Source organism: Pipistrellus kuhlii, unplaced genomic scaffold (genome assembly GCF_014108245.1).
Source record: "Pipistrellus kuhlii isolate mPipKuh1 unplaced genomic scaffold, mPipKuh1.p scaffold_m20_p_161, whole genome shotgun sequence".
NCBI lineage: Eukaryota > Metazoa > Chordata > Mammalia > Chiroptera > Vespertilionidae > Pipistrellus > Pipistrellus kuhlii.
In genome coordinates, this window is record NW_023425473.1 from 48,574 (window position 1) to 117,361 (window position 68,788).

The following is a 68,788-nucleotide window of genomic DNA, read 5'->3' on the forward strand; positions in this document are numbered from 1 at the left end:
ATGCCCTTGACCGGGATCCAACCTCAGGCCTCCAGGCTGAGTATATTATGATATTTTCTGTTAAAAAGGTAAGAATATAGAATCGTGTACAGGTTAACCTGATAGGACTTTATGAGAAGCTCTGTTTCCGGAAAAAAAAAATGGGTACAAAAACAACTTCCTGAAATATTCCTTTCTTTTATTGATGCTCGATTATTGTTTCACAGACATATAGAACCTTACATTGTCCCCATTTTAATGAACCAGAACAACAGTACGTGAACGAGCGACTTTCAGATAATTAACAATAGTTTAAGCCCGCGGGCTCCTTTTCAATGCCATCTATGGGCTGACACCTGTGGTCGGCAAACCGCGGCTCGAGAGCCACAGGCGGCTCTTTGGCCCCTTGAGTTTTTGGCCAAGGCCAGCTCAGGAGTACCTTCATTTGGTGAATAACCATGTACCTACCTATATAGGTTAAGTTTATTTTAAAAAATATATATATTCTACTGATTTTTTACAGAGGGATAGAGAGAAACATCGATGAGAGAGAAACATCGACCAGCTGCCTCTTGCACACCCCCTACCGGGGATGTGCCCGCAACCAAGGTACATGCCCTTGGCCGGAATCGAACCCGGGACCTTTCAGTCCGCAGGCTGATGCTCTATCCACTGAGCCAAACCAGTTTCGGCTATATAGTTTAAGTTTTTAAAAAAATGGCTCTCAGAAGAGATTTCAATCGTCATACTGTCGATATTTGGCTCTGTGGACGAATGAGTTTGCCGACCACTGGCCTGAAACAAATCGAACGTTACAAAAGACTAAACGTCGAAAAGAGAAAAGAAAAAGAAAAAAAAAAAAAAAAGACTAACCATTACGATGCATCCTACACTCCCATAATGCAATCGTTTCTCAAAAACCACACGCACGGTTTGTGTCACTCACTAGATCTCGGCACGTCTAGATGTGGTTATGTTCTGCCCAGGTCCCGAGGGTGGGGGTGGGGGGACAGGGAGGCCCCCCACGGAGCCCAGTTCTTCGGGGACTCCTGGGCATGGCGCTTGGGGTGTAACTCCCTGAGGGGACCATGCAGAACTGCCCATCATTCCTGAGACGGCACTAGCCAGTGAGCTTTCCGGTCCGGAAACGGGGCTGTCACTCCAACGCCGTTCCTCCCTCCAGTTGAAGCTCTGGGTTCTCTCTGAGGATTCGGGAGTCTGTGAAGCCTTAGGGTGGGGGACCCACAAGGTCCTGAGGTCTGACCCTGCCAAGGCATTCGCGGTGAGTTAAAGAGGTGTTTGACCCGACAGAGCAGGCTGATTTTATATATATATATTGTATATATATTTTATTGATTGTTTACAAAGAGGAAGGGAGAGGGATAGAGAGTTAGAAACATCGATGAGCTGCCTCCTACATGCCCCTCACTGGGGATGTGCTTGCAACCAAGGTCCATGCCCTTGACCGGAATCGAACCCTGGACCCTTGAGTCTGCAGGCCGACGCTCTATCCATTGAGCCACACCAGTCAGGGGCACTCAGTGTATTTTATTTTACTTTTTAAAATATATTCTTATTGATTTTTCACAGAGAGGAAGGGAGAGGGATAGAGAGTCAGACACATCGATGAGAGAGAAACATCCACCAGCTGCCTCTTGCACACCCCCTACCGGGGATGTGCCCGCAACCAAGGTCCATGCCCTCGACTGGAATCAAACCCGGGACCCTTCAGTCCATAGCCGAGCTCGCTCTATCCATTGAACCACACCGGTCATGGTTTGTTGTATTTTACTTTTTTAAAATAGATTTTTATTGATTTCACAGGGGAAAAGAGAGGTAAAGAGAGAGAGAAATATCAATGATGAGAGAGAATCATGGATCTGCTGCCTCCTGCACGCCCCCCCCCCCCAACTGGGGATAAAGCCCCACAAGCCAAGCATATATGCCCTCGGCTGGAATCGAACCCGGGACCCTTCAGTCCGCAGGCCAACACTCTATCCATTGAGCCACACCAGTCAGGGCTTGTTTTATTTTAAAAAATACATCGTTCTTGATTTCAGAGAGGGAGAGCGAGAGAAACATCCATGGTGAGAGAGCATCACGGATCGGCTGCCTCCTGCACGCCCCCTCCTGGGGATCAGCCCGCCACCTGGGGAATGTGGGGGGAGGAGGGGGGAATCGAATCCGTGATGTCCTGGTTCATGGGTCGATGCTCAACCACTGAGCCACATCTGCCGGGCAAGTTTCCAGTTTTCTTGATTGAAAACCGTCAGGCGAGCATGTGCGTGAGCTCTCGTGCATTCCCACCCCCCACCCCCACCCCCTCGGACTCTATAAACAGGTGGTTCTGTAAGCCTCTTTCTCAGCGTGCCGCAGGCTTAAGAGGCCTGCAAGCTCGGGGGCCTGCGATCTAGGAGGCCTGCCTGGAGGAGGCGGCGGGCGCGACCTTGCAAGCCGCTTTCTCAGCGTGCTTGCAAGCTCGGAGGCCCGCAATCTAGGAGGCCTGCCTGGAGGAGGAGGCAGGCGCGACCTTGTAAGTCTTTTTCTCAGCGTGCTTGCAAGCTAGGAGGCCTGCAATCTAGGAGGCCTGCCTGGAGGAGGAGGCGGGCGCGACCTTGTAAGCCTCTTTCTCAGCGTGCTTGCAAGCTCGGAGGCCCGCAATCTAGGAGGCCCGCAATCTAGGAGGCCTGCCTGGAGGAGGAGGCGGGCGCGACCTTGTAAGCCTCTTTCTCAGCGTGCTTGCAAGCTCGGAGGCCCGCAATCTAGGAGGCCTGCCTGGAGGAGGCGGCGGGCGCGACCTTGTAAGCCTCTTTCTCAGCGTGCTTGCAAGCTCGGAGGCCCGCAATCTAGGAGGCCCGCAATCTAGGAGGCCTGCCTGGAGGAGGTGGCAGGCGCGACCTTGTAAGCCTCTTAGCGTGCTTGCAAGCTCGGAGGCCTGCAATCTCGGAGGCCCGCAATCTAGGAGGCCTGCCTGGAGGAGGAGGCGGGCGCGACCTTGCGGAAGAAGCGGTGGCCCCGGGAGTTGGCTGTCTGGAAGACGTAGCCCGGCGGGGACAGGTAGCTGGCCGGGCAGACCTCCTGCTTCTTGGGGACGAAGTCGGCCGAGTACGAGGTCTGGTCCCGGAAGGGCTGGGGGCTGGGCCGGCGGGCGGGCCGGGGCCGCGCGGGCGCGGGCCGGGGTCCGAGCGCGTGGGGCACGAAGTCCAGGCGGTGGCTGGTGAGGCCGAGGAACGGGGCGGCGGCGGCGGGGCCCGGGGCCGGGGCGGCCGGCCGGAAGCTCTGCCGGGGCCCCGGGGCGGCCCGGGGCACGAAGTCCTCCTGGAAGGTGGTGGGGTTCCCGAACTTCACCGTCGGGGGCTGGTACGCGCGCTCCGGCTTGTAGAGGCGGCTCTTCTGAAGCTCCCACGCTCTGTAATCGTCTGGAGAGAGAGAGAGAGAGACAGAGAGACAGAGAGACAGAGAGAGACAGAGACAGAGAGAGACAGAGACAGAGAGAGACAGAGACAGAGAGAGACAGAGAGAGAGAGACAGAGAGAGACAGAGACAGAGAGACAGAGACAGAGAGAGACAGAGAGAGAGAGAGACAGAGAGAGACAGAGAGAGACAGACAGAGACAGACAGAGAGAGACAGAGATACAGACAGAGAGAGACAGACACAGAGAGACGAGGGAGAGGGAGAGGGAGAGGGGAGAGGAGAGGGAGAGGGAGAGGGAGAGGGAGAGGAGAGGGAGAGGGAGAGGGAGAGGGAGAGGGAGGAGGGAGAGGGAGGGGAGAGGACGAGGGAGAGGGAGAGGGAGAGGGGGAGAGAGGGAGAGGGAGAGGGAGAGGGAGAGAGGGAGAGGGAGAGGGAGAGGGGGAGAGGGAGAGGGAGAGGGGAGAGGGAGAGGGAGAGGGAGAGGGCGAGGGAGAGGGAGAGGGAGAGGGAGAGGAGGAGGAGGAGAGGAGAGGAGGGAGAGGGAGAGGGAGAGAGTGAGAGGAGAGGGAGAGATGATTTGGTGGCAGAGAGGAAGGGGGAGGGGGAGAGAGAGAAACAGACTATCTAATAAAAGAGTAATATGCAAAAATTGCCAAACCCGCTGAGACCAGTTTGGCTCAATGGATAGAGCGTCGGCTTGGGGACTGAAGGGTCCCGGGTTCGATTCCGGTCAAGGGCATGGACCTTGTTTGCGGGCACATCCCCAGTAGGGGGTGTGCAAGAGGCAGCTGATCAATGACTCTCTCTCATTGATGTTTCTAACTCTCTATCTCTCTCCCTTCCTCTCTGTACAAAATCAATAAAATATATATTTTTAAAAGAAATTGCCAAAACCGCCGGGACCGGTTTGGCTCAATGGATAGAGCGTCGGCTTGGGGACTGAAGGAACCCGGGTTCGATTCCGGTCAAGGGCATGTACCTTGGTTGCAGGTGCATCCCCAGTGGGGGGTGTGCAGGAGGCAGCTGATGGATGACTCTCTCTCATCGATGTTTCTAACTCTCTATCTCTCTCCCTTCCTCTCTGTACAAAATCAATAAAATATATTTTAAAAAATAAAAGTTTATTTAAAAAAAAAAAGAGTAGTATGCAAATTGACCGTCACTCCAAAACAAGATGGCTGCCACAAGATGGCGGCCAGCAGGTGAGGGCAAATTGTGGGTGATTAGGGCAGGAGGGGAGGGAAGTTGGAAGGGACCAGGCCTGCAGGGGAGGGCAGTTGGGGGGCAAACAGGCTGGCAGGGGAGCAGCTAGGCGTCCAGCAGGCTGGCAGGGGAGTGGTTAGGGGGTGGTCAGGCTGGCAGGCAGAAGCGGTTAGGGGCCATCAGGAAGGCAGGCAGGCAGGCGAGCAGTTGGGAGCCAGCAGTCCCGGATTGTGAGAGGGGTGTCCGACTGCCCGTTTAGGCCCGATCCCACTAAAACTGGCAGCCAGACATCCCCTGGGGGGGTCCCAGATTGGAGAGGGCGCAAGCTGGGCTGAGGGATATTCCCCCCCCCCCCACCCCGCATGAATTTCATTCATGTAGTAGTCCTCCAGCGTGTGTGTGTGTGTGTGTGTGTGTGTGTGTGTATGTTTATTGCTTTCACAGAGGAAGAGAGGGAAATGAGAGAAACATCCAGAATGAGAGAGAATCATGGATCAGCCGCCTCCTGCACACCCTACACAAAACGGGGATCAAGCCTACACCCCGGGCCTGTGCCCTGATGGGGAATTGGACGTGACATAGATCGATGCTCAAGCACCGAGCCATGCCGGGCAGGCCGGCTCCGTCCTTTTTTTTTTTTTTTTTTTTTTTTAAATATACTTTATTGATTTTTTCACAGAGAGGAAGGGAGAGAGACAGAGAGCCAGAAACATCGATGGGAAAGAAACATCGATCAGCTGCCTCCTGCACGCCCCACACCGGGGATGTGCCCGAAACCAAGGTCCGTGCCCTCGACCGGAATCGGACCCGGGACCCTTCCGTCCGCAGGCCGACGCTCCATCCACTGAGCCACACCGGCTTCGGCTGGCCGTGTCCTTTTCGAGACGGGGTTACCTTTGTAGGTGGGGATGGTGTCCAGCTTCCCTTTCTGAACCTGCCGTCTCTCCGGGGGCCGGACCGCGGCCGCGGGCTGCGCGGGGTACGGGTTGAAGTCCCGCCTGTAGGTGGTGTGGAGGTCAATGTCCCCCGATCGGGGTTTGTATTCTTCCGGGAGGTGGCGAGGCTGCTGGACTATCTCGTGGGGGCGGTAATCCGACCTGAAAGACATTATACACTGGACACATAGCCTCCCCCATCCTTTATTTAATTAATTAATTTATTTTTTTAATATATTTTACTGATATTTTACAGAGAGGAAGGGAGAGGGACAGAGAGCTAGAAACGTCGATGAGAGAGAAACATCCACCAGCTGCCTCCTGCACACCCCCTACCGGGGATGTGCCCTCAACCAAGGTACATGCCCTTGACCGGAATCGAACCCGGGACCTTTCTGTCCGCAGACAGACGCTCTACCACTGAGCCAAACCAGTTTTGGCTGATCCTTTTTTTTTATTTTTATTTTTTATATATTTATTTTTATTGATTTTGTACAGAGAGGAAGGGAGAGAGATAGAGCTAGAAACGTCGATGAGAGAGAATCATCCATCAGCTGCCTCCTGCACACCCCCTACCGGGGATGCGCCCGCAACCAATGTACACGCCCTTGGCCGGAATCGAACCCGGGACCTTTCAGTCCGCAGGCCGACGCTCTACCCACTGAGCCACACCGGTTTCGGCCGATCCTTCTATTTCTAACTAGAGGCCCGGTGCACGAATTCGTGCGCTGGCAGGGGGAGGTGTCCCTCGGCCTGTTGGGCGATCGGGGCTGTTCTGGGCAGGCTGGCCGGCCAGGGGGGGTTGGCTGTCACAGCGCACCGACCACCAGGGGGCAGCTCCTGCCACACAAGCACGTGCCCTGGACCGGAATCAAACCCGGGACCCTCCAGTCTGCAGGCCGACGCTCTATCCAGGAGCCCATACCAGCCAGGGCCAAAGGAATCTTTTAGAAAGAGGCAGTAAGGGGAAAAGGCGCTTTGATTCATCGGACGTGTCCTCGGGACATGCGACGTGTCCCGAGTGATGTCAGCCTCTCGGGGGCAGACTCCTGCTGACTCTGGACCTCACACAGTCGAGCTCTATGGGAAACAAAATGAGGTCTGGTAACACCCACCGCAGGGCCGGCGTGGCTCAGTGGCTGAGCGTCGACCTAGGAACTGGGAGGTCACCGTTCGATTCCTGGTCAGGGCACACACCCGGGTTGCAGGCTCCATCCCCAGTGGGGGGCGTGCAGGAGGCAGCCGATCCGTGATTCTCTCTCCTCATGGATGTTTCTCTTTCCCCCTTTCTGTCTGGAATCAATAAAGACCCTCTAGCCGAAACCGGTGTGGCCCAGTGGATAGAGCGTCGGCCTGCGGACTGAAAGGTCCCGGGTTCGATTCGGGTCAAGGGCATGTGCCTTGGTTGCGGGCACATCCCCGGTCGGAGGTGTGCCAAGAGGCAGCTGGTGGATGTTTCTCTCTCATCGACATTTCTAGCTCTCTATCCCTCTCCCTTCCTCTCTGTAAAAAAAAAAAAATCAATAAAATATATATTTTAAATAAATAAATAAATAAAGACCCTCTATAACAAAACCCTAACATGCAAATCAACCGAACAGCAGAACGACCGGTCGCTATGACACACACTGACCACCAGGGGGCGGACGCTCAAGGCAGGACGCCCACAGGGGGAGTGTCGCTCAGCCAGAGTGGGGATCGCTGCTCCTTCGCATTGCCGCGAAGGTGGGAGTGTGCTGGTTAGCCAGAAGCCGGGCTCACGAAGGGTGAGCACAGTGGCTGAGTCCGAGGCCTCTGCTGCAGGCGGATGGTAGGAGTGAGGGGTCCTGGATGGTGAGAGCCCTGGACTGTGAATTGATACCTGACTGCCGGCTTAGACCCTATTGGATGCCCCGTCCCCAGGCCTAAGCTGGCATCAGACATCCCCCCCCCTGAGGGGTCCCAGACTCTGAGAGGGCACAGGCTGGGCTGAGAGACCCTTGTAAGTGCACACCAGGCTTCTAGTGTATATCCTATCTCATAAAAGAGTGATATGCAAATTGACCATCACCCCAACACTCAAAGATGGACGCCCCCATGTGGACGCAAGATGGCCACCACAAGATGGCCAGCAGGGGAGGGCAGTTGGGAGGGACCAGGTCTGCAAGGGAGGGCAGTTATGGGCAATCAAGCCTGCAGGGGAGAGCAGTTAGAGGTGACCAGGCCTGCAGGGGAGGGCAGTTAGGGGCAAACAGGCTGACAGGGGAGCAGTTTGGCATCAATCAGGCTGGCAGGCAGAAGCGGTTAGGGGCAATCAGGAAGGCAGGCAGGGGAGCAGCTGGGAGCCAGCAGTCCTGGATTATTTATATTTAAATAAAAATATATTTAAATATAAATAGATTTATATTTAAATAAAAATATATTTTTTTTAAAAAAACACAAAAAGTATAAGAGTATTTTAAGCAGGGAGGCGAAAGGATTAGAGTTGAATTTTTTTTTTAAAAAAGATCATCTTGCTCTGGCCAGTGTGGCTCAGTGGATAGAGCGCCGTCCTACGGAGTGAAGGGTACCAGGTTCGATTCCGGTCAAGGGCACGTCCCCAGCCCGGGACCCTGGTCAGGGCACGTGCAGGAGGCAACCCACCGATGTGTCTCTCTCACATCGATGCTTCTCTCTCTCTCTTTCCCTCTCTCTTTTCCACTCTCCCTACAAATCCATAGAAACATATCCTCACGTGAGGATTAAAAATAAAAATAATAATAATAATAATTAAAAAAAATAAAAAAGATCACCTTGGCAGGCCAAAGTAGAGAAAAGAGGTCAGAGGAGCTGCAGATAGAACAGTCAGAACACTATGCTTTCCCGGTCGTGGTGACAGTAGAAAAAAAACAGATAAGATACAAGGGATTGCTGAAACCAGTGTGGCTCAGCGGATAGAGCGTCGGTCTGCGGACTGAAGGGTCCCGGGTTCAATTCCGGTCAGGGGCGTGCACCTTGGTTGTGGGCACATCCCTGGTAGGGGGTGTGCAAGAGGCAACTGGTGGGTGTTTTTCTCTCTCATCGACGTTTCTAGCTCTCTATCTCTCTCCCTTCCTCTCTGTAAAAAAATCAATAATATATATATATATATATATATATATATATATATATATAAAGATATGAGGGATTTTTAGCAGGTCAAGTCATCTCAATAGAGAGTCTATTTCCCTGCTCATTGTCTGTCATTCAAACGGAATCCTCATCTTTCTGTTGCTGTTTTTGTTTTGTTTTTTGTTTGTTTATTTTCTCACAGGATGACTCAGCTAGCTTTCTGTGACAGGATGGCTTCCTGAGTACGTCCACCGAGGAGTTCAGCAATGTTACTCGGACCCAGGACAGCCGGGAGGAAGAGGAGGAAGGCAGAGGGCAGCTCCGTATTTACTTAAAGGTCGTGATCCCTTCCATCTGACCGCGGTCCTCCGGGGCGTCTGGCTTGGGCTTGAGACTCTGGGCTGGGGGGACGTTGCCATACGTGGGGTAGCTTTCCAGATATTCCGTCGTCGTCGGGCAAAAGGCGCCAGAGTTTTCGTAAATCCTCGTGGTTCCATGCGGGCACCGGTGTCGCCTGGGCAGACGAGAAACCAAACGGGAGAGGTTATCTTCTCCTTCAAACACGTGTTGTGTAGTAATCTACACTGATAAAAGAGAAATATGCAAATTGCCCGTCACTTCACAACACCCGCCGACCAATCAGAAGCGAGTATGCAAATTAGCCCGGCAAATATGTAGGTGGCCCCGCCCCTCCAGCCGCTCCAGGCCTCTGGGCAACGTGCATGTAGGTGTGGAGCAACTGAGCGACGTGGGTGTGACATGAGGGGAAGGGCTGCGAGGGGGTGGAGGGAGCTACAGGAGCAAAGACTGAAGGCCCCTGAAAGAAGACTCCACCTACAGCAAAGATGGAAGGTGATGGCCAGAGCTGAGGCCTGGGTCCCGGGTGCTGGAGGAAAACCAGTGCCGGCAGCCGGGGGAGGGAAGGCCTATTGCACAAATCTTCCTGTAACGGGCCTCTAGTCTGTACATGAAAAGAGGCGATATGCTAATTTGTCCATGATGGTGTCCCAGCCCCAACCAACTGGGGACTGCGGGGGCGGGGCCAGCAAACAGCGGCACCAGGCCAACCAAGGCAAGTGCCAGCAAGTCCCCGATGGCCCTGCAGATTGGCCCTGGTCGCTGGCCAGGCCGAGGGACCCTCCTGTGCACAAATTTCACATGCCAGGCCTCTAGTTCATATAAAAACAGCTAGAGGCCCGGTGCATGAAATTTGTGCACCGGGGAAGGGGGTTTCCCCTCAGCCCAGCCTGTGTCCTTTCACAGTCCAGGATGCCCTCCGGGGGGGTGAGGGGGTAGGATGTCCGACTGCCATGGAGGCTGCAGCCTCTCTCTTCCTCTCTATTTTATATTTTATAAAAATATAAAAATTAATAATTTTTAAAAATATATATTTTTATTTAAATATATTTTAAATAAATAAATAAATAAAGACCCTCTATAACAAAACCCTAACATGCAAATCAACCGAACAGCAGAACGACCGGTCGCTATGACACGCACTGACCACCAGGGGGCGGACGCTCAAGGCGGACGCTCAATATAAATAAAAATATATTTTTATTTAAATATAAATCTATTTATATTTAAATATATTTTTATTTAAATATAAATAATTCCTCTCTATCCCTCTCTCTTCCTCTCTGAATTTCTTTTAAAGAGAGGCTCCCACCATCACCCACCACCCCTCACCAGCCGTGAGCTCGGCATCTGGCTGAGCAGGGCCTCCCCCCCCCCCCCCCGTGGGAGCGCCCTGACCACCAGGGGGCAGCTCCTGCACTGAGCGTCTGCCCCCTCGGTGGTCAGGGCACATCATAGAGACCTGTCATTCTGCCATTTGGTCAATTTGCATATTAGCCTTTTATTGTATAGGATGTTTATCATGAAACTGGGGGAGGGGACTGCTGTCCACTCACATGGCCGGCGACCTCCCTCTGGAGGAGAATACAAAAGAGGGAGGGAGCCGAAACCAGTGTGGCTCAGCTGATGGAGCGTCGGTCTGCGGACTGAAAGGTCCCGGGTTCGATTCCGGTCAAGGGCACGTACCTTAGTTGCGGGCACATCCCAAGTGGGGGGCGTGCAGGAGACAGCTGATCGATGTTTCTCATCGATGTTTCTAACTCTCTATCCCTCTCTCTCCCTCTCTGTGAAAAATCAATAAAATATATATATATTTTTAAATTAAAAAAAAATAGGCAGCTGATGAATGATTCTCTCTCATGGATGTTTCTGACTCTCTGTCCCTCTCTCTTCCTCTCTGTGAAAAATCAATAAAATATATATATATTTTTTTTAAATATATTTTATTGATTTTTTACAGAGAGGAGGAGAGAGGGATAGAGAGCTAGAAACGTCGATGAGAGAGAAACATTGACCAGCTGCCTCCTGCACACCTCCCACCGGGGATGTGCCCGCAACCAAGGCACATGCCCTTGACCGGAATCGAACCCGGGACCCTTCAGTCCGCAGACCGACGCTCTACCACTGAGCCACACCGGCTTCGGCCAATAAAATATATTTTTAAAATTTTTCTTTTAAAAAGAGGCAGCTGATGGATGATTCTCTCTCACGGATGTTTCTGACTCTCTGTCCCTCTCTCTTCCTCTCTGTAAAAAATCAATAAAAATATATTTTTTTAAAAAAAAGAAAAGAGGGAGGGGCCTGTTGGTAACATTGACGTAGTCAGCACTCTCAATCCCTGGGTCAACAGCCAGGCCCAGAGGACGGTTGCCAGGCGCGGAGAGTTGCTAGGCAGGACTCACAGCCCAGTCCTGGGACTCACGGTGGCCACCTCGGCCTTTCCTGTCACTCAGACCCAGAGCTGCTTTGGAGGGGGAAGGGGGATAGGGAGACTGAAAGAAGCCCAAAACGGGTTGAAAACTCAAGAATGCACACCTTGGGAAGGGGTCCGGGGGTCCGGGGGCTGGGAGGGACGTGCGTGGCTCAGTGGTTGAGCCTCTACCTAGCAACCAGGAGGTCACTCTTAGGTTCAGGTCAGGGTCCGGGTCAGGGTTACAGACTCGATTCCCCAGCGTGGGGCATGCAGGAGGCAGCCGATCATCCATGACTCTCTCTCATCATGGATGTTTTGATCTCTCTCCTCTCCCTTCCTCTCTGAAATCAATCCATCATAATAAAAGGGTAATATGCTGCCGAGACCAGTTTGTAGACTGAAAGGTCCCAGGTTCGATTCCTGTCAAGGGCATGTACCTTGGTTGAGGGCACATCCCCAGTGGGGGGCGTGCAAGAGGCCAGCTGATCGATGATTTCTCTCATCGATGTTTTTCACTGCTCTGTCCTCTCTCTTCCGCTCTGTAAAAAATCGATGATTTTCTCTCATCGATGTTTCTCACTCTCTGTCCCTCTCTCTTCCTCTCTGTAAAAAATCAATAAAATATATATTTTTAAAAAATAATAAAATAAAAATAAATAAAAAATAAACCGCGTGTGAACCCCGCCCGGGCCGCCGCTCACCCGCACGTGCAGATCTGACACAGGCACCAGCTCCGCATCCTCTCTGCCCGCCTGGTCCACTGCGCCTGCCTCCAGGCAGCCGCAGCCCTAGTTCCGACGCGCCCGCCGTCGCCCAGGCAACGCGGGCGCCCGGGAGACGGACGCGGTGACGTCAGCGCGCGCGCGGGGCCGACGTCGCGCGTCCCCGAGCCCCGCCCCTCGCCGCCCCACGCGCAGGCGCAGTGCCCCCGCGGAGCTCCGGGCGCCTCGAACGCGTGTGTGCGACCCGGCGAGGGTTCCGAGCAGGTGGGCGCGCCCCCCGCGCCGGGCTTCGGGGTCCCCGGCGGCGGGTGGGCGGGGGAGAAGGGCGGGGGGGACCCGGGCGACGGGAGGGGACGGGCCGCTTCCCCGCGGGGGCCCGGTTCCCACGCGCTGAGGCGAAGGGGGCGGAGACTTGGGGTGCTCCCTCCGCTGAGGGGAAGGGGGCGCGGGACCCCAGTGCCGGGCCAGCGGGGTTCGGGGGCGCGGGACCCCAAACTTTCCCTCGGGCGCCGTGGTCCCCCGGGAAGCGCGTGCGCGGTGAGTGCGGGGCGGGGAGGCGGCGGCGGCGTTGGGGGGCGCCCCGGGGTCCCCTCCGTGCACCCCGCACCCAGCACCCCGCCACCCAGCGCCCCGGGGTGCCTCGCAGCCGCCCCCACGCCGGGTCGGGCAGGTGCCGCCCCCACGCCGGGTCGGACAGGTGTGCGCGTCAGGGCGGCGCCCGGACTTGGGCCGCGGTGGGTGCGGTGTCCCTTCTCCCGGGAACTTCCATCGACTTCCGGGGTGCGGCACCCAAGCTATCCCGTCCGCACCTCCCAGCGATTTTATTTTATTATTTCATTTTAAATTTTATTTTACTTTTTATTTTATTTTATCTATTTTATTTTACTTTATTTTTATTTTATATTTTATTTATTTTATTTTTTATTTTATGTTAACCTATTTATTTTATTTTAACTTATTTTATTTTACTTCTTTATTTTATTTTGCTTATTCTATTTTTTATTTTATTTATTTTATTTTTTATTTTATTTTAAGTTATTTTACTTTGTTTATTCTATTTTTTATTTTATTTTAACTTCTTTTATTTGTTTATTCTTTTATTTTTTATTTTAATGTATTATTTAATTTATTATTTATTTTATTACATTATATTATTTTCTTTTATTTTATTTTATCTTAATGATTTGAACCCCCAGCCCTGGAGCTAAAGGCGCCCCCTGGCCTCAGTCCCTGTGCCCTCTCCCTTCAGGCAGCCATGGTGCCCAATAGCTTGGAGAAGATGGTGCAGCTGCAGCGGAACCCCGCGAACATCAGGAACATCTGCGTGCTGGCGCACGTGGACCACGGTGAGGAGCAGCCAGGGTGCGGGTCCGGGTCCGGGTCCGGGTCCGCGTCCAGGGTCCGGAAGGCAGGGTCCGCCCCCCCCAACCCCCGGGGGTGTCCTCGGGGTGAGGGGCGGGACTTCCGGCCTTTGATGTCTGAGACTGACTTGGTGAAACTTTGCAAATCAAGGCAGCTGGCCGGTGATTTGCATTCTGGCGTGTTGCCTTGTTTTCTACAATAAATGAGAATTTGAGTGTTAAAACTTGAGTGTTGCCCAAACCGGTGTGGCTCAGTGGATAGAGCGTCAGCCTGCGGACTAAAAGGTCCCAGGTTAGATTCCGGTCAAGGACATGTACCTTGGTTGCGGGCACATCCCAAGTAGGGGGTGTGCAAGAGGCAGCTGATCGATCATTCTCTCTCATTGATTTTCTAACTCTCTCTTCCTTTCTGTAAAAAAGAATCAATAAAATATATTAAAACAAACAAACAAAACTTGAATGTTAAAACTGTGCAGGATGCTTGAAATTGCCCAGTGCAGCTTTCAGAGAGAAAAAAAAAAGTGATTTATTGTGCAAGGGTTTATTGTCCTGATATGTGAAGGGTTTGCATTGAGAGTCGTCGTCGTTGTCACGGTAACGGATGTCAGATGATTTTATTGTTTTTTGTTTGTTTGTTTTCTTTCCCCCTCATCTGAGGATATTTTTTCCGTGGATTTATTTTATTATTCTTTTTAAAAAATATATTTTATTGATTTTTTTTTTTACAGAGAGGAAGGGAGAGGGATAGAGAGTTGGAAACATCGATGAGAAAGAAATATTGATTAGCTGCCTCCTCCTGCCCAACCCCTATCGGGGATGCGCCTGCGACCATAAATTAAAAATCAGTGGGTTTAAATGAATGCTGTTACTTTAACAGGCAAAACGACCCTGGCCGACTGCCTCATATCCAGCAACGGAATCATCTCCAGCCGCCTGGCAGGCAAGGTAGGTCATGGTAGTCGACGCGCACGTGTTGCCTCTCAGCGACCCTGAGTCTCAGCCCTGCGGTGAATCCTCGGCTGTGCGCTCAGCGGTCCCGGAAGCACCACACGTCAGGCAGACCCTGGCACCGTGTGGCCATTTTCCAGACAGAGAGACTCTCCCCAGGCAGCTGTGTTGAGTGTTTTGAGGGGGAAAAGCAAAACAAACAAATAAATAAATAAATAACCAACCAACGGCCTGGGCGAGTCTGTGTTGAAGAAGTGGCGTTGGAAGACGTTTAAGTTTAAAACGTGTGGCTTTGCTGAGGCCGGTGCGGCTCAGTGGGTAGAGCGTCGGCCTGCGGACTGAAAGGTCCCGGGTTCGATTTCCGGTCAAGGGCATGGACCTTGGTTGCGGGCACATCCCCGGTAGGGGGTGTGCAAGAGGCAGCTGGTCGATGTTTCTCTCTCATCGACGTTTCTAGCTCTCTATCCCTCTCCCTTCCTCTCTGTAAAAAAAAATCAATAAAATATATTTTAAAAAAAAAAATAAATAAAAAAATAAAATGTGGCTTTCCAAAGAAATGTCAATCGTTGTCCTGTTGATGGTTAGCTCTGTGGACTAGTGAGTTTGCTGCCCCTTGGGTTAGGGTATTGGTGCTGATTTTGGTTCATCCTCACCCAAGGATATTTTTCCCATTGATTTTTATTATTTTTATTTTATTTTATTTTTTATTTCATTTTATCTTTTTACAGAGAGGGAGGGAGAGGGATAGAGAGCTAGAAACATCGATGAGAGAGAAACATCGACCAGCTGCCTCCTGCACACCCCCTATCGGGGATGTGCCCGCAACCAAGGTCCATGCCCTTGACCGGAATCGAACCCAGGACCTTTCAGTCCGCAGGCCGACGCTCTATCCACTGAGCCACACCGGTTTCGGCTTCCCATTGATTTTTAGAGAGAGTGGAAGGGAGGGGGAGAGACACAGAGAGAGAAACATCCATGTGAGAGAGACTTCGTTGATTGGTTGCCTCTCCCCCAACGGGGCCAGGGATTGAGCCTGCAACTGAGGGACAAGCCTTTGACGGGAATCGATAAAGTAAAAAAATGTAAAAATCAATAAAATAAAAAATAAAAAAAGTAAGCACCTAACACCAAAGTCTTAATCGTCCCTCTTGACCGTGACGTGTCAGTCCGTGGGGAGTAAGGCGCCTGTGCTCTCTTCCCATATACAGCTGCGGTACATGGACAGCAGGGAGGACGAGCAGGTCCGGGGCATCACCATGAAGTCCAGTGCTATCTCCCTGCACTACGCACAGGGTAAGGCCGTCTCTCCCTTTTTTCCCCTTTAATGTATTTTTATTGATGTCAGGGAGGAAAGAAGAGGGAGAGAGGGAGGGAGAAACATCATGATGTAAGAGAATCATGGATCAGCTGCCTCCTGCACGCCCCCTACTGGAGATCAAGCCCGCAACCCAGGCCTGTGCCCCTTGACCGGAATAGAACCCGGGCCGAAACCGGTTCGGCTCAGCGGTAGAGCGTCGGTCTGCAGACTGAAGGGTCCCAGGTTCGATTCCGGTCAAGGGACATGTACATTGGTTGCGGGCACATCCCTGATGGGGGGTGTGCAAGAGGCAGCTGGTTGATGTTTCTCTCATCGATGTTTCTAGCTGTCTATCCCTCTCCCTTCCTCTCTGTAAAAAATCAATAAAATATATTTAAACAAAAACAAAAACAAAAAAACCTGGGACCCTTCAGCCTCCAAGCCGATGCTCTATCCACTGAACCCAGTAGGGGGCATCTAGGAGGCTGTCAGATTAATGATTCTCTGTCATTGATGTTCCTCTCTCCCTCTCCTTTTCTCTCTGAAATCAACTCTATATTATAAAAGTGTAATATGCTAAGTGTCCGACCCTCCATTTGATTGTTCGATGACCGTTCCACCAGTCGCTATGACACTCACTGACCACCGGGGGGGGGGGGGGCGCAGATGCTCCAACCAGTAGGTTATATTGCTGCTGGGTCCGGCCCATCAGGACTAGGTAAGGCAGACTGAACACACCCTGGAGCCCTCCTATGGTACCTCCCTGGCCGGCCAACCTCCCACGGTACCACCCTAGCAGCCAGCCCCCAATCACCCCGGTCAGCATTGGGCAAGATGGCACCCATCAGCCCCAATCGGTGGCCAGGCACCCCACCCGTGCACGGATTTGCGCACTGGCCCTCTAGTAAAAATGTATTTAAAAAAAAATGAGCTCACAGCCCTTCGCTCCCACGGCCGACACTGAGTCTAACCACTGAGCAGCCCAGCCAGGGCGAGTCCGAATATATTACGCAGACGCTGTTTGGAGCCAGCAGCCGCGGGGGAGCCTTGAGGCAGCGCGCTGTGTACCCGCAGGGCTGACGGCGTCCGTCCTCCCTCCCTCCCTCTCCGCTCCAGGCGCCGAGGAGTACCTCATCAACCTCATCGACTCCCCCGGCCACGTGGACTTCTCCTCCGAGGTGTCCACGGCCGTGCGCATCTGCGACGGGTGCCTCATCGTGGTGGACGCCGTGGAGGGCGTCTGCCCGCAGGTACGGGGCTGTGCTGTGGTGCGGACACGTGTAGGCGGGGAGGGAGGCAGGGAGAGGAGCTGACTGCGCGTGGCCGTGTGCACGTAGGCACTTCACTGACAGCCCCCCGACCGGCGTGGCCCCGTGGACAGAGCATCCACCTGCGGACTGGAGGGTCCCGGGTTCAATACCGGTCAACGGCACAGGCCCAGGTTGTGGGTTCGATCCCCAGTGTGGGGCGTGCAGGAGGCAGTCGATCCATGATTCTCTCTCATCATGGATGTTTCTCTCTCCTCCTCCTTCGAAATCAATAAAAATATATTCTTTGAAAAAAAAAAAAAAAGAAAGAGCCGAAACCAGTGTGGCTGAGTGGTAGAGCGTCGGTCTACGGACTGAAGGGTCCCGGGTTCGATTCCGGTCAGGGGCAGGTACCTTGGTTGCGGGCACATCCCTGGTAGGGGGAGTGCAAGAGGCAGCTGGTTGGTGTTTCTCTCTCATCAACATTTCTAGCTCTCTATCTCTTTTCCTTCCTCCTCTCTGTAAAAAATCAATAAAATATATTTAAAAAACAAATTTCACTGACAATCACTGGTTTTACATTTTACATTTGATAACATCGCAGTCTGTGATGGTGTTACCTCACCTAAGTTTTCAGGATGACTTTAACTTCAGATTTATTTAAAAAAATATATATGTTATTGATTTTTTACAGAGCGGAAGGGAGAGGGATAGAGAGTAAGAAACATCGATGAGAGAGAATCATCCATCAGCTGCCTCCTGCACACCCCCTACTGGGGATATGCCCGCAACCAAGATACATGCCCTTGACCGGAATCGAACCCGGGACCTTTCAGTCTGCAGGCCGACGCTCTATCCACTGAGCCACAGGGGTCAAGGCTAGTTATTATTTCTTTTTTGTATTATTATTTATACAAATTGGTATTGATTTCAGAGAGAAGGGAGAGGAAGAAAGAGAGAGAAATACCAATGATGACAGAGAATCACCGACCGGCTGCCTCCTGCACGCCTCCTACTGGGCATCCAGCCCACAACCCGGGCATGTGCCCTTGACTGGAATCGAACCTGGGACCCTTCAGTCCGCAGGCCATTGCTCTACCCACTGAGCCAAACCAGCCAGGGCGGGAATGAGCTGATTATCAATCAGGATTTCTCTAACGTGCTTTAACGAGTCCCAGTCACGAGGTTTCCGTTTTCCTTTCCGTTTCCACCAGACGCAGGCCGTTCTGCGCCAGGCCTGGCTCGAAAACATCCGGCCCGTGCTGGTGATCAATAAGATCGATCGCCTGATCGTGGAGCTGAAGTTCACCCCGCAGGAGGCCTACTCCCACCTCAAGAACATCTTGGAACAGGTATCGCATCCTTTATATTACTGTGCTAACTCAAAAATCAGGGCTCAAGCCAGGACCGGCGTGGCTCAGCGGATGGAGCGTCGGCCTGGGGACTGAAGGGCCCCGGGTTCGATTCCGGTCAAGGGCATGGACCTTGGTTGCGGGCACATCCCCGGTGCAGGGTGTGCAAGAGGCAGCTGGTCGATGGCTCTCTCTCATCGATGTTTCTAACTCTCTATCCCTCTCTCTTCCTCTCTGTGAAAAATCAATAACATATATTTAATAAATAAATAAATAAAACAGAAATCGGGGCTGGAGGGAGAGTTGTAAGGACGTTGCCGTGTGGAGTCTGAGGCGCGGCTCTGGGACATTCGCTTCCTTAGACGTTCCTTACTCTCCCCCTTACGAGTCCCACGCGCTGGAATCATCAGACTGCAGCGGAGACAGCGGCACACGCCTCCTCTCGGGGTCCCCGCCCGCCGGAAGTGTCCTCACTGAGGCACGAGGCTCGGACAGTAGGTTTCCGTGCTGTCGTGTTTGAAATCTTTTTTCTTTTTCTTTTTTTTTTAAATATATTTTATTGATTTTTTACAGAGAGGAAGGGAGATAGATAGAGAGCTAGAAACGTTGAGGAGAGAGAAACATCGACCAGCTGCCTCCTGCACAACCCCCACCGGGGATGTGCCCGCAACCAAGGTACGTGCCCTTGACCGGAATCGAACCTGGGACCCCTCAGTCCGCAGGCCAATGCTCTACCACTGAGCCACGCCGGTTTCGGCTTGTTTGAAATCCTGTAGTTCTGGTTCCACAGGGAGGCGATGTTAGCAGGCTGTGTGGTTTTGTGATGAGCCGTGTTGAGAAGAAATGGCTCCTCTCAAGCGTTCATTCATTTTATTCATCAGGCTTTACAGTGTAGGGGTGTCGAACTCAATCAGAGAAGGGGCCAAAATCTAAAATCCAGCCTAAATCGCGGGCCGAATGGTTTACTGAACAGTCATAAACTGTCATTGTGATGGAAACGCAGTGGAGTGCAGTGATGACAGCGCGGTGCGGGCCACATTGCAAGGCCTGGCGGGACGGATTTGGCCCGCGGGCCTTGTGTTTGACACATGTGCTTTACACGGTCAGACGCGAGGCCTGCTGCGGAAAATCCATGTGAGCGCAGGCCTGCCTTCCCCCGGCAGCCGGCACCAGCTGCCCTCTGGCACCCGGCCCCGGGCTTCCCTCGCAGCCCAAGCTTCATCCCGAAAGGCATCCGGTCTAAATGGCATATTATACTTTTATTGTTATAGACCGGAGGCCTGGTGCCCGGATTCGTGCACTGGCGGGGTCCCTCGGCCTGGCCTGTGCCTTCTCGCAATCTGGGGCCCCTGGGGGGATGTCGGACTGCCTCGGTTTCGGCCTGATTCCTGCAGGCCAGGCCGAGGGACCCCACCGGTGCACGATTCTGTGCGTTGAGGTCTGCCTCCTAGTGGTCAGTGCACGTCATAACTACCAGTTGAACGGTTGCGCAGGCCTTTTTTTTCTTTTCTTTTCTTTTTTTAATATATTTTATTAATTTTTTTGTAGAGAGGAAGGGAGAGGGATAGAGAGCTAGAAACGTCGATGAGAGAGAAACATCAACCAGCTGCCTCTTGCACACCCCCTACCGGGGACGTACCCGTAACCAAGGTCCATGCCCTTGACCGGAATCGAACCTGGGACCTTTTAGTCCGCAGACCGACGCTCTACCACTGAGCCAAACCGGTTTCGGCAAGGCTTTTATATATATATATATATAGATAGATAGATAGATAGATATAGATGTTGAATAAATGGATTCTTGGATGCTAGAGATGGTGCATGCAATGACAGACTGGTCAGAGTCAGTCCCTGTTTTCAGAGGTCTCCCGGTGTGGAGGGCAGACGGACAGGTACACAAGGGCTATTGGGAGATCGATGAGATGAGCCAAGTGTGACCTGCGACCCCAGGTGAGGCCGTGCTCTTTTAAAAAATGTATTTTATTGATTTATCACAGAGAACAAGGGAGAGGGAGAGTTAAAAACATTGCTGAGCGAGAAACATCCATCAGCTGCCTCCTGCACACCCCCTACTGGGGATGTGCCCAAACCAAGGATATTTCTTTCTCTTCGATGTTTCTAACTCTCTTATCCCATTGGTTGACAAACTCATTAATCAACAGAGCACAAACCGCAGCTTGCTAGCATGTGGCTCATGAGGACGCCAGTTTACCGACCATGGCTCTATCCTCTCCCTTTCTGTAAAAAAAATCAGTAAAATATAAATTAAAAAAAAAAAATAGCCGAGACCGGTTTGGCTCAGTGGTAGAGCGTCGGTCTGCGGACTGAAAGGTCCCAGGTTCGATTCCCGTCAAGGGCATGTACCTGTGTTGCGGGCACATCTCCGGTAGGGGGTGTGCAAGAGGCAGCTGGTTGATGTTTCTCTCTCATCGATGTTTCTAGCTCTCTCTCTCTCTCTCCCTTCCTCTCTGTAAAAAAAATCAGTAAAATATAGCTGAAACCGGTTTTACTCAATGGATAGAGCGTCGGCCTGGGGACTGAAAGGTCCCAGGTTCAATTCCGGTCAAGGGCATGTACCTTGGTTGCGGGCAAATCCCCAGTGGGGGTTATGCAAGAGGCAGCTGATTGATGACTCTCTCTCATTGATGTTTCTAACTATCTCTCTCCCTTCTCTGTACAAAATCAATAAAATATATATATTTTTTAAAAATCAGTAAAATATAAATTAAAAGGGAAAAAAAAGAATGACGTTCAGGAGCCTTTCAGCCTAGCTCTGCTGGGCCGGAAAGAACCGGTCGGTAAAGCGGAATGCTTTATCGTTGTCAATGCCAACGCGTCCTGATCCCAGGCAGCGGCCGACGGATGGTTCTAGGCTTAGCCCCTGCTTCGTCACGGGGCCTCCCGCTCTGGGCGCCAAGCACCCGATTGACACGCTGCCGTCTCACCATCTCTCCTAGATCAATGCGCTCACGGGAACTCTTTTTACTTCCAAAGTCCTAGAGGAGAGAGCGGAGAGAGAGAGCGAGGCCCCCGGGGCGCCCGGGGCCGGCCCGGCCGAGCAGGTGTACGACTGGAGCGCGGGCCTGGAGGACACGGACGACTCCCACCTCTACTTCTCCCCGGACCAGGGCAACGTGGTCTTCGCCAGCGCCATCGACGGCTGGGGCTTTGGGTGAGCGTCCCCCTGCCCGGCCTCGCTGGGCTCCGGCACCGCCGACACACACCGAGTGGCCAGAACAGGATGAGCTGTGAGCACATAACCGTCCGGCCACTCCGTGTCTGTCCTATAGAATAAAAGGCTCATGTGCAAACGGTCCCCTCGACCAGGAGTCCGACCAGCAGGCAGGCCGGCCCACCGCCCACGTCCCCTCCCCCTGGCCAGGCTGGCCGGCCCCCACCCATGCACGAATTCATGCACCGGGCCTCTAACATATATACATACACATACACTGAGTGGACAGATGATGATGATCTCTGAACGCATAATAATCTGGCCACTCAGTGTCTGTCCTATAGAATAAAAGGGTAATGTGCAAATGGTCCCCTCGACCAGGAGTTCGACCAACAGGCAGGTCGGCCAACCGCCCATGTCCCCTTTCCTGGCCAGGCTGATCAGACTCCACCCATGCACAAATTCATATATATGTATACACACACACACACACACACACACACACACACACACACCCGTGCTCGCCAGCCATGAGCCCTGCTTCCGGCTGAGCAACGTTCCCCCTGTGGGAGCGCGCTGACCACCAGGGGGCAGATCCTCTGTTGGGCGTCTGCCTCCTGGTGGTCAGTGCGCATCATAGCGACCGCTCATTCCAACGTTCTCTTAATTTGCATATTAGCCTTTCATGATATAGAATATACACTGAGTGGCCAGATTATTATGCGTTCAGAGATCATCAGAATCTGGCCACTCAATGTATATGTATTTTGTTTAATTTTTTATTTTTCATTAATGGCAGTGAGGAAGGGAGAGGGAGAGAGAGAAAAACATCTATAAGGAGAGAGAATCATGGATCGGCTGCCTCCTGCACGCCCTACACTGGGGATCGAGCCTGCAACCTGTGCATGTGCTCTGCCCGGGAATCGAACCCGGGACCTCCTAGTTCCTAGGTCGATGCTCAGCCACTGAGCCACACCAGGCTACACAGCTGATTTTTCAAATGGGACTTTATGTTTGTTTGTTTTTTGTTTTGTTTTTAAATATATTTTTATTGATTTTGTGCAGAGAGGAAGGGAGTGAGATAGAGAGTTAGAAACATCGATGAGAGAGTCATCGATCAGCTGCCTCTTGCACACCCCCCACCGGGGATATGCCCGCAGCCAAGGTACATGCCCTTGACCGGAATCGAACCCGGGACCCTTCAGTCCCCAAGCCGACGCTCTATCCACTGAGCCACACCGGTCTCAGCGACTTTATGTTTTGAGAGAATTGTAGATGCACCACAGTTGTAAGAAAGAATATTGATTCTCTTTTTACTGCTCCCCGAAGTAGCAGCCACACTGGGGCAACCAACTGATGTTTCTGTCTCTTTTTCTCTCTCCTTCCTCCCTCCCTCGCTCTCTCCTTCCCTCCCTCCCTCTTTCCTTCCCTCCCTTTGTCTCTCTCTCAATAAAATCCGTAAGAACGGGTGAGGATGACAAAAAGGAGCCATAGCCTGGATTCCGCTTCACGTGGACGGGGAGAGGTGGGGAGAGGAACACGGGCTCCGGAGCCAGGCGGCTCGGCTTGCATCCCAGCGTCACGCGTGACCCGTGTCATGTGTCTGCCCCTTGGTCCCTCCTGTGAAGAGGGGAGACAGTCAGCGCCCGCCTCGTGGGAGAGGGGAAAGATGGCCGTGAGGCATGCAGTCGTCGAAGCACTTTGAGTAGAAGGGTTCCCGGCAGGGAAAACCCAAGTGTTAGCGGTGGTCACTCTTATCCGTGTTACTAACAACACACTTGCTTTTTTTTTTTTTTTTCAGAATTGAGCACTTTGCCCAAATCTACAGTCAGAAAATCGGCATAAAGAAGGAAGTTCTTCTGAAAACGTTGTGGGGAGATTATTACATCAACATGAAAGCCAAGAGGATCATGAAGGTGGATCAGGTAATTGGGGGGGAGAGGGGGGTTTATGTCCCTTTTGTTGTTGTTTTGTTGTTATTGTTGTTGTTGTTATAGTTTTTAGTTCTCACCCAAGGACATTGTTAGAGAGAGTGAAAGAGAGAAGGAGAGACCGAGAGAGAGAGAGAGAGGTGTGAGAGGAACATAGCAATGGTTTGCCTCCTGCATGAGCCCTGACCAGGGTCTGGTCCGGGGAGGAGCCTGTAACCGAGGTAGGTGCCCTTGATCAGAATCGAACCCGAGACCCTTTGGTCTGCAGGCTGATGCTCTATCCACTGAGCCACACCAGCCAGGGCTCCTATATTCTTTCTGACTAGATCTCTCCATCCCTCAGCTGAGATTACACAGTCTACGTAATGCAACTCCTTTTTCGCTTGATATCATGAAGCACAGTACCCCACTGTGTGGTCCTAACTGGTTTGGCCCAGTGGACAGAGTGTCGGCCCAAGGACTGAGGGGTCCCGAGTTCAATTCCGGTCAAGGGCACGTACCTTGGTTGCCTCCTTGATCCCTGGCCCTGGTCGAGGTGCCTGTGGGAGGTTACGGATTGATGTGACTCTCACATCGATGTTTCTCCCCATCTTTCCCCTTCCCTTCCACTTTCTCATAAGAGTAAATTTTAAAAAATTAAAGGAAAAATATCCTCAGGTGACGATTAACAACAACAACAAAAGTAAACAATGAATTTTTAAGATCCCTCTGAAATACTCAGAAACCTTAGCGTGTTCATTGTTGATTACAGGCGAAAGGAAAGAAGCCGTTATTCGTACAGCTAATCCTGGAGAACATATGGAGTTTGTACGACGCTGTCTTGAAAAAGTAAGACTTGCGGAACTGCTGGCTTTGGGCAGGTGTAATGTGCCTCCATTTGCGATTGGATGAGTCCTCCTTGGGGAAGCTGAGAGAGACGGGGCAAGTGAAGAGAGCTCTCACGGATGAGCTGGTGACAGGGCTGGGCGGCGATTTCGTGGAGCACGTGTGACCCACGTGACTCGTAGCAGGAGGGACAGGGGAGAAATGCGTCATAAAGGCCGAGGGGAAGGGATGAAAGGAGGGAGAGAAGCACATTGACCTTTATCATTTTACTAGAGGCCCGGTGCATGAAATTTGTGCACGGGGGTGGGGGTGGGAGGGAGAGGAGTGAGGTGTCCCTCAACACAGCCTGCACCCTCTCCAATCTGGAATGCCTCTGGCTCCTAACCTCTCGCCTGCCTGCCTGCCTGCCTGCCTGATGCCCCTAACCACTTCTGCCTGCCAGCCTGATTGCCCCCTAACCTAGGGGTGTCGAACTCAATCAGAGAAGGGGCCAAAATCTAAAATCCAGCCTAAATCGCGGGCCGAATGGTTTACTGAACAGTCATAAACTGTCATTGTGATGGAAACGCAGCGGAGTGCAGTGATGACAGCGCGGTGCGGGCCACATTGCAAGGCCTGGCGGGACGGATTTGGCCCGCGGGCCTTGTGTTTGACACATGTGCCCTAACCGCTCCCCTGCCAGCCTGATTGCCCCCTAACTGCTTCCCTGCCAGCCTGATTGACACATAACTGCTCCCCTGCCAACCTGTTGGCCCCCAACTGCCCTGCAGGCCTGATAGCCCTCCAGTGCCCTCCCTTGCCGGCCCGATCGCCCACAGCTGCCCTCCCCTTCTGCGATCTGCCTCCTCCGTGCCACGCAGAGCGGTGGGACCCCAAGCCTCACCACGTGGAGCGGCCGCTGGGCCTGCCTTCGCTGTGCACACGGCATCTTGTGCCAGCCGCCTAGGCTTTCATTATATTGGCAGCTGCGGTTTGCCAGCCACTGGTCTGTCACATCGGATGGCTAGCTTGGGAGGCCAGACAGTTACGTTTATCTTTTCCTATTACTTGAACTGAAAACAAAGACGTTTCACAGCACAACAGACCGTCTTAAAGTGACAGAGTTTATAATGGCAGAGTTTACCGGACTGAGGACTCTCTATAACACATGCGTCAAACACAAGGCCCGCGGCCCAAATCCGTCCCGCCAGGCCTTGCAATGTGGCCCGCACCGCGCTGTCATCACTGCACTCCGCTGCGTTTCCATCACAATGACAGTTTATGACTGTTCAGTAAACCATTCGGCCCGCGATTTAGGCTGGATTTTAGATTTTGGCCCCTTCTCTGATTGAGTTCGACACCCCTACTCTATAACAACAGCAGAGAGCGCCATACAGCCGCTTTTTCATACGAGACGGAGGTCACTGTGCTTCAGGCTTGAGGAGGCTGTGGTCCGGGGCGGCAGGGGGAGAGAGAGGTTCCTCCGGAAGGGGACGGGCGGGGAGCCCGTGCGGTGGTTTTCCACGGCTGCGGGGGAGAGCCGTGCGGGAGGAATAACGTGGTCGGGTAACACGGAGCTCCCTCTCCCCCGTGTGACCGCCCACCCCCGCTCTGCATCTGCTGCAGGGACAGAGAGAAGATTGACAAGATCGTCGCCTCCTTAGGACTGAAGATCGGGGCCCGGGAGGCGCGGCACTCGGACCCCAAGGTCCAGATCGGCGCCATCTGCAGCCAGTGGCTGCCCGTCTCCCAGGCCGTGCTTGGTATCCTTCAGTCTCGTGGTTTTTACGGGAATCATCATTCTGACAAAATGGAGGGGCGGGGGGAGGAGGGGAGGGTTATTTGCCACCAAGAAATCCTCTGGAAATAACGCACTCCAATCCAAACGAAGCTTTCTGTGCTCTTTTCTTGGTGTTCCATGAAACTATTTAAAAGTTGTTATACTGCCTGGCCAGTGTGGCTCAGTGGATAGAGCGTTGTCCTGCGGACTGAAGAGTCCCGGGTTCGATTCCGGTCAAGGGCATGTGCCTTGGTTGGTTGCGGGCACATCCCCAGTGGGGGGTGTGCAGGAGGCAGCTGATTGATGTTTCTCTCTCATCAATGTCTCTCTCTATCCCTTTTCCTTCTTCTCTGTAAAAAATCAATAAAATGTGTTTTAAAAAATTATCATTCTAATACCAGTTAGTCTATATCCTAATACCAATCTAAATGTATGTTCTTCTAAGAAAAAACTCCTTTTTTATTTTTGTTTAGTAATTAACATAGACATTTTTCCCTTTACTAAAATTTACGTATAAGTAGATAATTTAGAAGTTTTAGGTCACTGTTTTACTTTGTACCATATTTCCTTTAGTGTTTGATATTTCTTATTATGTCCTAAATTCCAAAAAGACTTTGTTATAAAGTGGCATACATTAACTGAAGCAATTGTATTTTATTTATTTTTAAAATATTATATTTTATTGGCTTTTTTACAGAGAGGAAGGGAGAGAAAATTAGATCCATGAGAGAGAAACATCGGTCAGCTGCCTCCTGCACACCCCCCCACTGGGAATGCCCGAAATCAAGGTACATGCCCCTGACCGGAATCTAACCTGGGACCCTTCAGTCCGCAGACCGACGCTCTATCCACTGAGCCATACCAGCTATGGTACTGAAGTAATTTTATAGATGAATTTAATGTCTTTTTCTTTTTGGTGACCCTCACCCGAGAATATTTTTCCATCGATTCTTAAGAGAGAGAGACACACAGAGAGAGAGAGAGACAGAGAGAAACATCGATGTGAGAGAAACTAATGGATCGATTGCCTCCTGCACGCCTCCCGACCAGGGCCTGGGCCAGGGAGGAGCCTGCCACCGAGGTGCATGCCCTCGACCGGAATTGAACCGGGGACCCTTCCGTCTGCAGGCCATCCACTTTCCAGCTGGCCACGGCTCATACCTTGTTGCCTCGGGATTTGGTGCATGTTGTGGTTTTGGTGCCAGTTTTTTTGTTTTGTTTTTAATATCAAATGTCTGTACTTGTTTCTCCAATATACTTGTGCTCTTCGCCGCTGTTTGAGTCCTTAACAGCAGCCCTCAGCCATGGTGTGCCAGAAACTGCCCAGCCCGCTGGACATGACATCCGAGAGGGTGGAGAAGCTCATGTGCTCGGGGTCCCAGACGTTCGACTCGCTCCCCCCGGAAACCCAGGCGCTGAAAGCAGGTGAGGGGCAGAGAGCATGGGTGCACCCTCATTCTTCAATAGAAATTCATATATGTTTTATTTCAGAGAGGGAGAGGGAGAGAGAAACATCCATCAGCCGCCTCCTGCAAACCTCCCACTGGGGATGTGCCCGCAACCAAGGCGCATGCCCTTGACCGGAATCGAACCCGTGACCCTTCAGTCTGCAGGCCGACGCTCTATCCACTGAGCCACACTGGCCAGGGCTGATCTATTGGTTTTTATGTGTTTTGTCCACAAGCTCCGTGCTGGCTGCTGGCCTCTGGTCGCGCCCCCCAATCCTGCTGCTCCTCTCCTGGGTCCCGGGAGATATCCGTCAGGGCTTAGGGCGGGCAGTTAGCCCATCGCTGGCTTCAGTTCCACAGAGCAGTCCCCCCGCCCTCCTCCTGCCCTGTTAATGCTGCTTTCCTCTCCGTATTTTGCCAACTCTGCTCGTTCTCTTTCCACTTTTCCGGCAGCTTTATGGTTTTCTAAATGGAGTTTTTATGGTGGTCGTAAAAGGTTACAGGCTGCGTACATATTTAGATGATGCCACAGCTAAAACATCTTAATTGTTCTCCAGAAAAATCTGGATCTTTCATCAGGGGGGAAAAAAGTAGTGACATGCTCGCTCTCTGCTCATTTGCTTAGCTTTTATGAAATGTGGGAGCGAAGAGGCCGACCCGGTTATTATCTTCGTGTCCAAAATGTTTGCTGTCGACGCCAAGGCTTTGCCTCAGAATAGGCCCAGGTAAGGACAGGGTCAGGGGTCGGGCTGGGGCCGTGGTCAGCAAACTCATCAGTCCACAGAGCCGAACATCCACAGCACAATAACTGGAATTCCTTCTGAGAGCCACATTGTTTAAACTTCAACTTCTCCTAATGCCACTTCTTCCAAAGAGACTTGCCCAGGCTGTGATTTTTTTTTTTTTTAATATATTTTATTGATTTTTGTTCGGAGAGGAAAGGAGAGAGATAGAGAGTTAGAAACATCAATGAGAGAGAGTCATCAATCAGCTGCCTCTTGCACACCCCCTGCTGGCGATATGCCCGCAACCAAGGTACAAGCCCTTGACCGGAATCGAACCCGGGGCCCTTCAGTCCCCAAACCAACGCTCTCTATCAATTGAGCCAAACTGGTCCCGGCAAGGCTGTGATTTTTTTTGTGTTGTTTGTTTGTTTTGTTTGTTGGTACACAGCCACAAGCATTCGCTACTGTCTGTAACTACTTTTGTACTCTTTTTAAAAAAAAATACATTTCATTGATTTTTTTTACAGAGAGGAAGGGAGAGTTAGAAACATCGATGAGAGAGAAACATCCATCAGTTGCCTCCTGCACACCTCCTACTGGGGATGTGCCCGCAACCAAGGTCCATGCCCTTGACCAGAATCGAACCCGTGACCCTTCAGTCCGCAGGCCGACGCTCTCTCCACTGAGCCACACCGGTCAGGGCTGATCTGAAGGCGCCCGGGGCCGATGGCCGACCTGTCCCGTCACATGAATGCTGCCGTTTCCCCGCTCGGTCCGCGGGAGAGGTGCTCGGTGTCGCCAGCGGTTAACGTGTGTGACGTCTGTCCCGCAGGCCTCTCACGCAGGAGGAGATCGCGCAGAGGCGCGAGCAGGCCAGACGGAGGCATGCGGAGCGGCTCACCGCAGCGCAGGGCCCGGGGCCCGCGGGGCCCGCCGCCGCCGAGAGCACCCCCGAAACCAGTCCCGAGGGAGAGGAGCCCAAAGGTACAGCTTTCCCGGGGGCTTTGGTGCAATTTTTTTTTTTAAATATATTTTATAGATTTTGTACAGAGAGGAAGGGAGAGAGATACAGAGTTAGAAACATCGATGAGAGAGAGTCATCGATCAGCTGCCTTGTGCACACCCCCTACTGGGGATGTGCCCACAACCAAGGTACATGCCCTTGACCAGAATCGAACCCAGGACCTCTCAGTCCCCAAACCGACGCTCTATCCATTGAGCCAAACCGGTTTCGGCATGCAATGTTTTTTAAATGTCAAGTGTCTGTACTCGTTTCTCCAGTATGTTTTTACTATAGGCCCAGTGCACGAAATTCGTGCATGAGTAGGGTCCCAAGGCATGGCCAGCGATCAGGGCCCATCAGTGGGGTGACGGGTGGGGTGAATCGGTGGCGGGGGCCGCTGGCACCTTGCTTTGGCTGGCTGGGACCTGCGGGCTGGGGGGCAGCTCCTGCATTGAGCATCTGCCTACTCGTCATAGCAACCTGTCATTGTTCGATCTGCATATTGGACTTTTATTATATAGGATTGATTTCAGAGAGGCAGGGAAGGGGGAAAGAGAGAGAGAGAAACATCCATGATGAGAGAGAGAGTCATGGATCGGCTGCCTGCTTCACTTCCCACACTGAGGAGCCCACAACCCGGGCGTGTGCCCTGACCGGGTATCAAACTGTGGTTGTCCTTAACCACTGAGCTATACCGGCCGGGCACCAATGTCCTTTGATTCTTGCAGTTTCTGTCCTGAAACTGGGCCAGACGCCCATCCTATCCCCTGTCCCTCCGTGTCCCCTGCACTCCAGAGGGCGTGCCCGGCGCTCACGACCCCTTTGCTCCCGGCAGGGGCTGTGCCGCAGGGGGACAGTGCCACCCGGAGACCCGCCCCGCAGGACGCCGGCGGCCAGGAGACCGGCCAGGAGACGTTCGTGGCGTTCGCCCGCGTGTTCAGCGGCGTGGCCCGCAGGGGGAGGCGGATCTTCGTCTTGGGGCCCAAGTACAGCCCCGTGGAGTTCCTGCAGCGGGTGAGCCCGGGGAGCCATCGATTCGAGGCTCTGATGTCTTTTTATTTTATTATTATTATTATTTTTTAAAAAATACATTTTATTGATTTTACACAGAAAGGAATGGAGAGGGACAGAGAGTTAGAAACGTCGATGAGAGAGAAACATCGACCAGCTGCCTCTTGCACACACACCCCCCATCGGGGATGTGCCCGCAACCAAGGCACATGCCCTGGACCGGTAATCGAACCCGGGACCTTTCAGTCCTCAGGCCGACGCTCTATCCACTGAGCCACACCGGTCCTGGCAAGGCTCTGATGTCTTTTAAGTGGGCGAGATGGGCGGCGCCCTCACGGGTGGGCTCCTCGTGTCCGGAAAGGCACGCGGAGGTGAATTCTGGTCTCCTCTCGCGTGGCCTGTCCCGCTGCCTGGCATGTCGGGAACTAAGTGAGAACTGGCCCGTGAGCCCAGTGTTCTGGCCTTCGTGGTCGTAAGTTTATTCATTTTTAAATACGTTTATTGATTTCAAAGAGGAAGGGAGAAGGAGAAGGAGAGAGAGAGAGAGAGAAACATCAATGATGAAAGACAACCATTGATTGGATGCCTCCCGCACGCCCCCTACTGGGGATCAAGCCCGTATCCCGGGCATGTGCCCTTGACAGGCATCGAACCCAGGACCCCTCAGTCCTCAGGCCGACGCTCTATCCACTGAGCCACACCAGCCAGGGCCAGGGTTTGGCTCTTTTAAATAACATGAGGCCCATTTCCAAACGTGCACGATGCTTCACGCGTACGCGAAACGTGACCGCAGCCCACCATCTCGTTGGTGAACTTTATCGTAGCTTGATGGACACGAACCGACGTCTCCATCTGACGCTCCCTGACGTACCGTCCGCCGTCCTCTCTCTCCCCCCAGGTGCCCGCGGGCTTCTCGGCCCCGCCGGACGAGCTGCCCGCGGTCCCCCACATGGCCCGCTGCACGCTGGAGCAGCTGTACCTGCTGATGGGGCGGGAGCTGCAGGCCCTGGAGGAGGTGCCGCCGGGAAACGTGCTGGGTAGGTCCCGCCCGGCGTCCGCGTCCCCTCCCAGGCCGCCTGACACCCCCGCGCGGCGGGGGCTCCGGAGGAAGGATCGGCCTTCTCTCCGATGTGCTCAGACGTCACGTGGTGCGTGTGAGTCGTCGGCACGAAGGCCAGTGACGTGGTGTGACTGACGGTCGTTCTTTCCGCTGTTGTCAATCTGACGGTCGTTCTTTCCGCTGTTGCCAATCTCGCTCTTCCTATTGGTTTTTAGAGAGAGGAAGGGAGGGGGAGAGGCAGAGAGAAAAACATCGATGGGAGAGAGACACATCGATGGGCTGCCTCCCGCAAGCACCCCGACCAGGGCCCAGGGAGGAGCCTGCAACCGAGGTGGCTGCTTGGCCGCCTCACAGCGTGCTGGCTGGTTCTGCGCGGGAGCATCCCCTTAGGAGATGAAGGGGGAGCTTTCACAGCTTTCACAGCCGCACCTCCTCAGTCCCCCACTCCGGCAATTTCTTTTTTTTATTTTTTATTTTATTAGTTTTCTTTCTTGGATTTTTTAATATATTTTTAAAAATATATTTTTATTGATTTTTTTCACAGAGAGGAAGGGAGAGAGATAGAGAGCTAGAAACGTCGATGAGAGAGAAACATCTACCCAGCTGCCTCTTGCACACCCCCTACCGGGGATGTGCCCGCCACCAAGGTACATGCCCCTGACCGGAATCGAACCTGGGACCCTTCAGTCCGCAGACCGACGCTCTACCCACTGAGCCAAACCGGTTTCGGCCACTCCGGCAATTTCTTCATTAGACGGAAGTGAGTCTCTCCGACTGGCCCAGATCCAAAGGCGGGGACCAGCTCCACCTCTTTTTTTTTCTTTTTTAAAAAGTTATTTATTTATTTTGTGTGTGTGTGTGTGTGTGTGTGTGTGTGTGTTTGGTTTTTGGTAAGGTTGAAGGTGGTTTTGTTCTTTTTGGTCACTGTCAGTTGGTCAAAGATAAAAACTAAGGTTGAGAGATGAATGCAAAGGGAAGGGGGGGAAAAAAATTTCCCAAGTCCCTGTGAAATTGGTTACCATTTTTGGCTTTTTTTTGGGAGGGTTCAGTGTGGGCCGTTTGTCTGTCTCCAAGGTCGGGGGCCAGTGGGCTGGGTTGGGGGGAGCCAGGTTGGAGTGGAGGGCTTCTACAGGAAGCAGACGGGGCCAGCGTTCATGCCGAATTCCTGGTCTGGGGCGCCACGTCGTCGATGATGGGCAGGCGGGGGGTCTGGTGGTTTTATATTGGATCACGGTCTTGCCCCAGGCTCCAGGGTGACGGTGTAGGTTAGGGGTGTCGAACTCAATCAGAGAACGGGCCAAAATCTAAAATCCAGCCTAAATCGCGGGCCAAATGGTTTACTGAGCAGTCATAAACTGTCATTGTGATGGAAACGCAGCGGAGTGCAGTGATGACAGCGCGGTGCGGGCCACATTGCAAGGCCTGGCGGGAAGGATTTGGCCCGCGGGCCTTGTGTTTGACACATGTGGTGTAGGTGAAGCAGCTGTTGATGGGACGGGTGTCAGAGAATCAATCTGTGGACACCCGTCCCAAGGGCCACACAGCTAATCCCGGGCAACCTCTCGTTTCCTCTCCTACACTAACCGGCCCCTCGTGGGGCCCCGGTTACAAGTGAAAGCGAAGAGCGATGTGTGCAGCCATCGGGTTCCAGCGTGAGTGTGATTTTATCCTCCCTGGCCTTCCTCACTCCGGGAGGTAGTTGTCGTTCCTTTCTAACCGGAAAAGAGCAGACGACGGAGGCCCGTGTGCTTCCTATCGGAGCGAGGCAAAGGCAGGGCTCGCAGGCGCAGATGGCAGTGCGTGCCAGAGGCTGGGATGGACGCGTCATGTGGCATTCTGGAGCACCCCGTGTGCGTGGCAGCGTCTCCAGGAAAGGTCTCTCGTTGGCGCTTGAGAAATGCAGATTTCACTTTTTTAAAAAATATATATATTTTATTGAATTTTTACAGAGAGGAAGGGAGAGGGATAGAGAGCTAGAAACATCGATGAGAGAGAATCATCCACCAGCTGCCTCCTGCACACCCCCTTCTGGGGATGTGCCCACAACCAAGGTCCATGCCCTTGACTGGAATCGAACCCGGGACCCTTCAGTCCGCAGGCCGATGCTCTATCCACTGAGCCACACCGGTTTTGGCCAGATTTCACTTTTTGAACGAGGCCATTACTGGGAGAATCGATCCTGACTCGTAAGTGTGGGATATATTTTTAAAAAAATATATATATATGTTATTGATTTTTTTTTTTTTTTTACAGAGAGGAAGGGAGAGGGATGGAGAGTCAGAAACACCAATGAGAGAGAAACATCCACCAGCTGCCTCCTGCATGCCCCCTACCGGGGATGTGCCCGCAACCAAGGTCCATGCCGGAATCAAACCCGGGCCCCTCCGTCCACAGGCTGACGCTCTATCCACTGAGCCACACCGGTCAGGGCATGGGATAGATTTTCCGCGGCACATAGTTCACTGAACGTTTAACATCCTTTAACTCCATCCCGGCGGCGTCTGGAGACACCTGGTCGAGATGGGCCCGGACGGACCTCACGGGCTCCGCACACAACGGCCGGCCCCTTGTCCGGCCGCCTCCCGGGGACGCCGTGGCAGCCCGCGCAGGCCGCGGGCTGGCCTCCGGCTCACACGGCGGCGAGGGGAAATTGAATTAGGGTTCCGCGCCGTCAGCCTTTCCTTCCTCGCCCTCAGATCTCTTCCGCATGGCGGAGTCTTTGAAACCTCAGGGGCACGCTCTAAGAGGAAATCTGATCCTCCTCCTGCAGCGTTTCCTGGACCGGCGCCGGTTCTGCCCGGGGAGGCGGCTGGGCCGGCGGGAAGCCGGTGCGGTTTGAGCGAGCGTGTGCCTGCCTCCTTGTCAGGTGGGGACCTGAGGAGTCGGGGCCTCTGAAGGGTTTTTTCCTGGCAGATTTGTAAAAATGAAATATAGCCGCCGAAACCGGTGTGGTTCAGTGGATAGAGCGTCGGCCTGCAGACCAAAGGGTCCCGGTTCGATTCCGCTCAAGGGCATGTACCTTGGTTGCGGGCACATCCCCAGTTAGGGGGCGTGCAGGAGGCAGCTCATCCATGGTTCTCTCTCAATGATGTTCCTAACTCTATCCCTCTCCCTTCTTCTCTGTAAAAAATAAAAAAAAAAATCAATAAGATAAAAAATAAAATATACCAGAGGCCCAGTGCACGGATTCGTGCGCCTGTGGGGTCCCTCAGCCTGGCCTCTGCCCTCTCACAATCCAGGACCCCGCTGGTGGACAGGCAGGGACCGGGGAGGTACACTGCAGGAGGACTCCAGGGCCGGTCCGGCCTCATTTCCCCAGTCCGATGGGGGCTGATCGGGGCCGGAAGGGGCCATGGGAGGTTGGCCGGCTGGGGAGGGACCGTGGGGGGGCTCCAGGGCGTGTCCAGCCCGTGTAGCCCAGTCCGGATTGGCCAGACCCCAGCAGCAAGCTAACCTACCTGTCGAAGTGTCTGTCCCTCCACGCCCCCCCCCCCCAGTGGTCAGTGCACATCATAGCTACTGGTGGAATGGTCAAACGGTCACTTAGGTTTTTATATACTATGTTGATTTTTATTGGTCTCAGAGAGGAAGGCAGGGAGAGAGAGGGAGAGACATCCATGATGGCAGAGAATCATGGATCTGCCCCCCATTGGGGATGGAGCCCGCAACCCGGGCGTGTGCCCTGCCTGGGAATCGAACCCTGACCTCCGGTTCCTAGGTCGACGCTCAGCCCCTGAGCCGCACGGGGGAGACCGGCCGCGCTCTCGGCGGCATGCGTGAATCCGGTGTGCCTGGGGACCGCTGACCTGGTTCCGTTTCCTCAGCCTTCCTCTGCTGACCGTCCTAGCCTCACCCTAACGGTCACCTTCCTTCGGCCACTGCACCCGACCTTTGAAGGGATATCGCCCCCTGACGGATAAACCTTCCTTTCTCAGGATCCTAGGAGACGCTGTTCTGTGCCGTTTGCTCTGAGACAGACCTCTGTCTGCCTCATGCTGTGGCCCCCGGCGTCGCTGGCCTTTGTGCTTAGCCTGTGCCGGGCCCTGCGCGCCCCACGTGGTGAGGTGCCCAGTGGGGCTGCTGGAAGCTTCCAGGTTCTCACAGGCCCGTCCGTCATTCACCTGTGGGCCCCGGGCTTGCCAGGCGAGACCTCGGGCACGCTGGCACCGTCCTGGGAACGCCCAGACCGGAGTCAGTGCCCGCCTGCGGTGCCCCGGGTCACGTGATCTCTGCGGCCCCCGCCCGTGACTCGGCTTCCCGTCGCCTCCATCGCTCTCCCGTTCACCGTATCTGTCTGTGGATTGCTCCAGGTGACTCTCAGAAAGCCTTCTGCAGCCCCGGCCGGGGTGGCTCAGTGGGCAGAGCGTCGGCCTGCGGACTGAAGGGTCCCGGGTTCGATTCCGGTCGAGGGCAAGGACCTCGGTGGCAAGCTCCTCACCGACCCTGGGCCCTGGTCAGGCACATGGGGAGGCAACCCATCGCTGTGTGTCTCTCCCATCGATGTTTCTCTCCGCCTCTCCCTCTCCCCCTCTCCCTACAGATGAATGGAGAAATACCCTCGGGTGAGGATTTAAAAAAAAGGAAGGAAGGAAGGAAGGAAGCCTTAGAGGGGTACGGAGCTCTCTGTCCCCATTCTGATTGGCTCCCAGCAGCACCACACGCACGGCTGTGCCTCCGCAGGGCCCGCGGCCTTCTCTCTCCTGAGCCGATCAGAGGCCTCGCCCTGTTCCCCCAAAGCGCACGTGGGGATCCCCCCCTGGCGGAAGCCAAGTGGCTGGGTCTGTTCCCCGGAGACACAAACCTGTGCGAGGCAGCAAAGGCCTGGCCAGCCTGCTCCCAGCACCAGCCGGGGCCGCAGCTGCCCCTGGCGGCCACCAGAGGGCAGCCGCGCCCACCGCCCGGCCCGCCTGCAGACAGAACAAAGACCCCGTGTCTGAGCGAGCCCGGGGCCCGCGCCGCGGCCCACGTGTGACATCTGTCCCTTCACCTGTGACTCCTGTCGGTACAGACGCTGAGCCGGGGGCGGGGGGAGGCTGGATGGTCTGTGCGTGCTTTGGGACTGGACTCGATTGAACCCACCCAGGGAGTTCTGCCTCCCCCCCCTCCCGCCTCCCCCCGGCCCTGCCCCGATTCCTGCACACACACACACACACACACACACAGCAGGCGGGCGTTTTATCATCGGCCCTTGGAGGTGTCTGAGCCGCGGAGACAGGAGGTGAGAGGCCTGCAGAGGGGTTTCAAAGCAGCATCTGCGTTTACGTTGGCCCGTTCGCTCCCTCCCGCCCCTCCCGCCTCCGTCGCATACTACTTCCATTGTTTCCCCTTGGCTGCCGCTCCCCTCTGCTTTCTTTCCTCCCTCCCCGTCTGGGGACTCCGAGGGCCGTTCCTACTCGGAAGGGGCATCGCTATGAAAATTATGAAAATATGCCCTCGGCGACCAGAAGCAGGCAGGCATGGCCGCTCCACCCCTGGTGGTGCTGGTGGTCGCATTTCAAAGGCCGTCCCGGTCCCGCGGCTCCTCTCCTAGCCTCTGCCCCGGCCTCAGGATGGGGCTCCTCGGGAAACCGGAGGCCAGACAGCCCTCTCCCCTGGGCCTCCGTCCGCTCTCCACCGAAGCAGCAGCCCTTAGCCCGTTTATGGGGCCGCAGTTGTTTTTCCTCAAAGCCTCCCGCCTCCCGCTTTTGCCAGAGCGACAGCGGCAAAATGTCATTTTTGGAAGCAATTGACACGTCTGCGTACCCTTCCTTTGCCGCCGAGAACAAAGGCTGTTGTTACCTTGTAAATTCACGCGAGACGCAGACGTAATCTGCCTGTGCTTGTGAGTAGACCTACTGTGTGCCGGGTGTTCGGTCACTTCCGGGGATGTTTCTCATCGAAGCCGCAGACACGAGTGATAGACTTTTCATTTGCAGTTGAGAAAACTGAGACTGAGAAGGGCTTCGTGTGTGTGTGTGTGTGTGTGTGTGTGTGTGTGTTAATATATTTGTATTGATTTCAGAGAGGAAGGGAGAGGGAGAGAGAGAGAAACATCCATGATGAGAGAGAATCGTGGATCGGCGGCCGCTGGGATCAAGCCTGAATCCTAGGCATGTGTCCGTGACCAGATTCGAACCCCTGACCCTTCAGTCCGCTTGCCAACACTCTGTCCACTGAGCCACACCCGTCAGGGCGCTGATAAGCTTTTATTTCGATTTCACTCACTTGCATTTCAAAAAGTAATCTGCGCTTATAGTAGAAATCCCCACAACACACCAGCGTCGGAAATTAATAAGAGTCTCACCCCGCAACTCCTTCTGTGACAGAACCATGGATAACAGTTGTTGTGTCCTTCGTAGAACACGCGTGTGCACACAATACCCACCTGTTTTATCAAATTAGCTTTGAATACATTACCCGTTCGGTACAGCTCAGCAGCTGCGCTGAGTTCCTGGCCCTGGCCCGGTGTGGCTCAGTGGATGGAGCGTCAGCCCGAGGACTGAAGGGTCCCGGGTTTGATTCCAGCCAAAGGCACAGGCCCGGGCTCAGCGTCCTCCATCCCCATTAGTGGGCGTGCAGGAGACTGCCGATCCATGATTCTCCGTCATCATGGATGTGTCTCTCTCCCTTCCTCTCTGACATCAACAAAAATGTAGTATGTTTTTAAAAAGAGACACAGCCGAAACCGGCTTTGGCTCATTGGATAGAGAGCATCGGCCTGCGGACTGAAAGGTCCCGGGTTCGATTCCGGTCAAGGGCATGGACCTTGGTTGCGGGCACATCCCCAGCAGGGGACATGACATGCAAGAGGCAGCTGGTCAAAGACTCTCTCATCGACGTTTCTAACTCTCCCTCTCTCCCTTCCTCTCTGTAAAAAATCAATAAAAATATATTTTAAAAAAACAAATAAGTAAATAGAGACACAGAACACCGGGGGGGTGTCTGACCTTCGCCTGGGGCCAGCCCCCGCTTTCCTGGGACATAGTTACCCATGTGTCCCTCCTGTCCTGCCCTTATCGGCCCGCAGGCGGACTCCCCCTGCCCGTGTGACCCTGCCGTCAGCAACTCTGTAGCCGCAGACACAACGCCCTCCTTTGTCCACGCACCTCCCGAAAAGCTACTTTCCAGCTCGATCACACGCTTCTCAAACGTCCTTGGGGGAAACCGGGAGGGCCCGGGGCGGCCTGAGCGAGCAGAGCAGCGGGGGCGGCTGCCTGGGGCTTCTCCACCGGAGGGGGGAGGGAGGAGGGGGGAGGGAGGAGGGCCGGGTGTGGGGTGAAGGCTCCCCCGTCTGCAGCCTCCCTCCCTCCCGCCCTCCCGCCCAAGGTCTAAGGTCGGGATCGCCCCGATGCATGAGTTTGGGCTTCCCCGTCCAAATCCATTATTTAATGCCAAAGGCTTTTCCCCGCGGCATCTGATCCGTCCAGCCTGCTCTTAAGCGTCTCCGTTTCAAAGGCCGGCAACGGCCCAGGCGGGAAGCAATACCGACGAGGACGAGGGGAGCGACTTTGAACAAACGTTCAAATCATTTCCAGGTGTTTTCGAGGAAACCCGAAACGCCCCCCCCCTCCCGCCCGTAAAAGGAAACGTTATTACCACTTTAAGTCCTCTCCGTGGACGCCAGCAGCTCCAGAGATTCCCATTGTTCGTGGTTGTGGGGGTGTGTGTGTGTGTGTGTGTGTTTGTTTTTATTAGTACCGTGTTTCCCCGAAAATAAGACATCCTCTGAAAATAAGACCTAGCGCAACTTTGGGAGAGAAAATTAATATAAGACACTGTCTTATTTTCGGGGAAACGGTAGTAAATGTGTATCATCTACTGAGACGTGGGTAACTGCACATAGGGAAAGGCCAGGATGTGGCCAAGCGGAGGAGATGGTGTGAGGAAAAATGAGTTTTCCGCCCTGGCCGGCGTGGCTCAGTGGATGGAGCGTCTTGCCTGCGGACTGAAGGGTCCCGGGTTCGATTCCGATCAGGGGCACATGCCCGGGTTGCGGGCTCCATCCCCAGTAGGGGGTGTGCAGGAGGCAGCCGGTCCATGGTTCTCTCTCATCACGGATGGTTCGCCCCCTCTCTCTCTCTCTCTCTCTCTCTCTCTCTCCTTCTTCTTTCTTTCTTGAAATCAATACAAATACATATATATATATATATTTAATATATTTTATTGATTTTGTACAGAGAGGAAGGGAGAGAGAGAGATAGAGAGTTAGAAACATCGATGAGAGAGAGTCATGGATCAGCTGCCTCTTGCACACCCCCTACTGGAGATATGCCCGCAACCAAGGTCTATACCCTTGACCGGAATTGAACCCGGGACCCTTCGGTCCCCAAGTCGACGCTCTATCCATTGAGCCAAACCGGTTTCGGCTCAATACAAATAGATTAAAAGTTCAAAAAGGCAGCGTTCAGATTGCACTCTGCAGCCAGGGTCCCGGGCGACAGAGGCGGCCCCAGCTCTGCCCTCGCGTTGGAACCAGGTGCTGTGTGCACAGGAAGGAAGTGCATGCTGGTCCCGGGTCAGGAGCAGGGCGGATGGGGTGGGGGGCGGGGAGCACTGGCTGCGGGGTTTTCCCCAGCCCCTGGCCTCCCGGGAGATGCTGTTCCCGGCAGGCTTGGTGGACACCAGGCAGACTCTAATCGCCAGTGGCCAGGGGTAGACCTCTCCATGCACCGGCTGGAGAGACCTAGTCATGAACTTGAACCCTGAGCCCGGCCGGCGTGGTTCTGGGGCTGAGCATCCACCTAGGAACCAGGAGGTCACGGTTTGACACCCAGTCAGGGCACACGCCCAGGTTGCGGGCTCCATCCGCAATGTGGGATGTGCAGGAGGCAGCCGATCCGTGATTTTCTCTTGGATATTTCTATCTCTCCCTCTCCCTTCCTCTCTGAAGTCAATAAAAATATTATTTTAGCCGAAACCGGTTTGGCTCAGTGGTAGAGCATCAGCCTGAGGACTGAGGGGTCCCAGGTTCGATTCCGGTCAAGGGCATGGACCTTGGTTGTGGGCACATCCCCGGTGGGGGGTGTGCAAGAGGCAGCTGGTCGATGTTTCTCTCTCATCGACGTTTCTAGCTCTCTATCTCCCTTCCTCTCTGTAGAAAATCAATAAAATATATATATTTTTTTTAAGAAGCAGAAGCAGAAGCAGCATGTGTCCTGGGGGTCCCGGGGGAACTGGACAGAGGACGGACAGATGGGGGACCACGGGCATTAGCATAATGCAAAGTGTTTTCTTTCTTTTTTTTTTAAAGTATGGTTTGTTTTGATTTTGTTTTTTATTTCAGAGAGGAAGGGAGAGGGAGAGAGAGAGAGAGAGAGAGAGAGAAACATCCATGATGAGAGAGAATCACCGATTGGCTGCCTCCTACCTGCCACGTCTCACCCTGGGGATGGACCCCTGAACCTGGGCCTGTGCCCTTGACCGGGAATCGAACCCGGGACAAACTTCAGCCCGCAGGCCGACGCGCTACCCACTGAGCCACACCAGCCAGGGCGGATTTCTGGATCTCTCACAGCGACTACACTGTACCCGGGGGCCCAGGGCCTCGGAGCATGCACGCCGGGCAGCATGTTCTTTGTGTTTCCTGTCACTCTCCGTCCTCTCTCGTGCGAACCTGGAGCGTGTCGCCCCTCACCGAGCCCCGATCTCTCCTCCCTGCAGGCATCGGGGGCCTCCAGGACGTCGTGCTGAAATCCGCCACCCTGTGCAGCGTGCCCGCCTGCCCGCCCTTCATCCCGCTCAGCTTTGAGGCCACCCCCATCGTCAGGGTGGCCGTGGAGCCCAAGCACCCGAGTAAGACGGACAGCCTTGTTCTTAAAGGGGGGATGCTCCTGCTGCCGTGTGTGTGTGTGTGTGTGTGTCTATAAATATTTTTTTATTGATTTCAGAGAGGAACTGGAGGGGGGAGAGAGAGAGAGAGAGAGAAACATCTATGATGAGAGAGAACCACGGACCGGCCGCCTCCTGCACGCCCCCCCACTGGCGATGGAGCCCCTAGCCCGGGCTTGTGCCCTGACCGGGAATCGAACCGTGATCCCCCCCCCCTGGTTGGTTCCTAGGTCAGCGCTCAGCCACTGAGCCACGCCGGCCGGGCCATGACATCATGTCAGACTCGAGTCCTCCCGTGTTATCTCGGCGGAGTCCGTGAACGTGCATGCAGGCCTGTACCGGAGTCATCCTCCCGACCGGGAGGCCACACCGACCGCCGACTCTTAAAGGGATCGATACCTCCCTTCTCTCTAGGAATGAGGCCTCTATAGGCACCAGTGCTCCCGGGGAGGCCGTGTCCTGAGGTGGCCGGTGGGGCCGCCTCTGCATCCCGCTGGGGACATCAGACCCTGCGTCTCAGCCACACGACTCCCCGTGTAAATATCTCCAGAATGGCGTCTTCATACGCCATGTCTTTTTTTTTTTTTTTAACTTATATACCGTATTTTTCAGACCATAAGACGCACCGGACCATAAGACGCACCAGTTTTTAGAGAAGGGAAATGAAGAAAAAAAGATTCTGAAACAAATAGTGTCCTAAAACATTTTATGTGCATTAAAACCCAACATCACAGTCATAAACACATGTAATCAACCCTGTAAAGTAAACAGCAGCATTTAGAACCATTTTAGAGCCGGGCAAGCACACAGAGACCACACAGAGCCGGGCAAGTAAAAAAACTTTTTTTTTTAAAGTCTATGTGTAGGCTATATTTGGACCATAAGACGCAGGGACTTTTTCCCCCCACTTCTGGGGGGGGGAAAAGTGCGTCTTATGGTCTGAAAAATAGGGTATATATGTTTTTTATTTATTTCAAAGAGGAAGGGAGAGAGAGAGAGAGAGAGAAAGACATCAGTGATGAGAGAACATGATGGATCGGCTGCCCCCTGCACGCCCCCTCCAGGGGATCGAGCCTGCAACCCAGGCTTGTGCCCTGACCGGGAATCGAACCCTGGCTCACGGGTCGACGCTGACGCCGGCCGGGCAGGGGCCTCCTGCTTAGATCGCACTGGGCCTGCCCGGTGTGCCTGACCCGCGTCCCGTCTGTCGGTCCAGGTGAGATGCCGCAGCTTGTGCGAGGGATGAAGCTGCTGAACCAGGCCGACCCCTGCGTGCAGGTCCTGATTCAGGAGACGGGCGAGCACGTACTGGTCACCGCGGGGGAGATCCACCTCCAGCGCTGCCTGGACGACCTGCGGGAAAGGTCAGCCGCCGCTGGGGAGAGGCCGGCCCCAGGGTCACTGGGCGCTCCAGGACCGCCTAAGCGAGGGGTGTCAAACTCAATCAGGGAAGGGGCCACAATCTAAAATCCAGCCTAAATCGCGGGCCGAATGGTTTACTGAACAGTCATAAACTGTCATTGTGATGGAAACGCAGCGGAGCGCAGTGATGACAGCGCGGTGCGGGCCACATTGCAAGGCCTGGCGGGACGGATTTGGCCCGCGGGCCTTGTGTTTGACACATGTGGCCTAAGCCATCCTCGGCTGGTTTGGGGAGAAAAAGTGAAACCCCCCGAAACAGGAACTGTGGCTTGCTATTTAACAACCGACATTCCCTTCTGCACTTGAATCATGTTGCATTTTTAGTTTCTATTTTATTGTTATTACTAGAGGCCCAGTGCACGAAATTTGTGCACAGGGGGTGGGGGTGGGGTTGGGGGGAGTCCCCTCAGCCCGACCTGCACCCTCTCACCATCCAGGACCCCTTGGGGGGCGTCTGACTGGTAGTCAGACATCCCTCTTGCAATCCAGGATCACTGGCTCCTAACTGTTCGCCTGCCTGCCTGATTGCACCTAACGACTTCTAGCCACTCTTCCTGCCTACTTGATCACCCCTAGCCACTTGCCTGCCTTCCTGATCAAGCCTAACCACTCTGCCTGCCTGATCGCCCCTAACCATCTCTGCCTGGGCCCCCACCACCATGACTTCGTCAGGAAGGATGTCCCGAATGACATCTGGAAAGTCGTTTGGCTGTCCGGTCTAATTAGCATATTGTGCTTTTATTATTACAGATTTCTTTAAATCCTCTCCTGAGGATATTTTTTTTTTCTTTGATTTTTTTTGAGAGAATGGAAGAGAGAGGGAAGGACAGAGAGAAACATCGCTGTGAGAGAGACACATCGATTGGTTGCCTCCCGCATGTCCCGACCAGGACTGGGAGCCCGCAACCAAGGTACATGCCCTTGACCAGAATCAAACCCGGGACGCTTCAGTCCGCAGGCCGACCCTCAATCCACTGAGCCAAACCTCTATCCATTGGATCAGTGAAAACATATTTTAAAAATAAAAATAGCCGAAGCCGGTTTGGCTCAGTGGTAGAGCGTCGGTCTGCGGACTGAAAGGTCCCAGGTTCGATTCTGGTGAAGGGCATGTATTATACCTTGGTTGTGGGCACATTCCCTGGTAGGGGGTGTGCAAGAGGCAGCTGGTTGATGTTTCTCTCTCATCCACGTTTCTAGCTCTCTATCCCTCTCTCCTCCTCTCTGTAAAAAATCAATAAAATATATATTTAAAAAATAAAATAAAAATAAGTTAAATGGGATAAAGAACAACAGCTTCGAAGAGAAAAAAGTGGCTCCTGGTACAGATTGGGGAATTAGCCTGCTGCTGTTCAGGTGTCTGGCCAACAGGAGGCAGTAACATGTAGATTGAGATGCCCTGAGCCGACGGCCATCCTATTCAGGTTTGGGGGAAGTGCCGTTCCAGCCATTCCAACAGGTAACTGCATATGTGACTCAGCCCCTGTTGAGCTCCCAAGTTTATCAACCTTTTGATAAAACTCTTGTAATTATGACATGCTGTCTTTGGCTCCTGGCATTTGTGTGTGTGTGTGTGTGTGTGTGTGTGTGATTTTTTTTTTAAATATATTTTATTGATTTTTTACACTGAGGAAGGGAGAGGGATAAAGAGCTAGAAACATTGATGAGAGAGAAACATCGACCAGCTGCCTCCTACACAACCCCACCAGGGATGTGCCCGCAGCCAATGTACATGTCCTTGACTGGAATCCATCCTGGGACCTTTCAGTCTGCAGACCGACGCTCTATCCACTGAGCCACACCGGTCTTGGCTGATTTATTTTTTTTTTTTTTTTAACAGATTTTTCCATTACGTGCTATTTTCTAGGTGGGGTTGTTTCCATGCTTTTTTTTTTTTTTTTTTTTTTTAATCACAGCCTTCTGTCCTTTTTCCTCGTGGATCCCGCCTGTAGGTTTGCCAAGATCGAAATCAGCGTCTCCGAGCCCATCATCCCGTTCCGAGAGACCATCACCAAGCCGCCGCGCGTGGACATGGTGAACGAGGACATCGGCCGGCAGCAGAAGGTGGCCGTCATCCACCAGGCCCGGGACGACCACAGCCGGGTCCCCGAGGGGGTGCAGGTGGACGCCGACGGGCTGGTCACCGTGACGACGCCCAACAAGCTGGCCACGCTCAGCGTGCGGGCCGTGCCCCTCCCGGACGAGGTCACGCGGCTCCTGGAGGGGCACGGCGACGTCATCCGCGCCCTGGAGCAGCTGGCGTCCGCCCGGCCCGCCCAGCGGACCCGGGACAGGATCCGGGAGTTCAAGGGCAAGCTGGAGCAGCACCTGACCGGCCGGAAGTGGAGGGACGCCGTGGACCAGATCTGGTCCTTCGGCCCCAGGAAGTGCGGGCCCAACATCCTGGTGAACAGGACCGCCGCCTTCCGGGGCTCGGTGTGGGCGGGCCCCGCGGGCGCCGCCGGCCCTGAGGCCAGCCGGCACCGGGACCTGGGCAACAGCATCGTGAGCGGCTTCCAGCTGGCCACGCTCGCCGGCCCGCTGTGCGAGGAGCCGCTCATGGGCGTCTGCTTCGTCCTGGAGCGCTGGGACCAGAGCCGGTGCGAGGAGGCGGGAGCCAGCGAGCGGCAGAGCCGGGACCCGCCGGGAGAGGGGCCCCCGGGAGGCGGAGACGGAGGCGGCCCCCCCGAGCCGGCCCCGGAGGGCGAGCCGGCCCCGGCGGACTGCTACGGGCCGCTGTCCGGGCAGCTGATCGCCACCATGAAGGAGGCCTGCCGCTACGCCCTGCAGGTGAAGCCGCAGCGCCTGATGGCGGCCATGTACACCTGCGACATCATGGCCACCAGCGACGTGCTCGGTAAGCAAAAGGGGGATTGTGGGAGGTCCCGCTCAGAACACGGCATCGCGCTTAATGTTATTTTCTTAATTTGCAATTTATTTTCTATTTTTTTATATATATCTTATTGATTTTTTTTACAGAGAGGGGGAGAGAGGGATAGAGAGTTGGAAACATCGATGAGAGAGAGTCATCGACCAGCTGCCTCTTGCACACCACCCCCACTGGGGATGTGCCCGCAACCAAGGTCCATGCCCTTGACCGGAATCGAACCCGGGACCCTTCAGTCCGCAGGCGGACGCTCTGTCCACTGAGCCAAGCTGGTTTCAGCTAAAATACTTATTTTTGTTGATTTCAGAGAGAGAGTGAGAGGGAAAGGGAAACATCCATGATGAGTGAATCGTGGATCGGCTGCCTCCTGCACGCCCCCCACTGGGGATCCAGCCTGAAACCCGGGCGTGTGCCCTCGAGCAGAATCGAACCCGGGACCCTGCAGTCTGCAGGCCGCCGCCGCCGCTCTATCCACTGAGCCGCACTGCCCAGGGCTTCGACTGAGCTCTTCCCAGCCGTCCGGTTCTGTCCGAGCACGTGCGCCCCCGCCCACACCGCGTCCACTCCGGCTTCGCCCCCGTGCCTTCCGCACCCCGAGGGCGCTGACGGTGAGGACGCGGGGCCGCGAGCAGGACACGGCCACGCCCCTGGGCCTCGCCCCGTGGGGGCCGCTTGCTGACATCCTGTGAACGTGGCCCAGTCGGTCCAGACGGCCGCCAGCAGCCCACGCGCCCCGGCCGGGCCCCTGCACGCCTTATCTCACGCCGGTGGAGGCCCATCTGCTTCCTGTCGGCCACATGTGCTCCGTTTAGCGGTCGGTGTAGCGAGCGGTCTGCCTGGCCCTGGGCGGCAGGAAGAGGGTTCGTGGGGCCTGTTTTGTGAGGCTCCGAAGCGCCCACTCATTGCTGTTGTGATCCCAGCCGTGGCAGAGACCACAGGCCGAGAGAGAGAGAGAGAGAGAGAGAAGGAGGGGGGGGGGGGGGGGGGGGGGGGGGGGGGGGGGGGGGGGGGGGGGGGGGGGGGGGGGGGGGGGGGGGGGGGGGGGGGGGGGGGGGGGGGGGGGGGGGGGGGGGGGGGGGGGGGGGGGGGGGGGGGGGGGGGGGGGGGGGGGGGGGGGGGGGGGGGGGGGGGGGGGGGGGGGGGGGGGGGGGGGGGGGGGGGGGGGGGGGGGGGGGGGGGGGGGGGGGGGGGGGGGGGGGGGGGGGGGGGGGGGGGGGGGGGGGGGGGGGGGGGGGGGGGGGGGGGGGGGGGGGGGGGGGGGGGGGGGGGGGGGGGGGGGGGGGGGGGGGGGGGGGGGGGGGGGGGGGGGGGGGGGGGGGGGGGGGGGGGGGGGGGGGGGGGGGGGGGGGGGGGGGGGGGGGGGGGGGGGGGGGGGGGGGGGGGGGGGGGGGGGGGGGGGGGGGGGGGGGGGGGGGGGGGGGGGGGGGGGGGGGGGGGGGGGGGGGGGGGGGGGGGGGGGGGGGGGGGGGGGGGGGGGGGGGGGGGGGGGGGGGGGGGGGGGGGGGGGGGGGGGGGGGGGGGGGGGGGGGGGGGGGGGGGGGGGGGGGGGGGGGGGGGGGGGGGGGGGGGGGGGGGGGGGGGGGGGGGGGGGGGGGGGGGGGGGGGGGGGGGGGGGGGGGGGGGGGGGGGGGGGGGGGGGGGGGGGGGGGGGGGGGGGGGGGGGGGGGGGGGGGGGGGGGGGGGGGGGGGGGGGGGGGGGGGGGGGGGGGGGGGGGGGGGGGGGGGGGGGGGGGGGGGGGGGGGGGGGGGGGGGGGGGGGGGGGGGGGGGGGGGGGGGGGGGGGGGGGGGGGGGGGGGGGGGGGGGGGGGGGGGGGGGGGGGGGGGGGGGGGGGGGGGGGGGGGGGGGGGGGGGGGGGGGGGGGGGGGGGGGGGGGGGGGGGGGGGGGGGGGGGGGGGGGGGGGGGGGGGGGGGGGGGGGGGGGGGGGGGGGGGGGGGGGGGGGGGGGGGGGGGGGGGGGGGGGGGGGGGGGGGGGGGGGGGGGGGGGGGGGGGGGGGGGGGGGGGGGGGGGGGGGGGGGGGGGGGGGGGGGGGGGGGGGGGGGGGGGGGGGGGGGGGGGGGGGGGGGGGGGGGGGGGGGGGGGGGGGGGGGGGGGGGGGGGGGGGGGGGGGGGGGGGGGGGGGGGGGGGGGGGGGGGGGGGGGGGGGGGGGGGGGGGGGGGGGGGGGGGGGGGGGGGGGGGGGGGGGGGGGGGGGGGGGGGGGGGGGGGGGGGAAGGGGGGGGGGGAGGGTGGAGAGAGGAGGGGCAGCTTCCTCCATGGACATCTGCCCTTCATCTCCCGTCGACTTCTGTCATTTTTGCCCAGAACAGCCCGTCCTGTGTGTGTGTATTCTCACGGGAGAGGCAGGGCCGTGTTCTGTAAGCCTCCCTCTGGCTGCTCCGGGGTATTCATGTTCACGGCTCATCTCCGCGGAATGTCGCGTCGTCAGCTTGAGATGCCGTCGTGGACTTCCTGTCGCCCCCAAATTGGGATCCGCATTGTTTCCTGTTTGTTTACTCTTAGAGAAAGCAGGGCCGTGAGCAGCTGTTTCCTTTCCCGAGCCACAGACTTTAAATTCCCACACTTCCGGCCCTGAGAAGGGCAGAACCCACAGACCGCCCTTCCTGCCTGTGTTGGACGGAGGTGCCCTGTAGCCCTCGCTAATAAAGAGGGAATGTGCTGATTTACCCTCACGCCATCGCAACGGCGGCGCCCGCAGCCAATAAGGAGGGAATATGCTAATTGGCCGTCACGCCCTCAAAGGTGGCGGCGCCCAGTTCCCTCGGCACCGCAGCCGCCCAGGGCCGCCCGAGGCTCGGGTAACCAGGGCCGGCCGAGGCTGGCGCTGCCGGCAGTGGCAGCAGCAGGGGTGTGATGGGGGCGTCGCCCTCCCCTGATCGCCAGGTCGCCTCCCGCCCCTGAGGGCTCCCGGACTGTGAGAGGGGGCAGGCCGGGCAGAGGGACCCGCCCCCCTCCAGTGCATGAATTTTCATGCACCCGGCCTCTAGTCCTACGTAATAAAGAGCTAACGTGCTAATTAGGCCAAACAGCAGAACGACCCACTGGATGAGCTTCTGGGCGAAGCCAGGGCTGCGAGGGCCGGGCCCCTCGCACGAATTTCGCGCACCTCTGGTCACGTGTAACGACGAGATTGCGTTGAGGTGGCCGTCGTGGGAGACTGGGGGGCGGTTGGCTTTGAGCGGGCTCAGACAGATAAGGAGGACTCGATGACGGAGGCGGCCGGAGTGTGTCCGGGAGACGGGGAGCTCAGAACGGGGAGCCTGGGTGTGGCTTCAGCATCGTGAGCGCTGGGTCCTCTGAGGAGCTGAAGGAGAGGCTCGCAGGGAGGGCCTAAGGGCCTCGACATTTTTATTTTACTTTCATTGGTCTCAGAGAGGGAGGGAGAGGGAGAGAGAAACACCCACGATGAGAGAGAATCACGGATCGGCCGCCTCCTGCACACCCCCTACTGGGGATGGAGCCCGCAACCCGGGCCTGTGCCCCGACCGGGAATCGAACCCGGGACCCTTCAGTCCGCAGGCCCACGCTCCGTCCACTGAGCCACACCAGCCGGGGCGGAGACCGCGGGATGGGGGCCGGGCTCGGTTCCCCTGGGCGGTCCCGGGGCCGGGGGTACGCCGTGCTGTCCAAGCGGGAGGGCCGGGTGCTGCTGGGCGGTCCCGGGGCCGGGGGTACGCCGTGCTGTCCAAGCGGGAGGGCCGGGTGCTGCTGGGCGGTCCCGGGGCCGGGGGTACGCCGTGCTGTCCAAGCGGGAGGGCCGGGTGCTGCTGGGCGGTCCCGGGGCCGGGCTAAGTGGTGCTGTGTTGCAGGCCGGGTGTACGCCGTGCTGTCCAAGCGGGAGGGCCGGGTGCTGCAGGAGGAGATGAAGGAGGGCACCGACGTGTTCGCCATCCGGGCCGCCCTGCCCGTGGCCGAGAGCTTCGGCTTCGCCGACGAGATCCGCAAGCGGACCAGCGGCCTGGCCAGCCCACAGCTGGTCTTCATCCACTGGGAGGTAACGGCCGTCCCCCCTCCCCTCTCCCCTTCCCCTCCCCTCTCCCCCCTTCCCCTCCCCTCTCCCCCCTTCCCCTCCCCCTCCCCCCTCCCCCTCCCCCTCCCCTCTCACCCCTCCCCTCTCACCCCTCCCCTCTCCTCTCCCCCCTCCCCTCTCCCCCCTCCCCTCTCCCCCTCCCCCTCCCCTCTCCCCCTTCCCCTCCCCCTCCCCTCTCCCCCTTCCCCTCCCCTCTCCCCCCTCCCCTCCCCTCTCCCCCCTCCCCTCCCCTCCCCCTTCCCTCCCCCCTCCCCTCCCCTCTCCCCCCCTTCCTGTCCCCTCCCACCCCTCCCCTCCCCTCTCCCCCCTCCCCTCTCCCCCTCCCCTCTCCCCCTCCCCTCCCCTCTCCCCCCTTCCCCTCCCTCTCCCCCCTTCCCCTCCCCTCTCCCCCCTTCCCTCTCCCCCCTCCCCTCTAACCCCTTCCCTCCCATTCTCCCCCCCTTCCCCCTCCCCTCTCCCCCCTTCCCCTTCCCTCTCCCCCCTCCCCGTCCCCTCTCCCCCCTTCCCCTTCCCCTCCCCCCTCCCCCCTTCCCCTCCCCTCTCCCCCCTCCCCTCCCCTCCTCCCCCCCTCCCCTCCCCTCTCCCCTTCTCCCTCCCCTCTCCCCTTCCCCCTCCCCTCTCTCCCCTCCCCCGTCCCCTCTCTCCCCTTCCCCTCCCCTCTCTTCTCCCCCCTCCCCTTTCCACTCCCTTCCCTCCTTCCACCGGCCGTTGTGCTTCCTGCAGCTGACGCCCAGGGTGGCGAGCCCCGTCCCTCTCCCTCCCCCCTTCCCCCCTTCCCCCCTTCCCCCTTCCCCCTCCTCCCTCCGCCCTCCCTCCGCCCCTCCCCCGGGCCCTTTGGCTCGATGGCTCTGTGGTCAGAGGGACGGTCGGAAGGAGGTACAGGGGGTCGGGGGTCTCTCGGGCCCTCGGTCACGTGCTTGTGCACACCCCTCCTCCTCCCTCCCTCCGGAGACACGGCGTAGGTTCGCCCAGGGCGTCACACACCTTCCACAGCAGCGCTTTAAGGAACGTCCTTCCCGGGAAAAAGTGTTCTCCAGCCTTGAGAGGGCACGCTTGTCCGTCACCCACACGGCAGGGCGGGAAGGCAGCGCGGGAACACGACGCTGTTCCCTGGAAAGGGAGTCCTAACGGGGAGGGGCAGGCAGTCCAGGCTTTTTCAAAAAATGTTATTATTTTTTTTAATATGTTTTTTTTATTGATTCTTTACAGAGAGGAAGGGAGAGGGATAAAGAGTTAGAAACATCAGTGAGAGAGAAACATCCATCAGCTGCCTCCAACACACACACACACACAGAGCCAAGGTCCATGCCCCTGACCGGAATCGAACCCGGGACCTTTCAGTCCGCAGGCCGGCGCTCTGTCCACTGAGCCGCACCGTTCTTGTAGCTCGGCCTCGGGGAGGGAAGCGGACCCTCCTGACGGCGCCTCCCGCCCCCACCCCCGCCCCCAGGTCATCCCCAGCGACCCCTTCTGGGTGCCGACCACGGCGGAGGAATACCTGCGCTTCGGGGAGAAGGCCGACTGCGAGAACCAGGCCCGCAAGTACGTGGACGCCGTGCGCCGGCGCAAGGGCCTCCGCGTGGAGGAGAAGATCGTGGCGCACGCCGAGAAGCAGCGCACCCTCAGCAAGAACAAGTAGCCCCCCTCCCCGTCCCCCCCGGGGCCTGGTCCCCAATAAACGCGCCTGTGCGGCCCGACCGGCCGACCGGCCGACCGGCTCCGCCGCGTCGTCTGTGTGCGCCCGCCCTCCGGCCACGGCCACGGCCACGGCCACGGCCACCACCCGGTGGGGGTCAGCGCGCGTCCCGCCTGCAGGGTCCCCGGGTCGTCCACTCCCACCTGTGCGTCCGCCACACCTGCCCCCGCCTCACACCCCCACGTCACATCGTCAACATGCCCCGCAGCTCACCGCCCGGTATGGTCTGGAGCACACGTGTCAAACACAAGGCCCGCGGGCCACATCCGTCCCGCCAGGCCTCGCAATGTGGCCCGCACCGCGCTGTCATCACTGCACTCCGCTGCGTTTCCATCACAATGACAGTTTATGACTGTTCAGTAAACCATTCGGCCCGCGATTTAGGCTGGATTTTTAGATTTTGGCCCCTTCTCTGATTGAGTTCGACACCCCTAGGAGTGACCCCGCTTTGTGTATGGATTTCAGAGAGGGAGAGGGGGAGAGAGAGAGAAACATCCATGAGGAGAGAGAGTCACGCATCGGCCGCCTCCTGCACGCCCGCCCGCCCCCCCCACACCCCACCCGGGCCTGCGGGCCTGATCGGAATCGAACCCGGGTCCCCTCAGGCTGACGCTCCAGCCACAGAGCCACACCGGCCAGTGCGCAAAAGACCAGCTGCATTTAGTTCAAGTCACCGTTCCAGCCGGCCCATCCCAGGTTCGTTTGTCTGGAAGACAATCCGGTGTTCACTGGTTAAGCGGTAAGCCCATCTTATTTTCCCTCGTAAGTCACCTCACTCCGTTTAAACGAGTGTTCGTGAAAGCTAGGGTCCGTGCCCTTTTCTTCGAAAACAGGAAATTTTTCTATCGTTCTGGGCGGTTTCTTCGTAGCCCTGATCAAGGGTTAGCAGCTAAGGTGGAGGGATCATTGCCTCCATTGTAAACCTCTTCAGGGATCTCCGTTTCCGCGCTCCATGGAGAGATCCCCACGGAAGGAACAGACGCGATTCAGTAAAAAGCGGGTTTTGTGGGTTTTGAAGTTGCGCTAATAATTTTGCACAGCCACTTAAAGAAGGGATTCAGTACACGTAAAATGTCAGGCCAGACCTTGTTTTCGAAGTGTTTTCAAAGGTTTTTTATAAAATAAACTAGATCATTCTTCATACGAGTTGCAGACATTTTAACTTCCATTTTTTAAATTTATTGAGTACCTTTATTGATGTCAGAGAGGAAGGGAGAGGGGGAGAGAGAGAGAGAACCATCAGCGATGAGAGAGAACCGCGGATCTGCTGCCTCCTGCAAGCCCCACCTTGGGGATGGGGCCCGCAACCCGGGCCTGTGCCCTGACCAGGAATCGAACCCGGGTCCCTTCAGTCTGCAGGCCGGCGCTCTGTCCAGTGAGCCACACCGGCTGGGGATTAACTCTCATCCTCAGAGCCCTGGCCGGCATCAGCGATCCGGGCTCTGTGACCCGGACTCCGTGCGGCCAGTGATGCCTGACGGAGCGGGACGGGTGCTGACATCGGGGCTGGCCGAGGGGGTCCCGCCCCGCATGGGCTTCTCCGAAAACAGATCGCGTGGGAGGAGCCAGCACAGCGATCTGCAGCCTTCACAGCGCAGACGCGCCGTGACCAAACCCCGAGCCCTGGCCGGTGTGGCTCAGTGGGTAGAGCGTCAGCCTGCGGACCGCAGGGTCCCGGGTCCGATTCCGGTCAAGGGCACGTACCTGAGTTGCAGGCTCCTGGACCCCAGCCCGGGGCCCTGGTCCAGACACAGCCCATCCGTGTGTCTCTCTCACATCGACATTTCTCTCTCTCTTTCCCTCTCTCTCTAAAAAAAAAATCAATGGGAAAATATCCCCTGGCGAGGATTTAAAAAAAATAATAAAATAAATAAATAGGCCGAAACCGGTGTGGCTCAGTGGATAGAACATCAGCCTGGGGACTGAAGGATCACGGATTCTATTCTGATCAAGGGCATGGACCTTGGTTGTGGGTACATCCCCAGTGGAGGGGGGAGTGGGGGTGCAGGAGGCAGCTGATGGATGTTTCTCTCTCATCGATGTTTCTGTCTCTCCCTCTCTCTTCCTCTCTGTAAAAAATAAATAAAATAAGATAATATAAAAAATCAAATTAAAAAAAATTTAACATTAAATTAAAAAAATAAAGTACCCTTAGGCTCTGCCCTCCATCAGCAAATGTCGGGCTCAGTAGAGAGGAGGTGGAGCCAGAGGGAGTGGGGCCCCCCCACCCCCCGCAGTGGGTCTGGCTGGAGGGGGGGCGGGGCTGTGGGGGCTGAGGGGCGGGGCCTGCCACCCTGACAGACAGCTCCTCCCTCTACCCATCCAGGACAGGGCAAGGAGCAGGAACAGGACCCAGGAGGCAGGCCCGGGGGGTAGCTAAGTCGCCACGCGAGCCATTGGCCCTGCTGTGTCACCGGGGATGGGACCCCGTCCGCGCACCTGCCCTCTCCCCGTGTCCCAGGGCCTGCCCATCCCTGACCGCACGGCTGAGTCATGGACGTGAGCCGGGAAGGCCTCAGTCCTGGCGAGGGACGGGGGCTCCTGTGCTTACCATGGTGGGGTAGGGGGGCGGTGGCTGCTGCTTTTAAAATATATTCTTACCATCCCTGACTGGTGTCGCTCAGTGGGCAGAGCGTCGGCCTGTGGACTGAAGGGTCCCGGGTTCGAGTCCGGTCAAGGGCATGTACCTTGGTTGCGGGCACATCCCCAGTGGGGGGTGTGCAGGAGGCAGCTGGTCGATGTTTCCCTCTCCTTCTCCCTGCCTCTCTGTAAGAAATCAATAAAATGTATATATATTTTTTAAAATAAATTATATAGCCAGAAGCGGTGTGGGTCAGTGGATAGAGCGTCGGCCTGCAGACTGAAGGGTCCCGGGTTTGATTTCGGTCAAAGGCATGTGCCTCGGTTGCAGGCACATCCCCAGTGGGGGGCGTGCAGGAGGCAGCTGATGGAAGTTTCTCTCTCATCGATGTTTCTGTCTCTCCCTCTCTCTTCCTCTCTGTAAAAAAATCAATAAAATATATATATTTTTTAAAATAAAAATGGGTTTTGTTGTTTTTGATGCTGCACTAATCATTTGTACCTCCACTTAAAAGGATTCTTCTTCAAAACACATAAAACGGCCGAAACCAGTTTTCCTCAGTGGATAGAGCATCGGCCTGCGGACTGAAGGGTCCCGGGTTCGATTCCGGTCAAGGGCACGGACCTTGGTTGCGGGCCCATCCCCAGTGGGGGGGCGTGCAAGAGGCAGCTGGTCGATGTTTCTCTCTCATTGATGTTTCTAACTCTCTCTCCCTCTCCCTTCTTCTCCCTAAAAAAAAAAAAAAAAAAAAAAATCAATAAAATATACTTAAAAATAAAAACATAAAACACAAACTGCTCATCAAGATAAAAACAAGACATCTTTGCGGGCACGTTCCCATTAGGGGGTGTACGAGAGGCAGCTGGTCCAAGTTTCTCTCTCATCGATGTTTCTAGCTCGCTCACTCTCTCCCTTTCTCTCTGTAAAAAAAAAAAATCAATAAAATATATTGACATCCCACTGGCACAGCCAGACATGGGCCCAGGCCTCCCCCTGCGTGGGTGACCTCACCCTCCACACCGCCTCGGGCCTTCCTGGGGGACTCCCCGAATCCCCCTACTCCCCCCACCCCCGTCTTGAGCGGAGGCGCGATCTCTCAGGCCAGCCCGGCGCCCAGAAAGTCCAGCTGTTTTCCTCCCGGCTCCTCGCCCCCCCCTTGTGGTGTGGCCCTCGCGTGGCCCCTCCGTGTGGCCGCCGTGGCCCCGGGCACGTGGCCGTGGCTCCCCTCCCTGGCCCTGCGGCCGGCCTTCCTGGACTCCCGGGCCATCCGGGGCCAAGCCGCTTGGAAAGAGGTTGCCGAAAGGCAGCGGGGAGGAGGGGAGGCGTCTGGTTCCCGCTGGGCCCCACGCGGGGGAACATCTGGTCCCGATTAGGACATCCGAGATGGTTTTTAAAACACCCTGCCCAGCGTGGGGGGGCGGGGGGAGACGCTGCTCGGACCCGGGGCCGGGACACCGAGCGAGGAAGGCACCTTGGGGACCGTGGAGGAAACCCCGACAGGCCTGTGTGCTGGGTGGTGATAAGAAATTACTGTGCGCCCGGCCAGTGTGGTTCAGTGGGTAGAGTGTCGGTCTGCGGACTGAAAGGTCCCAGATTCGATTCCGGTCAAGGGCATGGACCTTGGTGGCGGGCACATCCCCAGTAGGGGGTGTGCAAGAGGCAGCTGATCGATGATTTTCTCTCTCATCGGTGTCTCTAACTCTCTATCCCTCTCTCTTCCTCTCTGTAAAAAATCAATAAAATATATTATATATAAATATATATATATGGGTCCCGGGTTCAATTCCCAGTCAGGGCACAGGCCTGTGCCCGGGCTCCATCCCCAGTGGGGGGCGTGCAGGAGGCAGCCGATCCATGGTTCTCATCATTGACGTTTTTCTCTCTCCTTCTCCCTTCCTCTCTGAAATCAGTGAACATCTATAATAATTAAAGGGTAATATGCTAATGAGACCAGACATCTTCCAGCCACGGTGGTGTTTGTCAAAGCAGAAGTGGTTGGGAGCGATCAGGCAGGCAGGGGAGAGCAGTCAGGGGCAATCAGGCCTGCAGGGGAGGGCAGTTAGGGGGCAATCAGGCCTGCAGGGGAGGGCAGTTAGGGGGCAATCAGTCAGACAGGGGAGAGCAGTCAGGGGCAATCAGGCCTGCAGGAAAGGGCAGTCAGGGGCAATCAGGCCTGCAGGGGAGGGCAGTCAGGGGGAATCAGGCCTGCAGGGGGGGGGCAGTCAGGGGGAATCAGGCCTGCAGGGGGGGGCAGTCAGGGGCAATCAGGCCTGCAGGAAAGGGCAGTTAGGGGCAATCAGGCCTGCAGGAAAGGGCAGTCAGGGGCAATCAGGCCTGCAGGAAAGGGCAGTTAGGGGTGATCAGGCCTGCAGGGGAGGGCAGTCAGGGGCAATCAGGCCTGCAGGGGAGGGAAGTCAGGGGCAATCAGGCCTGCAGGGGAGGGCAGTCAGGGGCAATCAGGCCTGCAGGGGAGGGCAGTCAGGGGCAATCATGCCTGCAGGGGAGGGCAGTCAGGGGGATTAGGCAGACAGGGGAGGGCAGTTAGGGGGCAATCAGGCAGGCAGGCAGGTGAGCGGTTAGAAGCCAGTGGTCCCAGATTGCGAGAGGGGTGTCCCCTGATGAGTTCCGGATTGGAGAGGGTGCAGGCTGGGCTGAGGGACGCCCCCCCGTCCTGTGCACAAATTTTGTGCACCGAGCCTCTAGTATTTTTTTTTTTTAAGAGGATGATGAAGTTTTGGGGAGGAAATTGCCTCCGATGTCCCTGCAGAGGATGGGGTGGGGGTCGTCCTGGCCTCGCGAGGTTCAGCCGGGAGCAGCCGCCGGGCCTTCCCCGGGCGGGAGGCCAGGGCGGCTCAGCGGTCGGGGCAGACGCTCTGGCTCGGCTCCTGGCTTGTCTGTGACCAGCAGAGGGTTCAGCCACTTCCTCCCTTTCCCATCCGAACGCAGGCCAGCGGCCGGGTAATTAGCAGCTTTGCCTCTGAGGACCGCCCCGGGGTCAGCCAGCGTCCCTCCTCTCCAACCCCCGCCCCGCCGTCTTAGCCCGGCTCACCCCTGCGCCCGCGTCCCGGGCCGGCAATGCGTCTCCGCCTCGCCACCACACGCGGTGGGAAATGAATGTGCACTTACCCGCGAAGCCCTCACATGATTTCCCTTTTCTTTCTTTCTTTTTTTTTTTTAAATTCTCACCGAGGATTTTTTTTTTCCATTGATTTAAAACATTTTTTTTTTTTTTTTTTTTTTGCTTGCCCTGACCAGTTTGGCTCAGTGGATAGAGCATCGACCTGCGGACTGAAGGGTCCCGGGTTCGATTCCGGTCAAGGGCATGGACCTTGGTTGCGGGCACATCTCCTGTGGGGGGCGTGCAGGAGGCAGCTGATCGATGTTTCTCTCTCATCGATGTTTCTTGCTCTCTGTCCCTCTCCCTTCCTCTCTGACATCAACAAAAAAGTTTTTAATATATATACATATATATATATATATATATATATTATTGATTTTTTACAGAGAGGAAGGGAGAGGGAGAGAAAGAGAGAGAACCATCCATGAGGAGAGAGAATCATAGATCGGCTCCCTCCTGCACGCCCCCCACAGGAGATGTGCTCACAACCAAGGTACATGCCCTTGACCGGAATCGAACCCGGGACCCTTCAGTCTGCAAGTTGGCGCTCTATCCACTGAGCCACACCAGCCGGGGCTCCGTTGATTTTTAGAGGGAGTGGGGCAGAGAGAAACATCGATGAGAGAGAAACATCAATCAGCTGCCTCCTGCACACCCCTACTGGGATGTGCCCGCAACTAAGGTGCATGCCCTTGACCGGAATCGAACCCGGGACCCTTCAGTCCGCAGGCCGACGCTCTATCCACCGAGCCACACTGGTTTCAGCTTTTTTTTTAAGTTTTCACTGTGAGGCTGGGAGGGCGTCTGACCAGTCAGCTAGGAAGCTGGGACACACCTGGCGGCCAGGGGCTGGGGTAGCAGGCAGGGGGCAGTGCCTGGGAAACGGTCATATCACTAGAGGCCTAGGGCGTGGAGGCCGTTCAGAGCAGCCCCGGGCTTCCCTCCTGCCTCATGCGTTGGCTGGGACTGAGGACACAGGCCCGGGTGGCGGGCTCCATCCCCAGGGGGTGTGCAGGAGGCAGCCGATCCGTGATTCTCTCTCTCTTCATGGGTGTTTCTCTCTCTCTCTCCCTATCCCTTGCTTTCTGAAATCAATAAAAATATACACCGAGTGGCCAGATGATGATGGTCTCTGGACCCATAATCATCCAGCCACTCCATGTCTGTCCTATAGAATAAAAGGCTCATATGCACATGGTCCCCTCGACCAGGAGTCCGACCAGCAGGCAGGCCGGCCCACCGCCCCTGTCCCCTCCCCCTGGCCAGGCTGGTGGGTCCCACCCATGCACGAATGCATGCACGGGGCCCCTAATATGCATATGTGTGTGTGTATGTATATATGTATATGTGTATATATGTATATACCGAGTGGCCAGATTATTATGCGTTCAGAGATTATCATCATCTGGCCACTCTGTGTGTATTTTTTAAAATAATATATTTTTATTGATATTTTACAGAAAGGAAGGGAGAGGGATAGAGAGCTAGAAACGTCGATGAGAGAGAAACACCAACCAGCTGCCTCTTGCACACCCCCTTCCGGGGATGTGCCATCAAGGTCCATGCCCCTGACCGGAATTGAACCTGGGACCCCTCAGCCCGCAGACCGACGCTCTACCCCTGAGCCAAACCGGTTTCGGCACGGTGTGTATTTTTTTAAAAAAGGAGAAGAGCGGAAACGGGTGCGGCTCAGTGGATGGAGCGTCAGCCTGCGAACTGAAGGGTCCCGGGTTCGATTCCGGTCAAGGGCATGGACCTTGGTTGCGGGTGTGCAGGAGGCAGCTGGTCGATGTTTCTCTCTCATCGAGGTTTCTAGCTCTCTATCCCTCTCCCTTCCTCTCTGTGAGAAATCAATAAAATATATTTTAAAAAATAAATTAAAAAATAAAAAAGGAGAAGAAAGGGATGCAGCCAGCCAATCCTGGGACCCAGATGCAGGCTCTTTCAGGGGCTGGTAAGAGGCACCTGGGTTCACTGCTCGGCTCCCAGGGCCACAAACACCCGCGTTCTCAGCATCCTCCCGCTCGCCCCACCCCTGCCCTCGCCCACCTCCCCTCACCCTGAGGGTTCATCTCCCCGGGGCCTCCCGCCGCCTCCTGCCTGCCTCCTGCCTGCCACCCCTCGTGTGGCCACTGAGGAAGTCTCACAGCACAGCCCTGGCCGGTGTGGCTCAGTGGATAGAGCGTCGGCCTGCGGACTGAAGGGTCCCGGGTTCGATTCTGGCCAAGGGCATGGACCTTGGTTGCGGGCACATCCCCGGTGGGGGGTGTGCAGGAGGCAGCTGATGGATGATTCTCTCTCATCGATGTTTCTAGTTCTCTATCCCTCTCTCTTCCTCTCTGTGAAAAATCAATAAAATATATTAAAAAAAAAAAGAAATCTCACAACACTGCTCAGTGGTTAGAGTGTTGGCCTGCAGACTGAAGAGTCACGGGTTTTTTGTTTTCCCCTTTTCTTTTAAAAATATATCTTATTGATTTTTTTACAGAGAGGAAGGGAGAGGGAGAGAGAGCTAGAAACATCGATGAGAGAGAAACATTGACCATCTGTCCCCTGCACACCCCCCACTGGGGATGTGCCCGCAACCAAGGTCCATGCCCTTGACCGGAATCGAACCCGGGACCCTTCAGTCCGCAGACCGACGCTCTATCCACTGAGCCACACCAGCCTTGGCTGTTTTCCCTTTTTAATATATATTTTTTTATTGATACCAGAGAGGAAGGGAGAGGGAGAGAGAGATAGAAATACCCAGGATGAGAGAGAATCACAGATCGGCTGCCTCCTGTACACGCGCGCGCGCACACACACACACACACACACACACACACACACCCTCTCCTCCAGGGATGGAGCCCGTCACCAGGGCCTGTGCCCTGACCGGGAATCGAACCGTGACCTCCTGGTTCCCAGGTCGACGCTCCCGGGTCCTTCTCGTTGTGCCTGCCACCCTCGGGGGCGAGGGCGAGGGGTGACCCGGGGTGGGCTGGCCCTGCTCGCCCCGGCTGAGCTCGGCTGGATTGTCAGTGACACCCAACACACGAAGGAAAAAGGCCGTGACCCTAACACGCCCTATTTTCAGGACCGGCTGTGTGTGTTCACACAAGGGCCTCCCGGGTCCGCATCCCCGTTCGGGGGACGGTTTCCTTTAAAAGTTCTATTTTCTCCCCTTTTTATAGAAACAGCTGACTTGGAGTTTGTGGTCGGTTCCCCACCCCCCACCCCCCCTTTCTTTCTTTTCAAAAGAAGAGGCTGTGTTTGAACTTTAGAACCGAAAGATGTCTGGCCCGGAGCAACCACGTGGACAAGATTTTAGGAAATCTTACAGGGGCCGGGCGGGCCTGGCTCCGTGGCTGAGCGTCCGTCGACCGGGGAACCAGGAGGTTGGGGTTCGATTCCCGGTCAGGGATGGCAGGCTCCATTCCCAGTGTGGGGGGGGGGGGGGGGGAGGCGTGCAGGAGGCGGCCCATCCGTGATTCTCTCTCATCATCGATGTTTCTCTCTTTCCCTTCCCCTCTGACATCAATAAAAACCCTATAGGATAAAAGCCTAACATGCTAAGCGTCTGACTGTTCGCTTTGACCACGTGACCAGTCACTATGGTGCACGCTGACCACCAGGGGGCAGGTTCTCTGACCGGCAGGTTAGCTTGCTGCTGGGGTCTGTCTTATTGGGACTGGGTGAGATGGGCCGGACATGCCCTGGAGCCCTCCCCAGGCCCCCTCTCCCCAACCAGGACCCCTCAGGGGATGTCAGAGAGCCAGTTTCAGCCTGACCCCTACTGGCCACCTGAGTGACCCCACCAGTGCACGAATCTGTGCCCTGGGCCTCTAGTATGTGCGTGTATATGTATATGTATGTGTATGTGTATGTGTATATGTATATGTATGTGTATGTGTATGTGTATGTGTATATGTATATGATCTCTGTATATATCTATATCATCTCTATATCTCTATACCTATACGTATACCAATACCTATATCTATATATCTATATCTCTATCTCTATCATCTCTATATCTCTATCTTTATCTCTATCTTTATACCTATACCAATACCTGTATCTATATTATCTATATCTATATATCTATATCTATACCTATATCTCTATATCTCTATCTCTATACCTATATCTATACCAATACCTATATCTATATATCTATATCCATATCCATATCTATATATATTTATACCTATATCTATATATCTACATCTACATCTATCTATATCAATATGTTTTTAATATGTTTTTATTGATTTCAGAGAGGACGGAAGAGGGAGAGATAGAGAAACATAAATGAGAAGAGAGAATCATCCATCGGCTGCCTCCTGCATGCCCCCCACTGGGGATGGAGCCCGCAACCCGGGCCTGTGCCCTGAGCGGGAATCGAACCCACGGCTCCCGCAGTCCGCAGGCCGACGCTCTGTCCACCGCGACAAACCGGCTAGGGCTCTGGTACATTATTTTTTTTTTAAGAAAGAAAATTCTAGCCGAAGCCGGTGTGGCTCAGTGGGTAGAGCGTCGGCTTGGGGACTGAAGGGACCCGGGTTCGATTCCGGTCGGGGGCATGGACCTTGGTTGCGGGCACATCCCCGGTGGGGGGGTGTGCAGGAGGTGGCTGATGGATGACTCTCTCTCATCGATGTTTCTAGCTCTCTGTCCCTCTCCCTTCCTCTCTGTACAAAATCAATAAAATATATATAAAAAAAAAAAAAAAAAAAGAAAATTCTAGATCCCCTCCCCCCACCAAGACATGGAATGGAGGGGTTGTCCTCTGAGTCGCTCACGGCTCATCGCTGCCATCACTGCGGCCTGCGGGCCTGACCACAGACACGTGACCGGGATGGCGATGAGGATGCTGGGCTGAGTCAGGCCTTCAGCTCACGGGGCCCCGGGGGAGGTCGGGGGGGGGCCCAGGGCAGAGCCCCCGAGAGGCCCCGCCCTCGCTGCCTGCACTGCCCATGCCCCTGCCCACGCCGGAGGAGGCCAGGGCTGTGCCCGTAGAATCTGCCTCCTGGGGTGGGCTGGGGGGAGGACCGGGCAGGGAGCGGGGAGGAGGGAGAGAGGGCCCACAGCAGGGGGCGCCATGTGAGCCCAGAGGACACGGAGCAGCAGGTGGGAGTCAGCGCCCCGGCAGGTCGGGGAAGCCCACTGACCACCAGGGGGCAGCTCCTGCATGGAGCGTCTGCCCCCTGGTGGTCAGTGCGCATCATAGCGACCGGTCGTTCAGTCACTCGGCTTTTATTATGTAGGACTAGAGGCCTGGTGCATGAAAATTCATGCACTGGAGGCATGGGGGTCCCTCCGCCCGGCCTGCCCCCCTCTCAGTCTGGGAGCCCTCAGGGGCGGGAGGCGACCTGGCGATCAGGGGAGGGCGACGCCCCATCACACCTCTGCTGCTGCCACTGCCAGCAGCGCCAGCCTCGGCCGGCCCTGGTTACCTGAGCCTCGGGCGGCCCTGGGCGGCTGGGGGGCTGGGGGGACTGGGTTCTGCCATCTTGTGGCTGTGGGCACTGCCATTTTTGTGATGGCCTGAGGGTTAATTAGCATATCCTCTCTTTTCTTTTTAGGTAGGATTGATTTCAGAGAGCGAGGGAGAGGGAGGGAGGGGGGGAGAGAAAGGAATATCCACGATAAGAGAGAATCATGGAGCCGAAATCAGCGTGGCTCAGTAGATGGAGCGTTGGCCTGCGGACTGAGGGGTCCAGGTTCGATTCCGGTCAAGAGCATGCGCCTTGGTTGTGGGCACATCCCCAGGGTGTGTGTGTGTGCAGGAGGCAGCTGATGGATGATTCTCTCTCATCGACGTTTCTAACTCTCTATCCCTCTCCCTTCCTCTCTGTAAAATATCAATAAAATATATTTTTAAAAAAAAGAAAGAGAGAGAGAGAGAGAGAGAATCATGGCTATTGATCCCCTAATGGGGATGGAGCCCCACACCCGGGCACGTGTCCTTGACCGGGAATCGAACCGGGACCTCCTGGTTCCCAGGTGGATGCTCACCCAGCCTCAGTGGAGGACCACATCCCATTGTTTGAAAGCACGCTGACTGCCCCGCCCCCCTCTGGGAAATCTTCCCCGGTCCCTCCCCTCCGGGCCCGGGTCCGGCTGTGCCACGGGGCAGGCCACGCCCCTCCCCACGCCGTTAGCCCGGCCTGCAGTGCCCGCGGTGACCGAGCCGCTGACCGAGCGAGGGCAGGCCGTCTTCCATGAGCACGTGCGTCCTTTCCCAGCTCCTGAGTCAGCGAACGTGAGCCGCTGTGTGCACACACAGCTGGAGGCCCCTGGAGACGAGGGCGAGGGGGTCTCGCTAAGAGTGGTTGGTATTGTGTTTTTTTAAATATATTTTTTGTTGATTTTTTTACAGAGAGGAAGGGAGAGGGACAGAGAGCCAGAAACATCGATGAGAGAGAAACATCGATCAGCTGCCTCCTGCACACACACAACCCCCCACCCCCACCGGGCACATGCCCTTGACCGGAATCGAACCCGGGACCTTTCAGTACACAGGCCAACGCTCTATCCACTGAGCGACACCGGTTTCAGTTTATAATTTTTAAAAAAATATATTTTATTGATTTTACACAGAGAGGAATTGAGAGGGATAGAGAGTTAGAAACGTCGATGAGAGAGAAGCATCGACCAGCTGCCTCTTGCACACCCCCTACTGGGGATGCGCCCGCAGCCAAGGTACATGCCCCTGACCGGAATCGAACCCGGGACCTTTCAGTCCGCAGGCCGACGCTCTATCCACTGAGCCACACCGGTTTTGGCCTTTTTTTTTTTTTTTTTTTTAAGTCTATTTTTACTAGAGGCCAGGTGCATGAATTTGTGCACGGCAGGGGTCTGGCTGGCCTGCCCGATGGGGGACAATTGAGCCAGGCTGTCCAGGAAGGAAGGGGTTGTGGGCTTTTGGGGAGCTGGCCCCACCCCCTCGTGGAACCCCTGGTTGACCTCCCAGTCGAACTCCTGGCCCAGGGGACAATTTGCATATTAGCCTTTTGTTATATAGGATGATTGTTTTCAGAGGGGAAGGGAGAGGGAGAGAGAGACACATCCATGAGGAGAGAGAATCATGGACCGGCTGCCTCCTGCACGCCCCACACTGAGGATGGAGCCCGCCACCCGGGCCTGTGCCCTGAACCGGGAATCGAACCCTGGCCTCCTGGTTCCTAGGTGGACGCTCAACCGCTGAGCCACGCCAGCCGAGCTTTGCTTTTTCCTACTTTATGATAACTGAAGATCTCAATGACCAGACTGCACTCCGTAAGCTTCTCTCGTGTTAATAATAAAAAACAGCCGAGCCAAAACTGGCTTGGCTCAGTGGATAGAGCATCAGCCTGCGGACTGAAGGGTCCCAGGTTCGATTCCGGTCAAGGGCATGTACCTTGGCTGCGGGCACACCCCCAGTAGGGGATGTGCAGGAGGCAGCTGATTGATGACTCTCTCCCATCGATGTTTCTAAATCTCTATCCCTCTCCCTTCCTCTCTGTAAAAAATCAATTATATATATATATATAAAGAGTTTCTTTAAAAAAAAAAAACAAAAAACAGCTGAGACCAGTGTCGCTCAGTGGATAGAGAGTCAGACTGTCTGTGGACTGAAAGGTCCCGGGTTCGATTCCGGTCAAGGGCATGTACCTTGGCTGTGGGCACATCCCCAGTGGGGGGTGTGCAAGAGGCAGCTGGTCGATGCTTCTCTCTCATCGACGTTTCTAGCTCTCTATCTCTCTCCCTTCCTCTCTGTAAGAAATCAATAAAATTAAAACAAAAACAAAAAGACAATAATACTACGGCCGTATCGGGGACGTCCTTTGGGAGTGGGTCCTGTGTCAGGAAAAGCAGTTAAACTCTGGGGTCTTAAAGGAGCCTGGCAAAGCCTCACCAGAACCTCTGGGGTTGGGACTATTATCTGTTTAAAAGAAAAACAAACAGCACGGGGCCCTGGCTGGTGTGGCTCAGTGGATAGAGCATCGGCCTGCGGACTGGAAGGTCCCGGGTTCCATTCCTGTCAAGGGCATGTGCCCGGGTTTGGGGCTCCTTGCCCAGCAGGGGGCCTGCAGGAGACAGCCGACCCGTGATTCTCTCTCATCATGGACGTTTCTATCTCTCCCTCCCTCTCCCTTCCTCTCTGAAACAATAAAAATATATATATATATTTAAAAAAAAAGACTAAAATCTCGCCGAAACTGGTGTGGCTCAGTGGATAGAGCGTCGGCCTGCGGACTGAAGGGTCCCGGGTTCGGTTCCGGTCAAGGGCATGTGCCTTGGTTTTGCGGGCACATCTCCAGTGGGAGGTGTGCAGGAGGCAGCGGATGGATGTTTCTAACTCTCTATCCCTCTCTCTTCCTCTCTGAAAAAAAAAAAAAATCAATAAAATATATATTTTTAAAAAACACTAAAATCTGGAGATCTGCGTGGTGGCTCCCCAGGAGGACCAGCCCCCCTCCCCACCCCACATCAAACATCCCTTTTGAAGACAATGCTAATTATAGAAAAACCTCTCTCTCTCTCTCCATCCATCCACCCACCCACCCACCCATATAAGGAGGAGAGAAGGTGACACCTCTATCTATCTATCTATCTATCTATCTATCTATCATCTATCATCTCTGTATGGGCCACATGGGGAGGAGAGAAGGTGACACCTCTATCTATCTATCTATCTATCTATCTATCTATCTATCTATCATCTATCATCTCTGTTTGGGCCACATGGGGAGGAGAGAAGGTGACACCAGCCTCCCCAGGAGACCGCGCTGTCAGTGGCTGGGCGCCGCGCCCCCGGGCCTCCGTCAGCACCTCTCCCCTGAGACAGCGCCAGGTGAGGGCGGGGCGGCGCCGCCTTTGTCTCCCGCGGAGGAGAGGCGGCGGCCGGGCCGTCCACGCAGGACGCAGCGCGCGTGTCACCTGCCGCCACGCGCCCTTCCCCGCCGGCCGGGCCCCACCTCCCCCGGGGGCGCGCGATCCCGGGTCCCGGGGCGCACGGGGCGGGGTGCACCGGGGGGAACCGCCTGCCTTCCAGCCCGGTGGCCACCCCTTGGTCCCCCGAGAGAGCCCGTCCCCCCGTGACGGCCACATGGCCTCATGGTCCGCGGGCGGCGCCTGGCACCCCGGGCACAGGGGGCCCCGCAGAACAAAGGAGCGGGGAGCGCGCGCGCGCGCGGGCCGGCGCGGATGGAGACGGAGCGGAGAGGGGACCCGGGGACCCGGCGCCTCCTTTCTCCCCGCGGTCCCCCGGGGCGGCCCCCGGGGCCTCCGGGAGGGGGCGCAGCTAGCGGTCCCCGCCCGCGTGCCCCGCCGCCGCCGCCCCCACCCGGAGGCGCACAAAGAGAGGGCGCCGCGCGCGCACGCGCCTCCCTGGGGGCGTGGCCGGGCGGCACGGGGGCGGGGCCGCGCGCTCCTCCGCGCCCGCCTTAAAGGGGCCGCGGCCCCGCGTGACCACTGCGCAGGCCCGATCCCCCCCCCCCGCCCCCCAACCTCCCCCGCCGGCGCTGTGGCCCGCGTTCCCGCGAGGACAGCTCCCCTGCGCGGCGCGGGGCGCGCGGGACCCGGGCACAGGGGTCCCGGAGGTGGCCGGCCGGGCCCCACGGTGCAGCCCGATCCCGCCTCTCGGATCCACAGTTTCGGGACGATTTGGGGGGAGCGGGGGGAGGGGGGGTCGGGCAAGCGCCGGCCGAGGGGACCGAACCGCGGGCGCGCGCGCGCCGGTGGTGCTGGTGATGCGGCCTGGCGGGCGCCTTTGTGTCGCGTGCGCCTTCGCGCAGGTGGACAGCGCCCCGGGACCTCGCGTCCTGCCTTTGCGCGCCCCCCCAACCCCGGATCGGATCCCCGATCTCACACCCCACAGGCCCCGCTGCTGGCGCTGGCGCTGGCACCCCCGGCCCCGGGGCCGCGCTATTGCCGGGCGCTAACGGGACTCGGGAGGGACGCGCGCTCCCAGCCAAAGGGCCGGTCCTCCGAGGAGGGGGCGCGCGGCCTCTCCTCGCTCGGGCCAGAGCCGAAGGGGGGGACCCGGGGACCTGGGGACAGACAGGGGCTGTCCCCGCGCTCGCAGGTCCCGGCGGCGGGCGCCCCGAGCCTGCGGGGTCCCGCATTAGACAACAAAGAGAGGCGTTCGCGGCGGCGGCGGGGGCGGGGCGGCCGGGCCCGGGAGGAGGGGAGGGAGGAGGGGGAGGAGGAGGCGGGGGGAGGCCGGGCTGCGGCGCGCTGGGGTTGGGGGCGCCCGCGGCTCCGCCCGCCCCCCGCCCCCCGCCCGGCGCGCGCGCCAATCGCCTCCCGCAGCGCCCGCGCCCGCGCCCCGCGGGGACGCGCGCCGCCTCCCCGGTCCCCTCCGGAGCGCGTCTGGCTGCGGCGGCGGCGGCTCCTCCGTCGAGAGGCGGGGAGCGGGGCCGGGAGCGAGTGGGGGAGCCCGGGAGGGGCCCCCCTTAAAGGCCGCCGCCTGCTCGCTCGCTCGCTCGCTCCTCTCTGGGCGCGCGCGGCCGCCGCTCGAGCTCCGGTTCCCCCGCCGCCGCCGCCGCCGCCGCCGCCTCGGGGTGGGGACCCGGGCGGGGGCCCCCGCAGCCGCCGCCACCGGACGCGCGGCGCACGGAGCGCCCCAGTCCTTCCGGCGCGGAGCCCGCTGCAGCCGCCGGCCGGCCTCCCCGGGGCCGCCTTTGTCGCCGCAGCGGCCGCCGCAGCAGCAGCTCCGGAGCCGCGGCCGGCGGGGGCGCGGCGCGCACGGCCCGGCCATGCCCAGCTCGCTGTTTGCAGACCTGGAGCGCCACGGCGGCGGCGGCGGCGGGGGCGGCGGCGGCGGAGGGGAGACCCTGGACGACCAGCGGGCCCTGCAGCTCGCGCTGGACCAGCTGTCCCTCCTGGGGCTGGACAGCGACGAGGGCGCCTCCCTGTACGACGGCGAGCCGCGCAGGAAGAGCGTGAACATGACCGAGTGCGTGCCGGTGCCCAGCTCGGAGCACGTCGCCGAGATCGTGGGCAGGCAAGGTGGGTCCGGCCGGGGATGGGGCGCTGGAGACGGGGGTGGTGGGGTGCGGGTCTCCGGCCACCGCCCCGCGGGGAGGGGACCCGGGGCTCGCGGAGGAGCAGCCGGGGAGCCCCGCGGAGGAGGGAGGGAGAGAGGGAGGAGGGAGGGAGCCAGCGCCGCGCCAAGGGCCGGCGCCCCAGACAAAGAAAGTGCGGGCGGGCGGCCCCGCAGCCCCGCGCCGCGGCCACGGCGGGATGCCCGGCTCCCGCCGACGCCACCGCCTCCCCCCCGGGGGCCCCCGCCCCGCCGGACCCCGGGAAACGCCATCTAAACCGGGGATGCTTGGAGAGGGGGGGGGAGGGGGCCTTTGCAAGTCCATCGGGAGGGAGGGAGGGAGGAGGAGGGAGAGCATGGGATGGAGGAGGATTCTGGATTTCTCTGCAGCGCGCATCATGGAGCCCAGATGGGGAACAATGGGTCCCGGGACTGGGGCGCCTCCCGCGCCCCCCGCTTTCGTAGCGGCTGTGGGGGCACGCGGGCTCCTGCTGTCTCCCCTCCTTTACAAACCCGGGGTCTCCAGGGCGCACGGCGGCGGCGCGCCCCTGCGGGGTCCCCGGGCGGGCGGAGGCACCTCCCGGGCGGGCGGACTCCGCTGGGGATTCGGGGTTCCGGCGTCGGGGAGGTCTCCGCTTCTCGCCCGGGGACTGGGAAGGGCTGAGCCTGTTCCTCGAGCGCTTCGCCGGGGGTTCGGGGTTGGGGAGGGAGGGGAGCTGGGGACCCGCTTCCCGGCGCGCGCGCGCGCGCGCGCGGGGTCCGGCCGGGAGCCGCCCCCCTTTGTACCGCCGCCGTTCCGCCGTCCAGGGCGCGCGGGGACCGTCCCGCGTCCCCCTGGCTCATCCCTCGGGGGTAACGGGCGTGTCTGTCTGTCTGTCTGTCTCTCCCGTCCCCTTCCCCCTGGCACCCCGGATCCCCCTCCCCAAACCCTTCCCCACCCCCTAACTCCCCGCCAGGCTGTAAAATCAAGGCGCTCCGGGCCAAGACCAACACGTACATC

The 68,788-nt window shown here is 57.0% G+C and overlaps 3 protein-coding genes across 3 annotated transcripts in view; 2 read left to right on the forward strand and 1 right to left on the reverse strand.

Annotated features, from left to right (window-relative positions):
- Nucleotides 1-2,902: 2,902 nt before the first annotated feature.
- Nucleotides 2,903-12,265, reverse strand: LOC118720344 (stabilizer of axonemal microtubules 2-like). The gene is made up of 4 exons (XM_036440158.2): nt 12,073-12,265; nt 8,933-9,115; nt 5,492-5,694; nt 2,903-3,398 (listed from the first exon to the last, which is right to left on the reverse strand). Exons 1-4 carry the CDS (start codon nt 12,108-12,110, stop codon nt 2,938-2,940), a joined length of 885 nt encoding a protein of 294 aa, XP_036296051.1. The 5' UTR covers nt 12,111-12,265; the 3' UTR covers nt 2,903-2,937.
- Nucleotides 12,266-12,277: 12 nt separating this feature from the next.
- EFL1 (elongation factor like GTPase 1) lies at nt 12,278-51,119 on the forward strand. Its single transcript, XM_045582457.1, has 20 exons — nt 12,278-12,357; nt 13,343-13,439; nt 14,332-14,399; nt 15,611-15,695; nt 16,816-16,949; nt 18,161-18,298; nt 21,256-21,470; nt 23,272-23,395; nt 24,153-24,229; nt 25,832-25,968; nt 27,288-27,410; nt 28,059-28,158; nt 28,991-29,142; nt 29,997-30,175; nt 31,071-31,209; nt 40,872-41,003; nt 42,256-42,403; nt 44,411-45,315; nt 49,156-49,340; nt 50,827-51,119. Exons 2-20 carry the CDS (start codon nt 13,349-13,351, stop codon nt 51,013-51,015), a joined length of 3,321 nt encoding a protein of 1,106 aa, XP_045438413.1. The 5' UTR covers nt 12,278-12,357; nt 13,343-13,348; the 3' UTR covers nt 51,016-51,119.
- Nucleotides 51,120-67,091: 15,972 nt separating this feature from the next.
- The window catches only part of MEX3B (mex-3 RNA binding family member B), a 4,516-nt gene continuing 2,819 nt past the window's right edge, over nt 67,092-68,788 (forward strand). Inside the window, exons 1-2 of the mRNA XM_036440156.2 lie at nt 67,092-67,754; nt 68,745-68,788. The exon at nt 68,745-68,788 is cut by the window's right edge and continues 2,819 nt beyond it. Of these exons, the coding sequence (XP_036296049.1) occupies nt 67,502-67,754; nt 68,745-68,788 (297 nt within the window). The 5' untranslated portion in view covers nt 67,092-67,501. The remainder of the gene's footprint in view (nt 67,755-68,744) is intronic.

What these genes read in the sequence shown, in the direction of transcription:
- LOC118720344 (XM_036440158.2), bottom strand. Translation starts at nt 12,110, where the DNA reads ATGCGGAGCTGGTGCCTGTGTCAGATCTGCACGTGCGG. An exon ending in TGTCAGATCTGCACGTGCGG is followed by an intron (nt 9,116 to 12,072) that starts GTGAGCGGCGGC and finishes TCGTCTGCCCAG; the next exon opens with GCGACACCGGTGCCCGCATG. An exon ending in CACCATCCCCACCTACAAAG is followed by an intron (nt 3,399 to 5,491) that starts GTAACCCCGTCT and finishes CTCTCTCTCCAG; the next exon opens with ACGATTACAGAGCGTGGGAG.
- EFL1 (XM_045582457.1), top strand. Translation starts at nt 13,349, where the DNA reads ATGGTGCCCAATAGCTTGGAGAAGATGGTGCAGCTGCAGCGGAACCCC. An exon ending in TGGAGGGCGTCTGCCCGCAG is followed by an intron (nt 16,950 to 18,160) that starts GTACGGGGCTGT and finishes CGTTTCCACCAG; the next exon opens with ACGCAGGCCGTTCTGCGCCA. An exon ending in TCAAGAACATCTTGGAACAG is followed by an intron (nt 18,299 to 21,255) that starts GTATCGCATCCT and finishes CATCTCTCCTAG; the next exon opens with ATCAATGCGCTCACGGGAAC.